The 72,089-nt window shown below is 42.7% G+C and overlaps 1 protein-coding gene across 1 annotated transcript; it reads right to left on the reverse strand.

The window, feature by feature from the left end:
• Positions 1-13,983: 13,983 nt before the first annotated feature.
• On the reverse strand, positions 13,984-28,263 carry LOC127342616 (uncharacterized). Its single transcript, XM_051368600.2, has 27 exons — positions 28,080-28,263; positions 27,926-27,991; positions 27,001-27,087; positions 25,403-25,459; positions 25,225-25,289; positions 24,968-25,134; positions 24,051-24,112; positions 23,881-23,964; positions 23,580-23,736; positions 22,843-22,958; positions 22,269-22,397; positions 20,871-20,942; positions 20,446-20,541; positions 20,290-20,367; positions 19,726-19,854; positions 19,429-19,605; positions 19,145-19,345; positions 18,947-19,060; positions 18,606-18,859; positions 18,350-18,392; positions 18,016-18,264; positions 17,345-17,572; positions 16,565-16,656; positions 15,325-15,553; positions 14,867-15,223; positions 14,463-14,536; positions 13,984-14,369 (listed from the first exon to the last, which is right to left on the reverse strand). The coding sequence occupies exons 1-27, from the start codon at positions 28,176-28,178 to the stop codon at positions 14,264-14,266; spliced, it is 3,588 nt and encodes a 1,195-aa protein (XP_051224560.1). The 5' UTR covers positions 28,179-28,263; the 3' UTR covers positions 13,984-14,263.
• Positions 28,264-72,089: the final 43,826 nt, after the last annotated feature.

Consider the following 72,089-nt stretch of genomic DNA (forward strand, 5'->3'; position numbering starts at 1 on the left):
CATGAAGAAATTTTCTTCCTTCATGTGAATATCCTCATTGGGGGATTAAATGGGTGATGAAGAGGTGGTGGAGATGGATGCAAGAGCAACCAACCCATTGGAGGTTTCATCTTCTTCATCATCATCATCATCATCATCATCCTCGGATGTGTATTCTTCTTGAGTTGAGAGCACAATAGATGTATCCAAGGAGGACCTTGCCATGAAGCAATGTGCATTCTTGAAGTGAGGGTTCTCATTGGGGGATTCAAAGAGGGATGAAGATGGAGTAGTGGTAGTGGCAATAGCCACCAACTCCTTTGAGTTTTCTTCATCACTATCACTCTCGTTGTCATCGGAAGAATACTCATTTTTAGTCATTAGCACAATCCTTGATGGCATCTTATTCTTCTTATTCTTGATGAAGAGTTTCTTGTTGGGAACATTTGAATCTTTGCTCTTGTCATTTGGAATGAGCCTTCTACCACGAGTTTCTCTATTCTCATATGGGCACGCGGCGATGAAGTGGAACTTCTCACCACAACTGAAGCAAGATCTTGATCTTGGGCCCAAGCTCTTGAACCCACTTGCTTTGTTTCTCTTGATGTTTTCTTCCTTTGCTGTGGATGGATCAACCCAAAAGGTTCTTGCATGGAATACCATATGGTCATGGTAGTGGTATTCCGAATCCTCCGGATATGACATGCTCCAGGAGGTTCTATATGGTTCTTGAGTGTCTACATCTTCCACCGTATTGACATTCAAAGCAAGATTTGTACCTCTTGCCATCCCTATAGCACGATTCCGAGAATCTTGAGAATTATGTTCGGCCACCTTGAGAGCTTGCATCTCGTGCACCACTTGATAGGAGGTTAGCTTAGGATAGCTTTCTCTTCCAAAGAGACTCTTGACATCAATGGGTTCATAAGGCATCATGCAATCAATATACTTGTCCTTGATCCAAAATTCATCAATATGTTGGGCACCCACATTCCTAAAGGCATCGGCAATGGAGATAAGCCTTCTATACATCTCATGATGATCTTAATCTGGCAACCTCATGAACCCTTCAGCTTTGTTCCGAAGAGCACTATACTTGTTTCTCTTCATGCTTTCACTTCCCACAAACATTTTGGATAAACCATCCCAAGCTTCCTTGGCGGTGGTGAAGTTTCGAATATAAGTTAAGTCCTTTGACCCCACAGCTTGTTGAATCATGTTCAAGGCGACAGAGTTGAGTTGGTGGTCAACCTCTTCTCTTCTATTAAATTTGTCGGGGTTGAAAGGCTTGAACCCTTAAAAATGATTCTCCAAAGCTCATTGGAGGCACTGCATACATGAGAGCAAAACTCAAATTGTGACTTATTAAAATCTTCAACATTAAACTTAGGTGGATCACCCCTATTATTCATATGAGGGTGGGGAACCGGGGGATCGGGAGAGCGCAAAGGAGGAGGACCGACATTGTAGCTCTCACCAACACCCGCTTTCGGAGAAGTAATAGGGTTTTAATTTTGTCTAAGTTTTCACCATCTAAGGGCTTTATAGTCGAGGGTGAGCCTGAAGCATCTCCCTCTACTAAAGAGTCCTTGTCCTTTTCCTCTATGACGGGAATGGCGGAAGGGTCCGGTTTTAGAAGCTCCGAAAAATATTTCTTCATATTTTCCATATTAGCTTCCATGGAGGATCTCAAGGATGTTTCCATCAACTTGAGATCTTCCATGGAAGCCTGCTTTGCGGCCCCTTCCGGATTCACATTGTCCGGCATAGTCTTAGACGGTTAAGCCCGAAATAAGAGCCGAGGCTCTGATACCAATTGAAGGGATTGTATGCCGCACCGAGAGGGGGGTGATTAGGTGCTACTTAATTTTTAGTTCTTTTTTAATTTAGGCTTGACACAAAGGTAAATTCTCTACATATGAAACTATGTGAATTTACCTAGATGTCAAGGTATACAACTAAGCAAGATATTGCTAGACAAGATATAAAGGTGAAATCAAGGATAGAGGAAACCGAGAGTGGAGCACGCGGAGACGCAGAGATGATTCCCACAGTTCCTTCCTTTTGAGGGGAAGTATGTCTACGTTTGGAGGGGTGTGGTCGCCACAAAGGCCTAACCAACGCCGCGAAGGCCTCGCCCAGGTCTCCTGTGAGCAACGCGGCCTAGCCCACTTCCACTAAGGGATTTCCTCAAGGCGGAAATCGGCCATTACAAGGTTCTTGGGGCACACATCCACAACTGAATCGGAGACTCCCAATAGCTGTAACAACACAACAACAACAACAACAACAACAACAACAAGAACAAATCAATCACAAACAACTAGGGTTTCCAAATGGAACACTAGCAAAGGGGACCTCAAGAAAATGAGGGGGAAATGCAAATCGCTTTGGTGAAGATGTAGATTCGGGTCTTCTCCTTCGATTCTCCAAAGATCAAGGGCTTTGGATGGTTGGAGCAGGAGATCTAATGATTCTTGTGGCTCAACAATGGTGAGATCTTCGTTTTGGGACGAGCAACCTCTTCCATTGGGGAAGAGGGTATATGACTAGGTGCTTCAGATATGACCGTTGTAGGCGTTTTTTGTGTAATACCGGAAGTACCGGTGAAAGGACACGGATGCCGCCAAGAGGGGGGTGAATAGGCGGTTTAATTTTTTTACGAATATGGCTTAACAAATGCGGAATAAAACTAGCGTTTAATTTTTCAAGCAAAAAACCTATATAAATAGGGTTCACCTATGTGCTCCAACAACTTATGCTAAGCAATTCAAGCAACTATATGATAGCAAGATATATAACTTCAAGCACGAAGGCTATCACAAAGTAAAGTGCATAAGTAAAGTGCACGGGTATAGGAATAACCAAAGTGACGCGGAGACAACGATGTATCCCAAAGTTTACACTCTTGCGAGTGCTACTCTCCGTTGGAGCGGTGTGGAGGATAAGTCACTCCAAATGCTCGAAGGCCACTGTATTCTCCTCGAGAATTCCCACCAAAAGGGATGTCCTTGATCCACTATGGAACCTTAGGTTGGTCACCGAACCCGCACAAAGCTTGGGGCTATCTTCACAACTTAATTGGAGGCTCCCAATAAATCGTCACAAAGGCCTTGCCCTTGAAGAATCTCCACAACTTAATTGGAGTCCCCAAGAACACCACAAAGACCACTAAGCCGTCTAGGGTCCAAAGACCCAAGAGGAACAAGCTCTGGGAACAAGCTCCCAAAGTGAATATCTCACGAACTTTCACCTCCACGTATCACCGCGGAGAAGTCAAACCGGTGCACCAAATGCAATGTCAAGAACACCACAAAGATGCCCAAATCCTTCACTCTCAAGTTCCAACAAAGCTACTAATGCTAATTGGGGGAGTAAGAGAGGAAGAAAAAATAAGAAGAGGGACACCAAATTTCTCTCCAAGATCTAGATCTAGTGATTCCCTTACAAAGAGGGGGATTTGATTGGTGCAAATGTAGATCTAGATCTCCTCTCCCTTTTCCTCAAATATGAGCAAGAATCATGGAGGAACTGAGGGAGGGGAAGCTCTCATGAGTTCAACAATGGTGGAGAGCTTATTGGGGAAGAAGGAGTGCTGCCAGAGAGAGAGAGAGAGAGAGAGGAAAAAGAGCTTAAATAGGAGGCTCCATTTTTCTGCCGTTGAACTGCTAAAAAAGGCTTGGGCCGGTAGTACCGGCCTGGAGGAGCGGTACTACCGCCCCAGCAATGAACGGCCGCAGCAGCAAAACAAACAACGTGCGCGGGCGACCAAGGGAGGCCCCAGCACTGCAAAGCCACCAAGCGAGGCGGGAGCCAGAGGTGGACGCGCAGCCTCGCACAGAAGGCCAGGGCCAGCTGGGGCCAGTGCAGGGCAGCCTGGCAACGCGCGGGTGGAGCGCTCGCTCGCCGCGTGCCTGCGTTGACCGGGCGCGCAGTGGGGCCGAGCGAGGACGCGGCTGCCAGTGCGAGCAGAGCGGCTCGGTCGAGCTAGAGCGTGCGGGGCACGCGGGGAGCTCCTATTCACCGAGCTGGTCGGTGGCAGCGACCCACCGCACACCTCCTCTGGGTGTATATGGGCTCGTCCCATTAAGCTGATCGTCCGCACACCCCAGGCGGGAGGCACTGGACCGGCCCAGTAACTTTTCTCTCCTATCTTTCTTTTTTCTCCTGCTATTTCATTTATGTTTTGCTGAATAAGAACAAAATTTGAATCTAAACTTTCTGAAAATTTGAACAAATTTAGAATCTGAATATTTTTTGAATTTCAATATTTTCACATTTGAAATATTTTGAACAGATTTCAAATTTGAAGGGTTTTCAAATTTAAACGGTTTTCAAATTTGAAGGGTTTTCAAATTTGAACATTTTGAATTTAAACATTTCGTTTATATTTTCGCATTTGAAAATATTTTGAACAGATTTCAAATTTGAACGGTTTTCAGATTTGAACGGTTTTCCAATTTGAACATTTTTTAATTTAACATTTTCTCAATTTGAACAATTTTAAAAATTAAAATTTTCGAATCTTAAAAAATATAAACAAAACCGAAAACAGAAAATAGAAAAAAAACAGAAAAAAGAAACCAGAAAAAGAAAAAGAAAAATGAAAAGGAAAAACGAACTACTACAGGCTAAACAGATAAAAATGGGCCTGGCCCATACCCGGCCAGGGGGTGTGCGGTGGCCGGTAGCCACTGACCTGGTCGGTGTATAGGTTTTGCCGACGCGCGCGGCCGAGCGAGAGCTGGCGAGCGGGCACGCAGGGTGAGGCGAGGCGTGCGGGGCGTGGAGGTGGCTTGGTGGCCGACCAGCCCACATGGGCGGGGCCCAACGAGCGGGGCGCATGCTGGAAGCTGCCCACGCGCGGGAGGAGGCCGGTACCTCCGGCATGGGCTGGCCGGTACCTCCGGGCCTGGTACTGGTTTTGGTACCGAAAAAAGGCCTAGGTTATACAGAGAGCAAGGCTAGCTGGGCGGTAGCGAGCGCGGTAGAGCGGGCGGTAGTACCGTCCGTGTCCTTTTTTTCTTTTGAACTCAAACTTGAAATGCAAATAACTTGAGATTGGAAAATCCAAATGAGACGAAACCAATTTTGTTGGAAAGAGGACGACAATGAGACGAAAATATGGAAACTAATGGGGGTGATTTTATATGTTTTTTTAGAGTGAAACCTTTTAATACGAAAAACCTGGAAAAACACCGATATTGAAAACGCAACAAGTGGTATACACGAAATCCATTTTCGATGAACTAGAGCTTGTCATAGAAATAACCACAAGCTCTAAAACACCACATGGATAAGATTCAAATAACAACCAAGAAAGATGATGCAAGGAGGCAAAGGTTTGACCGCACTCGGAACGATACGATCGACTTACTCGCTCGAGAGCCCCTTGATAGAACGACAATTATCCTATAAACCGTTCTCCCAACTAAACCACGAGACCGGTGAGAACGAAACCCTATCAACAACAAACCTTAACCTTGCACCTTCCATTTGAGCTCGATGATGATGATCTTGACTGCAACAAGATGAAACGCCGTCCTTGATTGTGCTTGCTTGATGAAGATGAGAACTTGCGGATTGCTCCCCCATACTCCACTCACTTCTTCGCACTGCAATTTTGACGCCAACTAATCGTTCAAGCATTGCCTATGGACAACTCCTACACATATAACCCAATGCATCCATTAGTCCATAGGGATTATCATTAATTACCAAAACCACACAAGGGGGCTCTATGCACTTTCAACCGGCCACAAGGAACGGAAGTTTCGGTTAGATTTCTCCTCCTGCTGACCTGATGCTGCTGCCTGTTGCAGGCGGAACAAGGGCGGTAGTACCGGCAGGCGATACTATCGGCCAAGTTCCGGCCTACTTCCAAAAATGCGGAATACTCCCCTCGAAACCATCTGCAACTAAAATGAAATTTCCGGAAGTAGGACCGGATGTAGGGCGGTAGTACCGGTCGCCGGTACTACCGGCCAACTTCCGCCCAAAGCCTTCTCTGCGCATTGTGTTGTCGCTACTGACAGAGGAATCTGGGCAGTAGTTCCGCCAGCTGTGGCCGGAACTTCCACCTGGAGCAAAAACACAGCAGCTACTTCATTTTAAGTGATCTATCCAGCACAGTAATGTGAAGCACCTTTCTATATACATACAACAACACACATAAACTTGTACCTGTGTTGACATCAAACACACAAAATCTATAAGAGCGGGAAATGTTCTTTCAACTGTCCGCGCCACTCAAACGGACGCAGTCGGACGCGCATACGCGCTCATTTGGGTCGCAGTGTTGGAGACGCGCTCGTCCAAACGGACGCAAACGGACGTCAGACGCGCTCATTTGAATCGCAACGTTGGAGATGCCCTTAGACACGAGGATATGCTCCACCTCAGGGTCAAAGAGTCGCGCCTCTGCCAGGCAGTTCTCTTCCTCATCGGCCTTGGTGGTACCCTCATGTCCCCTTGCACGAGTAAGCGTGTGGCGCTTTGTTTGTCAGGGAAGTTGAATTATGCTCTATCTCCGGAAAAAAAAACTAGAATGCCATATAGTCGTAGGCGTGTGACGCCTTCTCTAGGTCCCGCCACGTACCAAGGTAGCGTCTTTCCATGTTGATGGTGATCAGAGGCACCCTCCATGTGGGTCTTTTGGTACTCATCATGTGTACACCACGTAACTTCGGGTTCGACATGGTACTAGCAACAAAAAGATTCAAGTTCATAAATAGACAAACAATTTTATTTACACTGCACTAACAATATTATCATCTACAATGTACAAATAATTTTTGCACTAACAATTTGTAGCATCTATATATTTTTATCATCTAACAATTTTTACCAACATGTGTAAAAAAAATTACCAACTACATCATTATATCATCTAACACTTTGTATCTAATATCTAACAGGATACATCACACTAACAATTTTGTAAATTACATTAGTATATCATCAACACTATACTACACAATTTTTATCTATAATTTTTATCTACATTAAACCACTAACATAACTATATCATATACACCACAGTATGCGCTATACTAACAATTTTAATCTATAATTTTCTAGCAAAATCACTAATCTAAAATTTTCTAACACTAACCTATAATTTTCTAACTCTAATCTAAATCTAACAACTACACCATTAATCCAAATCTAACAACTTCACCACTAATCTAACACTAACAACTACATCACTAATATAAATCTAGCAATTACACAGCGTTGGAGGAAGTCACCGGTGGGCATGGTGTGGGGCGATGGAGGTGTTGGGAGGTGGCAGCGCGTGGCAAACGGAGACGGTGTGGGGCGGGGGGATGGAGATGCCGTGGGGCGAAGGTGCAGGGTGGGCCCGATGGTCGCGCGGTGTGGTGACGCGGGACGGAGAGAGTGGCAAGAAGAGGAGAGTATGGGGAACCGACGGAAAGTGAGGAGGATTACGAGTGCGCAACCCTCGGTGGTGGACATGCATGCCAAGGAGGGTTAGAGCAACTCTAAAAGAGCCCGTAAATCACACCGGAATCGTATTTTTCCGGCCGATTTATGGGTTCGGGTCCAAAGTGGCGCAAAATAGAGACTGAACTCGCTGCTCCGTCCGAAAACTTTCTCAAGGGCCAAAAAATTTCACACTCGACCTCTACTAATACAGAGTGAATGGCAGTTCACAGCCCAAAACTGGACAGATTTCCGCCTCCAGCCGCCGATTTCTAGCTGCTTTGCTAATTGTGCATTGCCGGTCAAACATCCTGTCAGCCCGCTCCAATTCCAACCATGTCTATGTCAATTCCCGACGAATCTTAGCGATATTCCGATTCCTTCGTGGGGAATCAACGAAGGCAGCCGCTCCAGCAGCATAAGGCCACTAGCCATCTAGTGTTCGCTATCCTTCATCTTTCGATTAGCGAGATGATCTTCAAAACTACAGGCCTTAAATTTGCCTTTCTTAAGACTACCATCCCCGTTGAACATATTTTCAAAATGTTCCATCATTGGCTATAAGTAGAATCTTCAAAGCCCAAAAAAAAAACACAGTCAAAGTCAAACGTTTGTCGGTGGCACAGGGTTGTGTTTGAAGAAATGGAGTTTCATTGAAGGACAGATTTATGAGCGTAAGCTTCTTGCAGTTACTAAGCTCTTTTGGTATGCTCCCACTGAGCCCAGCACCTTTGCAAACAGCCGATATAGACTAATTTCGATTAATTCACAAATATCAATCGATTCCATAGCTAGCTAGCTGAGTGGTGCTACTATTCCGATTAAGTTGCTAGCTAGGTGGTGTCCTTGTTGAGGAGGTCGACGAAATGCGCGGGATTGCAGGTCGCGCGAGGCGCGCAGGTCACGTGAGGCAGCTGCATGGACGCATGCTGCGCGTGTGCGCATGTACTAGCTGCGGTGCTTAGCTACTAAGGTGCTTTGCTGCTTGGGCGGCGGCCACGCGGGGAGATCTAGGCAGTGACACGGACAGTTAATTCTATGAAGAAGATGATGATATTTTGCATATTCCATTTTTCTCAGTTTTAGTTTACATGGTCGGCTCTATCAATCATTTTGCAATATGTAAACACATTTTGAAAAACTGAACTCGAGATTTTCGGTTTAAACTTTTACATATTTTGTTAGAGATGCTCTTAGCGCTAAGGTTCTTTTATTTTTGTGGAGAAATCGAGGTTGGGAGTTGGGACAACGACGGTCTAGGTGAGCCCTGCGATCTCCATGTGGGCCCAGGTGACAGCGACTGAGTCGAAGGCTACGTGGAGAATTGCCACGGCGACGCTGGTATCGACGTGCGTACGAACGTGCGATCTACCATGCCGATGCGACGACCTATACTCTTCAATTATTTGATATCTCTCGTTTATACGCTCTACCTTGACATGAGATCCATGCAAATATATTTTTGTTGATACTGACAACAATTGCAGTAGCAACATACTAGTAGCTGGCAATGAAGATGATGATGTGGAGCACTTGCACTAACATGCAGTCCTTACTAAACAAGTGGCGATAAAATCAGCTGTTGGCTCCCGCAATCCTCTATCTGTCATAGGAAAACACTCTTCCGTTGACAGGAGTACATAGGGTGCGCTTGATTGCCTGCTTGATTGCCTGGGCCGAATTTCTGCATGACTGCGCCAGCAAGATGGGAGCCCTTGCGCGTCGTGAACGGGCCATGGGTCACTTTTAGCGGGTCATTTGGTAGGCTGTGCGGCCTTTTGGGCGCCGGAGAAGGAAGCCAGACCCCATCCTTTGGTTACATATGAGCCCAGTTCTAGCCTCACCATTTATCCACATGGTGACCTTACCTCTCACCTCTTTGGCATGTCGACGATCCCGAAAGCAGACACCACCATGGCACCGCCGTCACGCCAGTCAAAACCATCACCACGTCGCCGACCACAAAGACGAAAAGCACCATGACACCGCCGGTCACGCCGGTCACAAACATGGGCACGTCGCCGACCACGAAGATGAAGACCACCATGACATTGTCGGTCACGCCGGTCACAAGCATGAGCACATCACCGATCACGTAGATGAAGACCACCATGGCACCGTCGTTCACGCCAGCCAGAAGCATCACCACCTCGCCGACCACGAGGATGAAGACAACCATGACGCCGTCGGTGACGCCAGCCACAAGCATCACCATGTCGTCGACCACGAAGACGAGACCACCATGACACCGCCGGTCACGCCGGTCACAAGCATCACCACGTCGCCGACCACGAAGACAAACACCACCATGACACCACCATTCACGCCCGTCACAAGCATAACCATGTCGCCGATGATGAAGTTGAATACCACCATGGCACCGTCGGTCACGCCGATCACAAGCATCACCACGTCGTCGACCACGGATATGAACATCACCATGCACCACCATGGATTATCACCTCTCACTTCTCACATACCATCACCACGTCACCGTCTATGAAGATGACAAGCGAGAAGTTGAGTAAAAGTAATGCAAACTATACTCACACATACGTACACATTACAGTATACTAGTGAGTCATTTATTTATCCGTCTATGTCCACCAAAACGAAAACCTTTCAACATGAAAATCATGCGGAATGGTGGGGTGAACCCACCCCTCAAAGGAAATTTCAAACGGTTGAGCGTGTGCGACGAATTTGACAAAATTCGCTCAAAACTTCATACACGAAATTGACGATTTACGACTGACGAAACTCGAAATTGTGGGAATTGATTCCTATCATCAACACGCATCTTTTTCATGTACAGCTTATTTCGATTCGGACTATGTTTGTGTTGATTTGAGTAGAGGGTGTGTGAAGTAGTATAAGAGAGAGAGAGCGTAACCCAGAGTAAGTGCACGCGTTGCATCAGTGGAGCCAAGGAGGCTCGAGAACGGGTCTGTCCCTGGAGAAACTGCCATTCCGAACGTTCCTCCGGGGTCTGGCCCAACGCTGCTTTAAGAACCGGTTCATGCAAGAACGCAGCTCGGTCCAGGCAACCAAACGGAACGAAAATTGATGGCCCGATGCGAGCCAAGGGGCTCACAGGCAACCAAACGCGCCCATAGTAACCTTTGCTATACGCGTGTGTAAAATCAGCAATCGACTCTTGCAATCCTCTAATTCATAGTCCAACTCTTCTCCACATTTACCAGCGACAAGATGAAATTAATCTGTCGTCACATATTTGTAAATTGCCCTGGGAATCAGGCCTGCTCGGAATGAAAGATCTCATTCAACTTAGACTTAACTAAATTTCAGTCATGTGATGTCATCCATGTCTTAGTTACAACCTGGTTACAACTCATGTAAAATTTAACTCGAATCTGAAAGCAAATTCAACGGTATGGATATTTATTCTCAGTTACAACATATATGTAACTGGGAAAATTTTAGTTGCAACCTATATGCAATTAGGAAATGTCAGTTAAAGTTGTCATATCAACACGAGTCACGGTGCAAATCTAATGGCTAAAGAGTCAACTAAGGTTTATTAAATATCAAGCGCATGAGAATTAGCAATTCCGAACTGTTAATCCCTCTTGGGTACACTATTAGTAAATTTTACTTTTTATCTAATTTATTTACTTTCTTTATTACTTCTACATAAACTGAAAATCTTATACTACATGTGTTTGACAAATAGATGATGTCACGCATGTGAACACGCCTTAGGCAAAGGAAAGGCGCCACCAGTGAGCCAAGGCATATTAAAGTGGCGCAGGTGTGGGTGGCGTGTGCTAATTTAATGTGAGTATGGATCATGCGTACTACCACAGAGTGGGCATATAAAATGCCAATGTTGTGGTACGTAACTTGTAACTGAATCGGGTACGAGTTGAACTGAGGAATATATATACAATCATAATTCTCCTGCTACTACTCCTCACGCTGGCGATCGTACCAGCCAGGTGGGCACTGTACATGTACTGAAGGAACCTTTCTCACCCTGTCACATTATAATTTTAAGAGCATCTTCACGGATTTAGGTGTATTCAACGTTTAGAGCATCTCCACTCGTCCCCCCGAGGAGGTCCCCGGCGAGCGTTTTTTCCATCCGGACGGCGAAATTCGGCCCAGTCGCGCCCCCGGTTCCTCGTTTTCGTCCGGATTTGGGCCTAAATTCATCCGGCGATCCCACGCCCCCCCCCCCCGGCCCCCCGGGGAGCTCTCGGGGACTCCGGACGAGTGAAAAGCGGGGAAGGGCCCGATCTGTCGGTGACTCGACGCACGAACCCCACCGCCACGTCGCTCAAAATCTCCCCCACCCCTCGTATCTCTCTCGCCGCCGGCACCACCCCGCCGGCTTGTTGCCCAGATTGCGCCGCCACTCCTTCCCCACCTGCCTATATTCCGCCGTGTTTGGACGACGGCCTATCTGGCTGCTCTTCCGCCGGCCTGTTTTCCGGCCTGCTTGCTCGTCGTCGCTCGCGGCTCGGGTTGCCTCGACCACGCCCGTCAGGTGTTCGTCCATTTGCCTCGCCGGCCATGGACTCGGACGAAGAGGAGGAGCAGATGTTCGTCGAGCTTATGCAAGAAGAGATGGCAGCAGCCGCCCAAGACGACGAGCACATGATGATCCTTGGTTGCTTGGCAAGCATGTACGCTGTGTGTGCCTACACAACATGATTATTGAAGATGAGCGAAAGCATCCGGTTCCTCTGGCTGAGCAAGAAGCACCATATGAGAGAGAGGGTCCTCTTGCACAGCCTAATCACCAGGTGCCTCCATCATGGGCCGCCTTCATTGCTATGCGCCAGGAGATTCGAGACTCTACAATGCACCAGCTGCTGCAAGATGATCTGGTGGAGCACATATGGAGGCTCCGAGGCAACGCCAACGCCGACGCCAACTAGTCTGTCTTAATTTGTTTGAAAAATTGTGAAATTTGTGTGCTTCATTTGTTTCAGCACTTGTTAAACATTGTACTGTTATCGCCGAATTTGTTTCAGCAATTTTCGTCCTCTTGTTTGCCGAACTTGTTAAATTTTATGTTGAATTTGTTTGAAATATGTCAAATGGTCGAGGTTGGGGGTTTCCTGCCGGGGGGACGGCTGGAACTTCGGCGCTCCCCACGCCAAAACTTCATCCAATCCGGACGAAAATTTCGCCGGATTTGGGCGTGGGGAGCGCCAACGAGTGGGGATGCTCTTAGAAGCTTCCAGTCGCGTGCTCCAAAACCCTTTTTCATCTGGCATGGTTCAATATGGTGTCCGGTGCCATGAGTCTATCCCCGCTACACAGGAGATGTTGCGGGGCGTCGGACGCAACTAAAAGACGCATCACGAATGGCGGACCAGCTGTGTCATCATCATAGGGTTGTCCCGCACCAATCGCCTATCTTTGGCCAAGGAAAATAAATTTTCGCGTATTGCGGTTTCCTAGACGCGCACAGGGAGACTTCTTGTCGCGCTTTGTCCTCATGCCGGTGTTAATGTGCACCACCGCCCCATAGCATACCTTCGACGTATAAAATGGAGTGCTCACACAACCCTAGCACCACATAACTTTCTCCATGGCGGGTTCAACTGGTTGTGGTCAAGAACACGGACGCGGCTGCCGTGGCAGGGGCAAGGGTGGTCCTATTGCACGCTCGCCATAACCTGAGGAAGGGGAGACGGAGTTCCTATGCGACAAGTACTTCGAGTTCCTCGTCCTCATCAACGACGATCCTTTCGGCAAGAAGAAGCTCCCGAACAATTTCATGGAATTTCTTGTCGGCCAGGGTGAACCTGCGGGCTGCGACGTTTGTTGGTGGCCCATGGAGATCTTGTTCGACGGGTAAGGAAGATGAAGTTCACCCACGACCACAACCTAGAGGTTGGCTACTTAGTGAACTTTCTCTACAAAGGCGACAGCAAGATGAGTGTCAGGGTGTTCGACGACAAGTCCTGTCGTATGCACTACCACGACAACAACTCCGGCAACTACATCAGGGATGAAGGCGAGGGCCATTAGAAGCTCTAGTCTAGGTTTCTATGCCTCCCTTGGATGTCTGTGTCCACAAGCTTTTTGGATATTCTTCATCGGCTATTTCAATGTTTTTTGCATGTAAAAGCAACAAAGCATCTCCAAAATCATAAATAAGGTATTTATTTTAAATAGTAAAATATATGTTTAGGTGTTTGGGGGGCACGTTTAGGTAGAGACGCGCCCCAAAAGCAGCAGCATGCAAAGGCATGTCCCAAACGGTCAATCCAGCACAACTAAAGATGATCTAACATGAGCAAAGATTATGCAGATATTCAGTTCGAGTCATGGGTGCACGTCCAGAGATTATGCCCTTTTATCCAGCTTAAAAGTACGATACTACAATACTGGAATTCAGTTGAAAAGTATCGAACATTTATGTACACAAGATACTGGTTGAAAGGTAGTTTCGACGTCCAAAAGATTGGTGAAAAGAAGAGAGACGGTATATATTCTTCTGAGACTGCTAGTAGTTCAGGTTTTTGTTCTTCAATGTCATGTCACTAGCATGGAAGTTATTTTCTAGAAAGTCAACAACGATACTACAGGTAACCCTCTTGCGAACGGAAGTTGAAGTCCAGGCTCTCAAAAGCTTTGTCTGGCTCTTGCAAGCTGTACATATAGTACCACCATCATACAACATTCCCAAAAATGGGACCAAATTTGTAGGCAGTATCGGAAGTACAGAATACCAACTGTTAGGTTCCTTTTTCTCATCTGCAAAATTTCCCTCTGAGAAGAAAAGAAACAGCTACTTTCTAATCCTGACGTGTTCAATCTGTGGCTTCAACTTTGCAACACCTAATCTGAAGCATGTGTTTCAGGCTCTCTTTCTCAAACCTGTCTTCCGTGGTTCCTTTCTGCTCCCCGCGCTTCCTGAACTTAGGGAAGTCATTCCTACAGCGCTTTGGTACAAGTCCTTCAACCTATAGGCATCATTATATCATATATAAAACAGTTCTTACAATCATAATTACTTAAATTTAAACAAAGAAGTTTGACGTGATATATCAACAAACCTTGGCATACTGATCACGAGTGCAACAACAGAAACTCCAACGATAAGAGGAAACACTGGGGCTGGGGTCAGTTCCTGCAAGAAATAGCAATTAGATGATGATATCCTATATGAAGACAACTTACAACACGTTGAAACTTCAGGTAGATGAAAGGTGTTGAGTTGAAACTTTTAATAAATTTGGTACAGATGCAATTTACATAGTACAAAGATATCTTGGTTCAGATTAAATAAGAACCCTCCCCGCCAAAAAATAAAGAACCTTTATTTGTGGTGCAGACATCTCTCAAGAAAATGGTTTCAAACAGCCCATTTCAATTCTTACCTCTTCACCAGTACAAGAACAAAAAAAAAAAAGACTACGGCGTTGTGTTGCAATGTTGATGCAAGTCTGAAAGGCGTTACCTGCTTGTGATGGCGTTCTTCAGTTTTATATTTAACAGGACCAACATGAATCTGAGGTTGCTTTTCCAGGTCAACTTCAACCAACTCCGATTCAAATATATGTGTATGTGATGGAAGGCCAGACCGAAGCTGAACAAGATGCTTGCCTTTGGGCAAATTTCGTACTTCAAAGTAGTATGAAAGAGGGACAGGAACTACAGATACTATTCTAGAGGGGTCAACAGCTGATCTAATTTCAACAGATAGATGTGGTTGCAACACATCAATGCCATCTCCTTCCACGTGACCACTCAAAATTGTTGTTTCTGGTTGTTCAAAAACCACAAAACTAATACCAGAGATGTCCTCCTGACCAACCTGATTAAAAAAAGAGCAGTGCCTCTGTCATTAACAGTTGTGAACAGTGACAAGATGCAGTATGCAAATTTTGCGTGCAAAGGAGATCCACAATAACTTACATCAATCGATACAAATTCTGGTGAAGCACGTTCAACTGCTGCCAACCTAATACTATCTTTTGCAGCCACTCTTACTGAGTAAGTTGAGCCAGGCACGAGTCCTCTAAGACGGAACCTTCCAAAGTAATCTGTGGTAGCTTCCTCATAATAACCTCTTGATTCAGATCTAGCTTCAATAAAAACGCCTTCCTTTGGTTGGCCAGTTAACAGTGTTACAGAACCCATGGCACTACATTGGAATGCTGGTTGAGTTAGTACCATAAGATTGGCTTAGTGAAGCAGGTTGCAAGAACTGTCGTAATTGGTTAATTTAGAACTAACAAAACAAATCTTTAAACTGAAACACTGTCATTACACAAGCTAGGATCACTGCTATAGTTAATCGATTTGGAACTTCACAAGCACATGAATGTGGTAATCATTCAAAAAGAAAAAATATATATCATGACCATTAGTGGTAGCTCCAACCCTCCACTTCAGCACTGATACAGTAGCAGTGGAAAGCCCATTAGGGTGTGTTTGGTTCTAGAATGAAGTGGAATGTAATGGAACCATTCCGCACCTCGAACCCATTATTGTATTTGGTTAGGAAGGAGGAATGGAACATCCCCGTTCCTTCAAAACGAATATACCCTCAAATGCGGAATACAGTGATTCCTCCAAATTCGTGGGAATCTGGTGGAATCCCCCTGCCTAACCATCACCGCAAACCACTCGTAAAAAAGCACCTTACCTCACCTGACCGATCCACCCATTCCCTTGATTGGAAATAGGCTGCGGCGGAGGGGAAGGAAGCAGACAAGCAGTCTGTGACAACGGTGGCGGGGAAGGAAGCTATCAACTCATATTTTCACTCAGTCGTTTTAACACATTGTCCCCCCACCTACCACCTCAAAATAAAAGGCCAATACCCAGCAACAGCAGTATGAAAAACTGAGCTTTGACCATTGAGTTTCCTTAGTGCATTATGAGTAAATGAAAACCTGATGTCACAAATTATACTTTATAAATCAAATTTAACAGATTCTCTCGTCAGCATTGCATAGCCAGAACAGACCCTCGTATGCATCTGCAGGGTTCATAATAACAGCTTCCTAAGAAATACTCAAATGATGGATTCCAGAAATAATCTACGGCCATGAATTTTCTGCAGTTTCTATGGTTTCTGTCTACAGATAGAAGGAGATGGGAGCAAATAAAAACATGCAGATCAAATTTTGTATGTAAAAGTCAAACAAACCTGTAGGCAACACGGGTTGCACGGAACTCAACCTCTCTAGACTCCCCAGAATTGAGATCAATAGCAACAGTTGATGGAGTAAATTTATATTCCTACAGCAAAACCATCAAACAATTAAGGGCTCTCCAACCAATGAACTTGAAATAATGCCACAATTTAAGTTACATTATGTAACCTAGATGGCATATATAGTGGCTAGTGCGCCAGCATGACTCAAATCTTTCTATGGACACTATGGCTTTCAAAAGAATCTCAAACCCAATTCAAGTGTGAATTCAGAAGTGGGCAAGCATACCTGGTGAAAAAGTATATACAAATCAGAAAGACCCTTAAAAAAAATTTATATTTTTTCTTTGCAAAGTGTCTTTAGTATCCTTAGCGCATTAAGATTGAAGTGTAAAATAACTCTCTCCTTATTCTTTGATATTCTTATTTAAGAAATTTTCAGAAGTTAATTCAGCCGAGGCCTTGAGGGGATTGGCTATCACCCATCAGCTATTCTGTCAGATGAAGGCTATAAGAACTCAATGAACAAGCTAGCAGAACAGACCCAGTTTGATCAAGTCATCCAGAGGTAACACGTCAATACATGTTATGCATGAGAAAAGAAAAACTACAAATAGGAGTCAACATAATGTGACAATCATATTAACATCTGAACAACCCACCAATGTAATTAGATTATTCAGTAGCAACATCTACTTTCAAGAATTTAGCTTATTCATAATAGGTGCGGTGCGTTACAAACTAGCGCTGAGAGCATAAATGACAACAACGTACCTTAAGAAGAGGACGTAGATAGAAACTTCCAGGGAATAAGTTGGCAAAGCTGAAAGTTCCACCAGAACCACTAACTGAGTTATTTCTGTAACCTCCTTCGCCACTCAAGGATAACAATACTGATGGTAACATCTCTGTATCTTTTTCACCATAAACACGTGCTAATATTTGACCAAGTTTCTGGCAAGAAAAGCTGTATGGGCCAGTTTTCTTGAGATGATAACCAACCTGCAGGAAGGTCGAAAATGATATCAGGTAGGATATTCAAGAAAGCATATTTTTGGTCATTGCTGATTTTAAATGTTCCCTTTCCAGTTGTTATTGTGCAACTCATGCATACCATTACCAGCCGCAAAGAAACATCATTTCACAATGAATACAACAGTGCATTATTAGAATTTGAATGAATACAAGTGGAACCATTTCTGACTAGTCTTCTAGTGGAAAGGTAAATTAAAATAAATGTGTTCCACATAAGCCTCACTTGCCATGGCTTTCTTATTTGAAAAAAGAGTAATGTCAAGGCAGTTTGTATCTCCGGCAAAAACAAAACAAGAAAACTGAGAAATCAAGCCAATGCACTGTAGTACGCTACACAATTGCAGCATATACCCAGGAACTCAAGACTATAGCAAGAACATAAATATTTGTTTGCAGAAAATGATACAAACCTTTGAAGCTTCAACTTCATATCCTATATCATCATATAAAGGACCTGCAAAGAATGATCCTTTGGAATTTGTCTTTGTCTCTGCTGCTATATCACCATTCTTTAGCGCTGCAAACTTGCTATTTCCTGCTGCTAGAATCTTGATGTCAACATCAGAAGTTGCAGGTGAAACTGATCCTTCAAGGTATAGACCCGTTTTAGCAGTGATAGAAGGAACAGTATCTTGGCATCCATTCGTTGACACTGAAAACTGCAGTTTACATATTATGAATGTATTACAATCACGGTTTCACCATTCAGGGACAGAAGTTTTTTCTTAACAAACTATCACTAACCTGCTGCCGTGATGGATAAAATAGGATCTTTTTCCTTCCAGTGCTGTAAAAAGTTGTGAATCTTGTATTAAGAAAAGCATAATAGATGGATAATCATAATTGTTGGCTGAGATAAGGGAAACAAATAGTAAGAAAAGTAAACAAGAGTTACAGGCAGTACCAAAATTCTACAAAAGCAAACTTGACTATTGAGAAAGTCTTGATAGATATAGGACTGTTGGTTCAGAACTAAAAGAACTATGGGTAAGCATTATACCTAGAATCACGAGGGACAAAGATGAAGTTTTCCCCAAGATCAGTCCAAGTAGAGTACTCAAAGGCAGTAATGCCATTTTGATGGCTCTTTCCAAGTACAGGTATAGTAGAGATTTTCTCAATGGAACTCTCATCATCACTCTTAAAGGCATCAACAACAATATCTTCTGATAGATCAATTTCTTCCAGAGGAGAGCTTATGTCCACATGGATTTCACCTCTTACTAGATACTTCCTTGCACTGATATGAACCGGCTAACAGGGGGAAAGTCATTTAGCATTAGGGCGTCAAAGTGAAATTTACTTGCATAAATATTACAAAAATGTACACAAGTAGCTCACCATTGGATTCCGTGTATCAAACACAATGGATGAGCTCCCAAAGGAAATGCAAGGATTAACTAAATGAAGCTCATGTTGCCCAGGAGTTTCTATGCAAATTCTTTGTGGCCCTTTCTGCGCAGGATAAGTGGATATATGTTAAACAGAAGTTCTATTGGTTCAAATATATTGTAGATTTATTGAGTACCAAGAATGGACCTTTATGAATAAGTCAAGTTTAGAAGAGTCTGGCTGATGAATGTATGCTTCAGTGTCATGGGTTGAGACTAGCTCTATCCAGTAGCCCTTTTGTACAAATACAATGTCTAGCACATCATCATTGCCAACATCTACATCCAAGGTATTCTGGTCCCAGCACCAATTATCGTTTGCAGGTGCCTCGGATGAAAAATGCTTCACCTAAAAGGAAGGGTTCATTTACCAGATTGGTAAGACTTTAAACAGAACAGTACAATTTCAGTTATTGCTGCACAGGATTTTACCTCTAGACGATATTTTCCAGGAAATACTTTTGTGAACACAAAATTAGCATCACCTTGCTCCAAACTGGTTGTCTTCTTTTCATGTTCGATACCCCCAGCTATTCTAACAAGCGAGAGCAGAATATTTTCGCTGCACTTCTCTTTGCAGAGGACCGTACCATAAACATTGACTTGTGACTGTTTACAAAGAGATATTGCTCAGTTATTATCGCAGTCTACAAAACATACATGAAACTTGATGGAAGTTAAATACTATTTAAAAAATCCCGAGAATTTGTAAAAATGGTACTCGTTTACCTGAGAGAACTCTACATCAAGCAACGGGCTCTTCACGTTGACATCAATATGTCCTGGTGAAAACATAAGGCTGGAAAAACCTTCAGAATCTACAGGTAATGCAGATAACCGGTATTCACCAGTAGGAACCTGCAAATTTGCAAGAAAGAAAGACAAATTAACAATTGTGCCATACAGGTCAACTTTAGATTATTTTACTTAATAAAAGAGTGCTGGAGGTCACATTGCAGGCTGGTTCGTGCTAAGATCAGACCAAATTTCACAAGGATACAAATAACCGTTCCAGCTAGAAGATTCTATGCAACAAAAAAGTCTTATTCACATGCTGAACACAAGATCGTCATTATTAGTAGAAAAGAGCAAAAGGCTTACTATGGAAAATTACTTTGCCTTGTGTTTGTTCAATCGGTATGCATGGAGGATACGTAGCATGTAAAAATTATGAATAGTATTATAAGTGTTCAAACTACAACACATAGCTTACGATTTTATCTTCATATGAAAAAGTAGTAAAGGATTTAAACATCATTAGGTGCAAACTGAAAAAAATATATAACCACATACCTCAAAGCAAAACCTTCCATTCTCGCTCACCATTTTCCTCTGAGGCTTTACATTTTCAGGTCCGTGTGTTAAAGTTACCTATCATCCCCATCAAAATGTGAGGCTAATGTGATTGTCGTGATATCGATGAAATAGAGAACTACATCAGTATATTACCATTGCTTTGGAATTTGGAGTTACAGTTCGGACAACACCACATACATCATATCGAACCGATTTGATATCATCAATGCTTGCCATGTTTGGTAGAATCTAGTGGAAAAGACAGTCATTAGCCATAAAAGGGAAGCTGAGGCACTTGGTCTTACTCCCTCCTTCCCAAAATGTAAGGCATATTAGTTTGTCCTAAGTCAAAACTTTTGAAGTTTCACCAAGATTACAACAAAAAAAATCGACATCTATAATACCAAATAAATATGCATATATTTCGAAATGTATTTACTGATATTGATTGGTACTGCAGGTGTTGATATTTTTCCCTTATAAACTTGGTCAAACTTTAAAAAGTTTGAGTTAGGACAAAACTTATATAGTTCTATGCCTGTAATTTTGGGAAAGGACTCAATCAATAACTATGTTACCATGAAGTTCTCCAAACTGTTGAATTTATAATGATCCTTCTCGGCAACTATGGTATACTTCTTGGATGTAACCTACACAAAAGGCAGAACAGAAGGCAATTTATAGAAGATGAAAATAGCTAGTTTACACTGAAAAATGAAGGGAGAGCATAAGTATCTGTGTTTCTTTCTTTTCAGGTCAACTAGAGGAACTAAGGCCCTGTTTGCATCAAAGGGGAAAAGGCATTTTCTAGGATAAGAATCCCACAGGAAAAATTCCGTCGGTACCATTCAGAATATTCATCTTAGAATTACTATGGGATGGCTATGCCTTAGGAAATGTTTTCTTCTACACTCCACATTCCTATGTTTTCTTGCAAGACATCCAAACAAATCTTTCGCAGCTATGCCATAACTCAATTACTGTGGTTTTCCTGTTCCTGAGTTACAAGTTCTTTCATTCCAAACGGGCCCAGGTGTGCTTGCAAAGACAAAAATTATGTACCTTTTTAATCCAATAATCTATGTATCCTAGTTCCTATTAATTATATGACAAGAACTTAAGAGTAAGATGTTACAGTTCAGTTAGTGTCTGTTGGTCAGACTGTTTTAGAGTTGTCCAGTTTGAAGATGTACTAGCAATCAACTCAAGGGAAGTTGCCAAATTCCTGCTAAATTCTCCTAGGCTTGAGTTATTTTTGGAGTAGACAGAAAGAAAAAGGAATGTCAAATCAGGAAATGGTGGGTATGACCGTATGAGCCATTGTTCTCAAGTCCAAATTTTGCGCCCATGCTGAGTAATACAATAAAAAAAGCCTGTTGCCTCAAATGTGGTGAATTATTTGCTATTAGGAGCTTAAAGTTCCAGTAGAACATTTGGTGACAATTTGCCTCAAATTCCTATTATCATGAAACTTGCGATTCAGAGACTATAAGACGACAATTTGTGCCGGACCAGATCAGGGCTAATTACTGCAAATCTGCAGCAGACACTAAGCTAGCTTCTAGTTCATTCCTAAGAGCAAAACCTAGAGGCATTCTTTTTGGAGCCTCTTATAATTTACTACCTGACATAACTGAGTTATAACTTATAACACTATTCACAGCTTTCTAGCCTTTAAACTGAGACTAGAAACTTTTCTATACTTTAGTTGTACTTTTATCATATTTATTAAAATTTATTGAAATTTTCAATACTTAGTGTGCAACAACCAACTTAACTGATTTGGTCAACAACAAATTTACTAGCTCCTCGTGAACCAGCTAGAGTAACTAAGCAGACCAGTGGAACTGGTATTCTCTACACAAATAACCATGCTACACACTGATATTTGATATAAAATAAAGATATGGTTAAGATGAAAAGCAACTCCCAATATCAACACATGTGCTACCTAATAATCGATCAAATAAGCTTACCTGATCAAGTCTGTAATACCCAAGATTATCTGTAACAGCTCTCAACTGACCATCAATTATGACATTGGCACCTTCGATGCCAGCACCATAGCCATCAACAACACGCCCACCAACAGAAAACCCAGTAACCTAGCAAGATAAATGTGAAAGTTTGCTAGTTCTTAGTCGAGATCAGGTTTGCATATGAGGAGTGAGGAAGATAACCACTGAAATTGAATGTGTAAGAATATGTTCACGACCACATCCAATAAAGGAAGTTACAAAACTCATATGTGCTTAAGCAGCTAAAAGTTCTAGTCTACATGAAAATGTCATTTCATCCAAAATTTGCACCCAGCCAAGCTTGCAACAGTTTTGAATGCTTGAACCATGTACGTTCATCTACTATTTATATCCATTATTCAGAAAGCATGCATGCTAATCCAATTAGTTGTTACTTCATCAAGTTAACAGTTACCCAGCTTTAAATGATAGGTGGGTCCTCTGTAAGTCATCCTCAAGAAAAAAGTAGCTTCATACATAACTTAAGAGTCCAAACTACGGGAACCAGATGCATAGTATCTTCAAGTATTACCTGGAACTTTTCAGGGATCGTCATGTGACTATGTTCAACAGAAACAGGCAGTGAAGAAGGTGAGACTTCAAAAACAGTGTTTTCCCCTTTGTAGTATGGCAACAGCTCATAGTTACCTGCAGAATTATACCAAAATGAACATTTGTATGCTTACATACACCATGAAATGGTATGGCACAAAGATCACCTCACCCTCACAATCATGCAATACATGAAAATATTGAGTAGCAACGGAACTGTGACACCAATAACACATCAAACAAAATTTAGCGCTATAAATAAAAGGATGGATTCAAATTTAGAAGATTTGGTAAGGGACACCCGAAGGAATGTCTACAACTTGAAGCACCAACCCCAATGGTACTGTGGATTTAAAGCGTTCTTGTTAAACAAATAAGGTAGAATAAATATCTATATGAATGGAATACAGTGCAGTTCTCATGTAGGTTCCTTTATATGCATACCTGGCAAAAACCAGAATAAGGCTTTCAATGGATAACAACCATAAATAGATAGAAAAGAATAATTACAATCCATGCTGCAAGAGGACAATCATTCCTTATCTATGAGATGATTATTATTAGTTAAATGAACACATACGTGTACAACTAATGTTGTTATCGTGGAACATCATAAGAGGAAATGTCAAAAGGGAATCCTCGTACCATGAAAACGAAGAACTTCATTACAGTAGTGTTGCACTGTGAGTGTGAAGAAGTTTATATAAGTTAACTTACCACAGGGTATTGATCTAAATGAGAACTTCCCGTCCGCACCAGATACTGCATGGCAAAGAGCACCTTCCCTGGGTGCACCAATCAAACCTTGTGAGCAAGGAACATCCTTTACGTCATTTGAATATAAATACAGGTGAACTCCCAAGATTGGATTTCCCTGGCGAAGGAATTTTTTAATATATGTTAGTATATATAAAAGTCCAGCAAACAAGAAAATCAGAATCACCGAGATGGCAATTTCAGTTATATGCCTACATCATTGGTTATTAACTTATTATCAATATGCAGATTCTTTCAGTACCTGTGCTACTACAGAGCCATGAATATTGTATCCAGATACAAAGAAAACATCATCAACAACAGCATTTCCAAATCGCAAGTCGGCCTACATATAAAAACATACTCCACTGTAAGACAACACAAGTGTTCCAACAATATATATTGGCAGATGAGCATAGATAAAATCCTAACCTCAGATGAACCTCTCATCTCAATTTCATAATCAGGATGAGAAGCACGCAATTTGTAGCTTCCTGGACAAGTTTAGACATAAATAATAAGCAAATGTGCTACATAAAACAAACAAGCAAATGCATGTCAGGTACAATGTTAATGAAAGGAGGAGAAACAAGATACACATGGTTATCATTTGTAGATGGGTGCAACAAGAACCTGGCTTGACATAGACCATTAATGATAAACTGAAATTTTGGCTGAGTTGGCTGCATATGTAGCAAACAAGGACAGTATAGAAAGCTTAGACAGAAATGTGGTGTTTGGACAGAGGAAACTATTCCATGGGATAGTTTTACCTCAAAATGTCTGTATCGTATTAGATAGAAAGGAAAGGATGCATGAGACTTAGGAGTTGGGACGCAGCTGGCATATATGTGGTGATGTATGGGGCTTCTCTTGTTGGAAAAATGAACCTTGCTCCCATTCTACAGATGGCTCCAGTGGAACACCAAAGGAGGGAAATGAATTCTGGCCTCTAGGGTTCAACATAACATAAATAAAGATAGCAGGTATGGCTTGTCATGATATCAGACCCTAAACAATTTTTCAGCAGTCAAACAGACAGGTCTAACTCCTATCACAAGACACATGCCAACATAATGTTAGTGACCCCATTGCACATCTTTTACACAGGATTTGATCTGTAGAAATCAGACAATAGAAACAAGAAACCAGATTGAACAACCTATAAAGGTCACGTCATATAAATCCTTAACAGGGTGCTAAAAACAACGTGAGAAGGAGATAGCTGCATAAGAAATGACCAGGACTCCTCGCATCGAACTTCAGACATGTATGTGCTGTGGTTTTCTATGCATAGATAATAATAATAATAATAATAATAATAATAATAATAATAATGTGAGGCTAACCAGGAATTATGTTCACAAACGAATATCCTCCTGTTGATGATGTTAAAGCGGATGCAACTAATTCATCTGAATCTGACAACAGATCAACTTTCACACCAGAAGGACCTCCATCTTTTGAACAGCTCCTAGCGCCAACAGCTCCCACTATTCTACCAGATATTGTAAACCTGCATAGTGGATTCAACAGTTTAAACTTAAATCTGACAATTGTGCACACAAAAAATACAATATCAAATAAAAAAGTCAAAGCAACAGACCCAGTGAACTGAAAGTTTATGTCTGCATTTCCATTGCATCCATTTTGGTCAATGACAACAGGAACCTGGAAATGTTAATTGATTACTTATTTCACATGAAAGGAAGGTTGAAGCAAAGCACGTAATTGACACAGAAACAAGGGATGAATGAACAGGTTCAGTCCTGACATCAACTTACCGTTTCAGGCTTCCATGACCATCCCTTAGGCCCCTTAACTCTGACCACAAATGAACCCTGTGGATACAAACAACCAAACCAAACAAACAGGATCCAAAAGTTATTTCCATGCCAAGGCAATGCTCAGTACATTGAAATATCATCACACAGTACATTGAAATATCATCACATACTCCCTCCGTTCTGAAATACTCTACATTCTAGGCCTGAAATTTGTTCTGAAATAGTCTACATTTTAGCTTTGTAATCAGCAATAATGACACAGGAAACGAAGCAGTCTTAGGGGGTGTTTGTTTGGGCTTTTTTCAGCATTCTAGAAGAAAAATCCAGCAAATCGAAACAAACGGGTGGCTTTGGGTGTTGGCTTTGGCAAAGCCGAAGCACCTAATAGGCAAAGATGTGGAAGCACGTCTTGAGGTGCTTCCCGCAACTTTCCCTTAAACAGCCGAACCGTTTTTTTTTACTTGCACATTTCGTTTGTAGTATTTTGCAGATTGCCACCCTACACCGAATCGTTTTTCCCTTGCCCCGTTCTCTCTCCTGACTCATTTCTTTTCCCCATCGACCGAACCGAGCAACAGCGACGCAAGGACCACCCCCACAATAGGCCGCCGCCACCACTCCGCCGGTGGGAGACCCTCCGCCTTAGCCCATCGTAGCCCACCGTCCATCCTCCCTCTGTACCCGGCCGGTTCCCACGGAGGGGTGTAGTTCTGTTCTACGCCGACACGAGGCGGAACTCTCTAGAAAAGGCCATGGCTGTGCTGCACCGGCGGTCTGCACAGCATTGTCTGAGGCCAGGGCGGTGTTCCGGCACGTCGTCCAACTAATTGAAGCCCAAGCCAATCAGACCGCCTCGTATTCTTCACGGATTGTGCTGCTGCACAAGCTGCACTCGTTGCATTTTCCCTGCCTGTGTTCATCTACGATCTATGTTCGTTGCGATGTTCCTGCTGTATTGCTGCACTGTTGGCTGAAACCAAGCTACTACTAGTATGTCTGCTAATTAAGGTGAAGTTAGTTCTCTAGCTATGGGTTGATTCTCTATTTTTTATTCTGACATGGATAAGTATTCTGATCACCGTGGTGTCTTTTTGATTTAGATTGGTATGGATATGTATTAGAGACAAAGTCACATATCCCCTTATACATTTAAATCAACACAAAAATACGTTCTCGAAATATGGGGTACTTCAGACAATTTATCTGCCCACAGCGACACAGCTAGCCAAGGTGCCAAACAGTGAAACTCGGAACAGCGGCTTTCTCCATATAGCAGCTTTTCCCACAGAGCAGCTTTCCCCACACAGCCAGCCAGCCACGGCCCAAATAAAGAGGCCCTTACTTTTTCTATTGGATATCACTACTTTCAATGTAGTTTGGATTGGTTGAAGTAGTACTAATAAATGTAGTACTAATTTGTCTGATTTTTTCTAGGATGTAGACTAAATCAGAACGGAGGGAGTACATCATAAAATTAGCTAGTACGTAGTATTGTTCAATCATTGTTCCTATTGTAAATAAGTTATAACATAAAAAGGGACAACACACATAATGGAAAAACAACAACTAAAAGCAAATATCGCCCACGAAGATACCTTGTCATATACTGGAATGAAATAGTAGCCATTAGGAGCACACTGAGTGCTTTCCTTGACCAAACCATCGACAGTACACAGCTCAACCTGATTCAGAAAGTTTATGAAGGAATGAATTTGTGCATACCAGATACAACAAATACAAAACCAAAAAAAAAAAAGAGACTAAAGAGAGCATGAAGAATCAAATATATATAGAAACCAAAAGCAGGGGTGGACCTAGAGTCCCTCCAGCCCAGGCGGACGCCCAGGCTTGACAGCGACGTAACACGATTTAAACCCAAAACAAGAAAGCATCGTATGCCCTGTGCCTTGTAGTTTGCACAGGCTTTCTGAGTCCGCCATTGCAAAAGTATCCTACCATCAACAATTACTTCAGATACAGCATTCATTCTAGCATAGCAAGTCGATCATGGATACAACTATTTTGGTTACAGATTTTCTGACAGCTTCAACATTTGAAACTTAGTCAAAAGTCAAAATCTCATCCTAGCAAGTTTTGGTGACCACCATCACCAGCAACAAGAAGTTACAACAGTCATGGTCTCGGGCAACAAAAGATTAGCATTTGATTCTCCACAGCCTATTTTTCCTTTTCTCCATGAGGAGAAATTAGGAGTAGAAACTAGTAAAAGTAGTTGTACTGTACAAAGCAAGGAGCAATCAGAATTATGAACAATGCGCTCAGACTAGCAGCAGACACTGGAAGTTGGGGACCAGTGTCATCCGGCAATGATAAGAACCCACAAGGTCTCAGCTTAAGTGAACTACCACAGGCAACACTACTTATCCTGCAGAACCACTCATGAACTACTCGCTGAGGGCTCGCTCGAGAGTAGCAGCAGTAACAACAAGCAGAGCGCAACGACAATTCCGGATATGGAACAGCTCGAGTGGCACGCAGGGAGGGGCATTGATCGCATACCGTGATGTCGGAGTAGTCCAGCTTGGAGTCCGACGCCTTCCTGGACTTGGCCAAGCCCGAGCTCGCCTGCACCAAGAACCCAATCGAAACAATGCATCAGAGACAACCAAGCAGGGCCGAGCCAAAACTGAAGTTTGAGTAAGACGAGGAGTACTTCGACGAAGCCGCCGCATCCGTGGATCTCGTCGGAGGCGGCGGAGAAGGTGGCGAGGGAGAGGAGGAGAAGGAGGAGGGCGGGGAGGCGGGGATCCATAGATCGGATCTATTGGTCGCCGAGCATGCGAGCCAGGAGACGACGAGTTCGAGGAGATGTGCAGCACTAGTAATAGCAGTGGAGTTGCGACAGATAGTCACGAGACAGGCTTTTGGACTAGGAATTTTGGGTTGGGTTTATGTGGGCTGTTAATTGACCCTGCACTGGAGCCTTTGGCATCAGGGTGAGATCATGCAGTATATGGGCTGGGCTGGGCTGGTCTGAGCTGGTAAACGCCCGTTGAGTGCAGCCGGCCTTTCTTCCTGGTCGGTTGATCACAACAACATCGTCATGGCCTATGAGTGTCTAAGCTTTATGGAAAACTAGGAAAATAGCCCGTGCGATGCACCGGGAAAAATCATTGCAACAGTTGATAGTCGCCCGATAAATTAGACTAATAGCATGTAACATGTTTGAGCGTTGTTGTGCAGCTACTCTTCTTGTCGCCACTAATCGCCTCCATCTTCCTGGGGTCAATGAAGTGGTCGTAGCGCTTACTGTGCTTGTGGTCGAACACCATCTTCTTCAACTACCCGATCTCCCTATTTGGTCACTAAACACGATGTAGTTCCTGATGGTCACATTTAGGATCTCGATAGAGACATTCGCTGCGGCACAGTGAGCAATTGTCGATGAACAACCTGTCGATGACGATGATAATGAATCCAGCGGGGTCCTTGTCAAGGCCAGTAGGTACGCTTTGTGGTATATTAGGTTTAGATTTATATACAAGTTATTTCCTTGTATTTTAGTGCAACGAAAATTACATAGCTTTGCTAAAATTTGCACGTTACAAATTGACATCAACTAAACCTAAAATTAAAAGAAAATTAAAGATCATATGAGATAGAGTCGGTACAAATATTTGCAAAGCACAAACAACGTGAGCTAATCCTCTGAGCAACTTTTGTTTCACGAACACATCTAGTAGCAACATCCAGCTGGCCAGCGCCGGCTGTACACTTATACAGCTGCGTGCTTTGCCCTCCCTCTGCCGTCGACCTGGATCAGTCCTCTTCCTTTCCTGGACAGGAGGTGAACAGCATTATCACACTCACTTTCTAACTCAATTGGTCCAACGCCCAAGAACATCATGTAGTGTAGGCCACGAACAGCTTCAACAAATTCAGATTATTCAGGGTGAGTGTCCCTTCAGGCCAGTAGAGAAGATTGATTCACCAGGCATCGACCACTACCTTATCTACTGTCCTGAACAAAGGAATTCCGTATAATTTTCATCCAGCCTGGCTTTGGTTTCTTCTAGACTGCGGAATCTGGATGCATAGTGCACTATTTGTTTTAGAGCTCACATCCGCAAAGAGTGGCTGGTATCCTTTTATCACCAAGTGCAACTTCTAAGATCGTGTCCGATGCTATCCAACTATCTTTGAAGGCAACACATTTATCCAACTTGTGAAGCCTTCAAAGATTCATCTCATTCGGATGCCAAGAACAGAGCGACGCTTCACATCAACATTGCCACCGTGCGTGATCTCAAGTAGCATGCTTCAGCCACTTCCATCAAGAATATCCGAAATTGCACTCCAAAAGAATCGAAATTCGTCCTAGTCAGAACGGGCTAAGCCGAATCTTGCTTGGCCTCGAGCAGCTGCGTCCAGGACAAATCTACAAGAGGGGGAGCACGGTGACTACTTCCAGGCGCGCGAGCCAGGGCGTTGTGGCTATCTCGCTGGGCAGAGGAATCGACGCGTGGAGATCCTTGGGACCAACAACGCGCGTTCGCTTCGAATTTGGTGCCGGCCTCGAGCGTGTTCTTTGATTACGCGACCCGGAGGGAACTCCTGGATGGTGGAGAGGCATGTGGAGGCCTCGGCGGCGAGGGAGGCCCCGGCGAGAACAGCCGCCACTGCGTTGGAGGAGGGCTGGCGACGGGCGTGATGGAGGAGATCGGGGCAGCGCCACGCTAGAGGAAGGGGTCGGGCGGCTAGCCACGGCAGGGGAGGTGGGGAGACGTAGGCAGGCCGCTGAGAAGAAGCCGCCGTCTGGCTCCCGGGAGTGGAGAGTCCCGTGGAGGGAGATAGGCTAGAGGATTATCGGCCGTCGGCGAGGTCGGTGATCCGTCCCCATCACAGGCGTGAAGGATTAGCTCCACTTGAATCGAATCCAATACCACAGATCCAGCTTCCAAGCATCCTCCCAGCTCCTGGGCCAATCCGGCCGCAACAGCGCCGTCCCGGTATCCACATCGGCGTCCTGCTTTCCGCCTCGGCCGCCACACCATGCCCAGCATGCACACCTCCATACTGTATGATTATATCGGCGGGATTTTCCGGTGGCACGGTTTCGATCTGCGATCAATTTGATGCAAGGATAGCTCCTTATTTAAAGGCTCTTAGAAGGAAAGAAGAGGAGTCCTGCGTGGTTGGGACTCTACCTCTCCCGACGGGCGCCGCCGTGAGACCGGATCGGATTGAAAAAGAGGGGAACTGTATAAACTGAACGGGTATCGTGGCAGTACCAGTATTATGTGATTTGGTGGGAGGGCAAAATGGTCCAAAAAAAAGTTGGACGAAAATTTTGGCAGAAACCTTAGCTCCTTTATTATTAGGTATAGAAATGGAGCTCTAAAGCTGGACAAGCAAAAAGGCTTACAATAGAGTTAGTGAAATTATCTTCGAGCTATTAGGATACGTATGGGTTTCAACATAGCATGGGCTAATCTGATGATGAGCATGGTCTCTCATCCGTGTCATAGTGTTATCCTAAATTTTATTCAAGAGTAAAGTTCACTTTTTATCTTGTAGTTGTGCTTTTATGACACATATTACCCCATTTACTAAAAATTCTACCAATATATCCAATTTAGAAGACTTTGCACACGGTTTAACTCAAGTTTGGCATTTTGCCTGTTTTTTTTCGAAATGGGGTGTACCCCGGCCTCTGCATCGGTTGATGCACACAGCCTTTTATTAAACCATTCAATATTCAAAGTTTACAACTCATGGATCAACGAGGGTCGATACAAAAATCAACCATCGAAAAAATAAAAGACTGCTAAGCAAACTAAGCATCATGTATTCTCTTAACATGCCGCCAAGTAGCCTGGTAGAAAATATCATGGGAAACCATGCGAAGGCGGTTGCATCCAGAAACCATGCATTCCCGCTGATCCTCCGGGAGCAAGAAACGCCAAAGCTGGATCCAGTGGACCATAGTGTGGATAACCTGCAAAAAATTGGTAGAGTCTTTTTTGTTAAAAACAATATCATTCCTGCAATTCCAAATTGACCAACATAAAGCCGAAACACCAATGCGAATTCTAGCTTTGTCATCTTTGTCAACTCCATTAAGCCAATTTTCAAATATATTTGTTACATTGAAAGGAGGTGGAATATTATACGCAGCGAAAGAACCCGCCAAATAAGCTTAGCAAAAGGACAAGAAATAAACAAATGTTCAACTGATTCCTCGGCATCATAGAAAGAACATTTCGTATTTCTGTTCCAATTCCTCTTTGCTAAATTATCACGGGTTAACAAGACTTTCTTACTAAGGAACCGCATAAAGATTTTTACTTTCAGTGGGATTTTTATTTTCCAAAGATACTTGCAAAGATATCTTGTGTGTCCATTTAACATATCAGTATACATCGATTTAACCGTGAATTTCCAAGTGGAAGTTAGACCCCAAACAAATTTATCAACATCATCATCATTTAAATTTATCATCATTAAACGTTGACATAGGTGTGCCCATTGATCCCACTTATCCCCAATTAGTCTTCTCCGAAAACCAATATTTAAAGGAGTTGACCCCATAACATTCGCCACAGTATCATGCTTACGGTGGACTATATTATATAGTTGCGGATACTAAGCTGCAAGCGTCTGATCACCTAGCCAAATATCCTCCCAAAAACGCACACCTTCTCCAGAGCCTACTACAAATTTACCTCTACTAAAAAATTCCCCCTTTATTTTCATTAGTCCCTTCCAGAAAGGTGAATCAGTCGGCTTACTATCAACTCCAGCCAGTGTTTTTTGTGATAGATACTTATTTTTTTAGCAGTTGTTGCCATAATTCCTCTTCAGAAAGAAGTTTAAAAAGCCATTTACTAAGAAGGCAGGAAATTTTAATTTCTAAAACTTCAATACCCCAACCACCTTGGTCCTTAGGTCTACAAATCAAGTTCCACTTAGTTAACCTATGTTTCTTTTTATTTTCCTCACATTGCCAAAAGAAACGTGATCGAAAAAATTTAACCTCTTCCTTACCCCTTTAGGTAGCTGAAAGAAGGATAGCATAAACATTGGTAAACTAGTAAGAACTGAATTAATCAACACAAGGCGATCCCCGTAGGAAAGTAATTTTCCAGCCCAACATCCTAATTTGTTTTCAAACCTACTTTCCACTGGATTCCACTCAGAGTTTTTTAATTTTCAATAATGTTTTGGAACACCCAAATATCTAAAGGGTAGAGAACCAGATTCACAACAAAATAGATGTTTGTACTGTTCCTCTTCCTCTTTAGCCTTACCAAAACAGAAAATCTCGCTTTTGTGGAAATTAATTTTTAGTCCTGACAACTCTTCAAAGAAACGCCAAATCAGTTTCATATTAATAGCCTTTTCCAAGTCATGCTCCATGAAAAGTATCGTGTCGTCAGCATATTGCAAAATGGAAATTCCTCCATCAACCAGATGAGGGATGAGACCTCCTATCTGACCATCCTCTTTCGCTCTTGCTATTAGGATGGCTAGCATATCTGTAATAATGTTAAATAACATTGGTGATAGTGGATCACCCTGTCGAAGCCCCTTTCTGGTTCGGAAGTAGTGACCAATATCATCATTGACCCTGATCCCTACACTTCCTCCCCTCACAAATAGTTCGACATAGTGACACCAACTAGGATGAAACCATTTCATGCGCATAACTTGTTGAAGAAAAGGCCACTTTAACTTATCATACGCCTTCTCAAAATCAATTTTAAAAATCACACCATCCATTTTCTTCCTATGAAGTTCATGAATGGTTTCATGTAAGACAACTACTCCTTTAAGAATATGTCGTCCTGGCATAAAAGCTGACTGTGTAGGACTGATAACTGTTTCGGCAACTGTATTAGCTCTAATTGTGGCGATTTTCGTGAAAATTTTAAAACTAACATTAAGAAGGAAAATTGGTCTATATTGCTGGATTTGAATCGCATTCTCCTTTTTGGGTAACAGAGTAATAACACCAAAATTCAATTTAAACAACTGTAACTCCCCTGAATGCAGTTGATAAAACATTGGCATTAAATCACCCTTGATAATTCCCAGAAAGTTTGAAAGAACTCAGCTGGGAAGCCATCAGGACCTGGAGATTTATTTAGCTCCATCTGAAAAATTGCATCCTTAACTTCCTTCTCTATGAATTCAGCAACAAAGATATCATTTTCTTCCTGGGCTAATTGCAGTATATCCTGCATATACTCCTCATTCAAAGTGAGGGTAGAAGAAGATGGCTCTCCAAACAACTTCTTGTAGTATTCCGAAATATATAATTGTAAATTTTCATCACCCACTATGGTTCCTTCCTCTTGTTCTAGTTGGAAAATCTTCTTTCTACGATGTTTTCCATTAGCAATGAGATGAAAATATTTAGTGCTATTCCCCCCTTCTTGAACATGTTTCACCTTAGCCCTTTGTGCCCATTTTATCTCTTCATCTCTGTGAAGTTTTGTTAAATCATCATTTGCCTTTCTCAAAATTGCTCTCTCATTATCATCTAGAAGAATTGACCTCTGCTTTCAAATCCAATCCATCTATTAATGATAGCAATCTTTATTTTTCTTTCTTGTATTGGCCACTTAAACACTTAGCCCAACCCTTTAAAACGCCTAAGGTGTCTAATTTTGTACTGCCATTTGGCAATAGGAGAATTGCCACGAGTTTCAGTCTCCCATTCAGCTTTCACTATCTCATAGAAATTTTCATGTTTCATCCATGAAGTTTCAAAGGAAAAGTGAGATTTGTTGCCAACATGAGCATGATTACCCGAATCAATCAACAAAGGTGCATGGTCTGAACCAGTCCTTGTCAAGGCTCTAACTGTAACTAAAGGAAATTTTTGTTCTCATTCTACAGTCGAGAGAATTCGATCAAGCTTCTCATATGTTGGACTGTCCCTCCTATTAGCCCATGTGAATTGCCTACCTGAAAGAGCTATCTCTCTCAGGTTTAGACTTTCAATAATAGCATTAAAGACAAAAGGCCAATGAGGCTTGAAATTATCATTATTCTTTTCTTCCTTTCTTCTTTTCTTCTTAAAATATTAAAATCTCCCCCAATTAGAGACGGAGTATTTCCTGAATCACCCATTTTGGCCAGTTCAGCAAGGAATTCTGCTTTCTGAGCATCTTGAGCAGCACCTTATACTGACACTAATACCTACTCAAACCCATCATGTTTGCATCTAACATGTAGTTTGACACAGAAATCTCCAGTTTCAACTGTACCAACTTGAAGTGCAACATTATTAACCCCAACAAGAATCCCTCCTGACCTCCCGTGAGGAGGAAGGCAAAACCAAGAAAAGTCTAAACCATTTGCCAAATTTTTAAGAAAAGGTAAGGAAAAGTTTGATCTCCCCGTCTCCAGTAAGGCGATAAAATCCAACTTTTCCTCTCTTAGTTGTTCTTTGACAAACAAATGCTTAGCCACATCATCAAACCCATCAGAGTTCCAAAATAATCCTTTAATAGAAGACATCTTAACCTACACTTCTATTTTTAAATCTAGCGCTTCTACGCACTCTTGATAAATCGAACTCCTTCTTTCTAGATTTTTTTAACTTAATGATAGGCATTAGCAGGTCATCCTGCTCCAAATTGTCTTGCGCCTCCTCTATTGTCAAGTCTCCAGTAAGACTTGAGAATTTGGAGATTAGCAAACTATCATGACCTTCTTCCTTATTTAACTGAGCATTAACATTTTTATTTAAGATCACTAAACTTTGGTTAACATCAACTTCTTTAATTGATTGAACTGCTTTTAAAACTTCATGTCTATTTTTGCCCAACGAAATACCTAATCGACTTGCCTTCACTAAAATATCTTCATCAGACAAAGAAGCAAGAGAAGGTTTATGTTTGTCATTACCTGGAGAGATCAGGTCGTGTCTCTGGCTAATATTCTGCATGGCTCGTTCCATCTGTGTTGCATCCGCGTTTGGCTGAGCTCGAATCCTGTCACTCGCCCGAATAGACAAAGCTGGAGGTGCAATACCCCCAAAAGATGCACATCATAAACCAAAGGACTCTTCCTAATGCTTCCTTGTTGATCTTTCACTGGGGTTATTGCAGTACCTAAGAAATGTCGCGTTACCACGGTAGGTGACGGGATATTTTGCGTATCAATAACCACATTAATACCTTGAAAATTCATAGAAGCAACATGAGTAGTCGCATCATTCAAAGGCACAGAAGATCCGATAGCAGCAGCAGATCCGAGGGCTGCCGTAGCAATGCTGCCCGCGGCGAGACCCCCCTCAGACTGTTGTCTCCACAGAGTCTGGGCCGCCATCATTGCATCGGCAGACGGCAGGAGGGTAGCAGCAGCCAGTCCCGTCGTGCCACCTGTTGGCTTGCCTCCCGCATGTGAAGCAACCGGCCCGGTGGCCGACAGAGGCAGGCGGCCAAGTGGGGGTGCAGGCGGGCCCTCGCGCTGCCGCGGAAATAGATCGCCAGGCTGCACTGCAGCCAATGGTGCGGCACTGTGTGGAGACAAGCTGCTGCGCGCAGGCGACCCCACGGCGTGCAGGTGCTCCGCAGCCATGATAACGCGTGAAGCACACGTCCGTTGGGAACCCCAAGAGGAAGGTGTGATGCGTACTGTTGACGCGTAAAGCACACGCCCATTGGGAACCCCAAGAGAAAGGTGTGATGCGTACAGCAGCAAGTTTTCCCTCAGTAAGAAACCAAGGTTATCGAACCAGTAGGAGTCAAGGAGCACGTGAAGGTTGTTGGTGACGGAGTGTAGTGCGACGCAACACCAGGGATTCCGGCGCCAACGTGGAACCTGCACAACACAACCCAAATACTTTGCCCAACTTAATAGTGAGGTTGTCAATCTCACCGGCTTGCTGTAACAAAGGATTAAATGTATGATGTGGAAAATGATGTTTGTATGCGAAGAACAGTAAAGAACAATGTTTGCAGTAGATTGTATTCGATGTAAAAGAATGGACCGGGGTCCACAGTTCACTAGTGGTGTCTCTCCAATAAGATAAAGCATGTTGGGTGAACAAATTACAGCTGGGCAATTGACAAATAAAGAGGGCATAACAATGCACATACATATCATGATGAGTAGTGTGAAATTCAATTGGGCAATACGACAAAGTACATAGACCGCTATCCAGCATGCATCTATGCCTAAAAAGTCCACCTTCAGGTTAGCATCCGCGCCCCTTCCAATATTAAGTTGCAAACAACAGACAATTGCATTAAGTATGGTGCGTAATGTAATCAACACAAATATTCTTAGACAAAGCATTGATATTTTATCCCTAGTGGCAACAGCACATCCACGACCTTAGAACTTTCTATCACTGTCCCAGATTAAATGGAGGCATGAACCCACTATCGAGCATAAATACTCCCTCTTGGAGTTACAAGTATCAACTTGGCCAGAGCCTCTACTAGCAACGGAGAGCATGCAAGATCATAAACAACACATATATGATAGATTGATAATCAACATAACATAGTATTCCATATTCATCGGATCCCAACAAACGCAACATGTAGCATTAAAAATAGATGATCTTGATCATGATAGGCAGCTCACAAGATCGAACAATGATAGCACATGAGGAGAAGACAACCATCTAGCTACTGCTATGGACCCATAGTCCAGGGGTGAACTACTCACACATCAATCCGGGGGTGATCATGGCGATGTAGAGTCCTCCGGGAGATGATTCCCCTCTCCGGCAGGGTGCCGGAGGCGATCTCCTGAATCCCCCGAGATGGGATTGGCGGCGGCGGTGTCTCTGGAAGGTTTTCCGTATCGTGGCTCTCGGTACTGGGGTTTTCGCGACGAAGGCTTTAAGTAGGCGGAAGGGTAGGTTTAGGGGCGGCGCGAGGGCCCCACACAACAGGGCGGCGCGGGCCCCTCCTTGGCCGCGCGGCCCTAGCGTGGCGGCGCCTCGTGGCCCCACTTCGTAACTCCTTCGGTCTTCTGGAAGCTTCGTGGAAAAATAAGACCCTGGGCGTTGATTTCGTCCAATTCCGAGAATATTTCCTTTGTAGGATTTCTGAAACCAAAAACAACAGAAAACATCAACTGGCTCTTCGGCATCTTGTCAATAGGTTAGTGCCGGAAAATGCATAAATATGACATAAAGTGTGTATAAAACATGTGAGTATCATCATAAAAGTAGCATGGAACATAAGAAATTATAGATACGTTTGAGACGTATCAAGCATCCCCAAGCTTAGTTCCTACTCGCCCTCGAATAGGTAAACGATAAGAAAGATAATTTCTGAAGTGACATACTATCATAATCTTGATCAATACTATTGTAAGCATATGTAATGAATACAGTGATTCGAAGCAATGGTAAAGACAATGATTAAACAACTGAATCATATAGTAAAGACTTTTCATGAATAGTACTTTCAAGACAAGCATCAATAAGACTTGCATAAGAGTTAACTCATAAAGCAATAGATTCTTAGTAGGAAGTTTTGAAGCAACACAAAGGAAGATATAAGTTTCAGCAGTTGCTTTCAACTTCAACATGTTTATCTCATGGATAATGGTCAACATAAAGTAATATGATGAATGCAAATAAGCAAATATGTAGGAATCAATGCACAGGGTTGACACAAGTGTTTGCTTCTAAGATAGAAAGAAGTAGGTAAACTGACTCAACATAAAAGTAAAAGAATGGCCCTTCGCAGAGGGAAGCATGGATTGCTATATTTGTGCTAGAGTTTTTATTTTGAAAACAAGAAACAATTTTGTCAACGGTAGTAATAAAGCATATGTGTTATGTATAAGATATCCTATAAGTTGCAAGCCTCATGCATAGTATACCAATAGTGCCCGCACCTTGTCCTAATTAGCCTGGATTACATGGATTATCATTGCATAGCATATGTTTTAACCAAGTGTCACAAAGGGGTACCTCTATGCCGCATGTACAAAGGTCTAAGGAGAAAGCTCGCATTGGATTTCTCGCTTTTGATTCTTCTCAACTTAAACATCCATACCGGGACAACATAGACAACAGATAATGGACTCCTCTGTAATGCATAAGCATTCAACAATAGATAATATTCTCATATGAGATTGAGGATTATTGTCCAAACTGAAACTTCCACCATGGATCATGGCTTTAGTTAGCGGCCCAATGTTTTTCTCTAACAATATGCATACTCAAACCATTTGATCATGATAAATCTCCCTTACTTCAGACAAGACGAACATGCATGGCAACTCACATGATATTCAACAAAGGTGAAATAGTTGATGGCGTCCCCAGGAACATGGTTACCGCTCAACAAGCAACTTATTAAGAAATAAGATACATAAGTACATATTCAATACCACAATAGTTTTTAGGCTATTTTTTCCATGAGCTATATATTGCAAAGACAAAGAATGGAATTTTAAAGGTAGCACTCAAGCAATTTACTTTGGAATGGCAGAGAAATACCATGTAGTAGGTAGGTATGGTGGACACAAGTAGCATAGTTTTTTTGGCTCAAGGATTTTGGATGCACGAGAAGTAATCCCTCTCAATACAAGGCTTAGGCTAGCAAGGTTGTTTGAAGCAAACATAAGTATGAACCGGTACGGCAAAACTTACATAAGAACATATTGCAAGCATTATAAGACTCTACACTGTCTTCCTTGTTGTTCAAACCCTCACCAGAAAATAACTAGACTTTAGAGAGACCAATCATGCAAACCAAATTTCAACAAGCTCTACAGTATTTCTTCATTAATAGGTGCAAAGTATATGATGCAAGAGCTTAAACATGATCTATTTGAGCGCAACAATTGCCAAGTATTATACTATATATAAAAGTTGAACCACTTTGCTGCCTCCTCATTGCTTTGGTTACTGTTCAAGTGCACATGAACAGTACTACATGAAAATTGCTACATGAACAATTCTTGAGAAAGTTTGCATCATCTCTCTACTTTTTTATATATGCCCAGAAAACATTACTGCATTTTCTATGCTATTTTTCGAAAAATATGGTTCCTCCACGATGTGTCGCTTATGCTACTTTCATCTGTTATCAGAGGAAATATTGCAGTCTTATTATACTGTACCTTTAGAAAAATATACTACGATACGACTAGAAATATATATTTGCTCCACCGTCTGCCTCTTTCAGCCAGGAAGAATACTATTGCCTTATTCGGTGGCAACTCCGAATAAAAAAAAAAATTCACCATCCACTGTCTTTTTAGGCACAAAAATAATCCCGCATTCGCTACAGTATCTCCTAAAAAAATAAAGTTACACCATCATGTTCATGTGCTCATCAACAGCTTCCAATGAACATGAACATCCACTGCCTCTTTCATCCGGAGGAAATATAATTCTCTTCTTCTGAAGCAAATCCAGAAACAAAAAATAAGTCACCGTCCTCTGCCTTCTCTATCTCCTCGAAAAATTACAGTTTCTCTTTTATTTGGATAAATACTACTACCTTTTTATAGGGCATAATCAGGAAATACAGTTACTTCATCGCCCTTGGTCTATACTACTGCTATCTTTTACCGAATGAAAATACTACTATTACACCTTTTCCGTACCTGGCAAAATACTACCTTTAGAAAAAACATAGTTACTTCACCGTTTGTCGCTGTACTACTACCTTCTTTTAGGCCGGGATAATACTATTGCCTTCTTCTATGGTATATTCGGAAAATATAATTACTCCACCATGCATCCACCACCTATAGTGCTTTGTTATCTTAAAATAGATTTGGAAAAATATACTTACTCCACCGTGCGATAGATTTGGAAAAATATACTTACTCCACCATGCAACAGATTTGGAAAAATATACTTACTCCACCATTCGCTTCAACTTTCACTTCCGGTAGGGGAAAATACCACTGCCTTTTTCTATAGCAACTCTAGAAACAACGACGGGGACATACTACTGCCTTCTCTATGTTATGTAAGAAAAAATATTCAGGCAGTGCGTGTTGTTAGCTCTCTAGGCACCGCAACTACAATGTAGTGCTAATATCATATTATTGTTTTACCATCGCCTCACAATCATCTAGAGTTTTTTTTGGCCGTACTATCATCTTTTTTTACTCTATAATAATGATTCCAAACCTTGGGACTACAGTAGCATTTCTACATTATTTCAACAGTTCAACGGTATCTTTGGGAAAATATAATTTAGTTACTCCACCGATACTAATACCATCTTTTACCAAAGGAAAATATGACTACCATCTTCTACGGTATCTTAGAAAAAATGTACTTATGCTACCTTTGGAAAGTTATAGTCACTCCACCGTCCACTGCCTTTTCAGCAGGAGATTCGCTCCACCATCTATTACATAGACATGCATTCTTTTTCTGTGGTACCTTCGGAAAAATATATCTACTCCACCGTCTACGCCTATTTAGCAGGGGGAAATATTACTACCTTCTTTATGCAGTAACTCCAGAAAAACCCGGTGAGAATACTACTGCTTTCTCTACGTTATCTACGAAAATAACTTTCTCCGCAGTTCGTGTCCTCTTTCAACTATCCCGCTTTCTTCAGGCACCATAAACACAATGTAATGCTATTGCCATACTATTTTATTTTTCCAATACTACCCTCTTTTTTCACTGCATCGCAATCACCCTACGGACGCAGGAAAAACCTGAACCTTGGCTCTACAATATCACTTCTACATTATTTCAACACTACTTCTACAATATCACTTCGACAATGCTTTTCTATCTTAAATAGTGTGGTACTTCTACAATAGTTTATCCAACAATATAATAGCCAAGGGCGCGGCGTGCCGCCGCGCAAAACTTCCTAGTCAAATTATTCAAGACATTATACCAATTACCACATATAGCATTTTCTGTTTCCAACCATATAACAATGAACGAAGTAGTTTCAACCTTCGCCATGAACATTAAGAATAAAGCTAAGAACATATGTGTTCATATGCATAAGCGGAGCGTGTCTCTCTCCCACACAATGAATGCTAGGATCCAATTTTATTCAAACAAAACGAAAATAAAAACATAAAGACGCTCCAAGTAAAGCACATAAGATGTGATGGAATAAAAATATAGTTTCACTAGAGGTGACCTGATAAGTTGTCGATGAAGAAGGGGATGCCCAAGGCATCCCCAAGCTTAGATGCTTGAGTCTTCTTGAAATATGCAGGGATGAACCACGGAGGCATCCCCAAGCTTAGAGTTTTCACTCTCCTTGATCATATTGTATCATCCTCCTCTCTTGATACTTGAAAACTTACTCCGCACCAAACTCAAAACAAACTCATTATAGGGTTAGTGCATAATCAAAAATTCACATATTCAGAGGTGGCATAATCATTCTTAACACTTCTGGACATTGCACAAAGCTACTGAAAGTTAATGGAACAAAGAAATCCATAAAACATAGCAAAACAGGCAATGTGGAATAAAAGGCAGAATCTGTCAAAACAGAACAGTCTGTAAAGACGAATTTTTCTGGGGCACTAAACTTGCTCGGATGAAAATGCTCAAATTGAATGAAAGTTGCGTACATATCTGAGGATCACGCACGTAAATTGGAAGATTTTTCTGTGTTACCTACAGAGAATACTACTCAAATTTGTGACAGCAAGAAATCTGTTTCTGCGCAGTAATCCAAATCTAGTATCATCTTTACTATCAAAGACTTTACTTGGCACAACAATGCGATAAAATAAAGATAAGGAGAAGTTGCTACAGTAGTAAAAAATTTCAAGACTCAAATATAAAACAAAAGTGCAGAAGTAAAATGATGGATTGTCTCCCATAAGCGCTTTTCTTTAACGTCTTTCAGCTAGACGCAGAAAGTGTGAATCAAGTATTATCGAGAGATGAAGCGTCAACAGAGGGGTTTGGAGTTTTCTCAACTACGCATTGTATCTTATCTATGTAAGTTTCAGAGGCTCTTTTTTCATTACTCTTAGGCTTGCTATTCTCATCAAACAAATTTTCCGGAACAATCCAATCAAAATTCTTTTCTAGTGCCTCGCACATTCCTAAGAGCTTGCAAGGTATTGATGTTTTAATCTCCCCCTCGCAATTAACTTTATTAGTGTACTTTAATCTATCTTTTTCCATATTTTCATGGGTATTTGCAAAATTTGTATAAAAGCCAAGCATCTTATGTTTAATAAATACTTTTCTAGCTTCTCTAGCTACATCACCAAATTCTTTAAGAAGGGTTTCTAAAACAAAATCTTTCTTTTCTCCTTCTTCCATATCACTGAGTGTAAGAAACATATGTTGCATTATGGGGTTGAGATTAACAAATCTAGCTTCTAACATGTGTACTAAAGAAACAACAACAATTTCATAAGTAGGAGCAAGTTCTACCAAGTGTCTATCTTCAAAATCCTCAACCGTACTAACATGAGTGAAAAAATCTTCTATATTATCTCTTCCAATGATAGACCCTCGTCCTACCGGTATGTCTTTCAGAGTAAACTTAGGAGGAAACATGATGAAATAAATAAAGTAAATGCAAGTAACTAAATTTTTTTGTGTTTTTAATATGGAGAACGCAAACAAGACAGTAAATAAAGTAAAGCAAGTAACTATTTTTTTGTATTTTGATATAAGAAAGCAAACAAAGCAGTAAATAAAATAAAGTAAAGCAAGACAAAAACAAAGTAAAGAGATTGGAAGTGGGAGACTCCCCTTGCAGCGTGTCTTGATCTCCCCGGCAACGGCGCCAGAAAAAAGAGCTTGTTGACGCGTAAAGCACACGCCCGTTGGGAACCCCAAGAGGAAGGTGTGATGCATACAACAGCAAGTTTTCCCTCAGTAAGAAACCAAGATTATCGAACCAGTAGGAGTTAAGGAGCACGTGAAGGTTGTTGGTGACGGAGTGTAGTGCGGCGCAACACCAGGGATTCCGGCGCCAACGTGGAACCTGCACAACACAATCCAAATACTTTGCCCAAACTTAACAGTGAGGTTGTCAATCTCACCGGCTTGCTGTAACAAAGGATTAAATGTATGGTGTGGAAAATGATGTTTGTATGTGAAGAACAGTAAAGAACAATGTTTGCAGTAGATTGTATTCGATGTAAAAGAATGGACCGGGGTCCACAGTTCACTAGTGGTGTCTCTCCAATAAGATAAAGCATGTAGGGTGAACAAATTACAGTAGGGCAATTGACAAATAAAGAGGGCATAACAATGCACATACATATCATGATGAGTAGTGTGAAATTCAATTGAGCATTATGACAAAGTACATAGACCGCTATCCAGCATGCATCTATGCCTAAAAAGTCCACCTTCAGGTTAGCATCCGCACCCCTTCCAGTATTAAGTTGCAAACAACAGACAATTGCATTAAGTATGGTGCGTAATATAATCAACACAAATATCCTTAGACAAAGCATTGATGTTTTATCCCTAGTGGCAACAGCACATCCACAATCTTAGAACTTTCTGTCACTATCCCAGATTAAATGGAGGCATGAACCCACTATCGAGCATAAATACTCCCTGTTGGAGTTACAAGTATCAACTTGGCCAGAGCCTCTACTAGCAACGGAGAGCATGCAAGATCATAAACAACACATATATGATAGATTAATAATCAACATAACATAGTATTCCATATTCATCGGATCCCAACAAACGCGACATGTAGCATTAAAAATAGATGATCTTGATCATGATAGGCAGCTCACAAGATCGAACAATGATAGCACATGAGGAGAAGACAACCATCTAGCTACTGCTATGGACCCATAGTCCAGGGGTGAACTACTCACACATCAATCCGGGGGCGATCATGGCGATGTAGAGTCCTCCGGGAGATGATTCCCCTCTCCGGCAGGGTGCCGGAGGCGATCTCCTGAATCCCCCGAGATGGGATTGGCGGCGGCGGCGTCTCTGGAAGGTTTTTCGTATCGTGGCTCTCAATACTGGGGTTTTCGCGACGAAGGCTTTAAGTAGGCGGAAGGGTAGGTTTAGGGGCGGCGCGAGGGCCCCACACAACAGGGCGGCGCGGGCCCCTCCTTGGCCGCGCGGCCCTGGCGTGGCGGCGCCTCGTGGCCCCACTTCGTAACTCCTTCGGTCTTCTGGAAGCTTCGTGGAAAAATAAGACCCTGGGCGTTGATTTCGTCCAATTCCGATAATATTTCCTTTGTATGATTTCTGAAACCAAAAACAGCAGAAAACAACAACTGGCTCTTCGGCATCTTGTCAATAGGTTAGTGCCATAAAATGCATAAATATGACATAAAGTGTGTATAAAACATGTGAGTATCATCATAAAAGTAGTATGGAACATAAGAAATTATAGATACGTTTGAGACGTATCACGTACAACAGCAAGTTTTCCCTCAGTAAGAAACCAAGGTTATCGAACCAGTAGGAGTCAAGGGCCACGTGAAGGTTGTTGGTGACGGAGTGTAGTGCGGCGCAACACCAGGGATTCCGGCGCCAACGTGGAACCTACACAACATAATCAAAATACTTGCCCCAACTTAACAGTGAGGTTGTCAATCTCACCGGCTTGCTGTAAACAAAGGATTAAACGTATGGTGTGGAAAATTATGTTTGTTTGCAATGAGCAGCAGAGAACAATGATTGCAGTAGATTGTATTCAGATGTAAAAGAATGGACCGGTGTTCACAGTTCACCAGTGGTGTCTCTCCAATAAGAAATAGCATGTTGGGTGAACAAATTACAGTTGGGCAATTGACAAATAGAGATGGCATAACAATGCACATACATATCATGATGACTAATATGAGATTTACTTAGGGTATTACGACAAAGTACATAGACCGCTATCCAGCATGCATCTATGCCTAAAAAGTCCACCTTCGGGTTAGCATCCGCACCCCTTCCAGTATTAAGTTGCAAACAACAGACAATTGCATTAAGTATGGTGCGTAATGTAATCAACACAAATGTCCTTAGACAAAGCATTGATGTTTTATCCGTAGTGGCAACAACACATTCACAACCTTAGAACTTTCTGTCACTGTCCCAGATTCAATGGAGGCATGAACCCACTATCGAGCATAAATACTCCCTCTTGGAGTTACAAGTATCAACTTGGCCAGAGCCTCTACTAGCAACGGAGAACATGCAAGATCATAAACAACACATATATGATAGATTGATAATCAACTTGACATAGTATTCCATATTCATCGGATCCCAACAAACACAACATGTAGCATTACAAATAGATGATCTTGATCATGATAGGCAGCTCACAAGATCTAACATGATAGCACAATGAGGAGAAAACAACCATCTAGCTACTGCTATGGACCCATAGTCCAAGGATGAACTACTCACACATCAGTCCGGAGGCGATCATGGTGATGTAGAGTCCTCCGGGAGATGATTCCCCACTCCGGCAGGGTGCCGGAGGCGATCTCCTGAATCCCCCGAGATGGGATTGGCGGCGGCGTCTCTGGAACTTTTTCCGTATCGTGGCTCTCGGTAAAAGGGTTTTCGCGACGGAGAGTATAAGTCGGCGGAAGGGCAGAGTCGGAGGGCTGACAAGGGCCCCACCCCATAGGGCAGCGCGGGCCCCATGCTGGCCGCGTGGCCCTGTGGTGGCGGCGCCTCATGGCCCCACTTCATATGCTCTTCGGTCTTCTGGAAGCTCCGTGGAAAAATAAGACCCTGGGCGTTGATTTCGTCCAATTCCGAGAATATTTCCTTTGTAGGAATTCTGAAACCAAAAATAGCAGAAAACAGGAACTGACACTTCGGCATCTCGTTAATAGGTTAGTGCCGGAAAATGCATATAAGTGATGTAAAGTGCATATAAAACATGTGAGTATTGTCATAAAACTAGCATGGAACATAAGAAATTATAGATACGTTTGAGACGTATCAAGCATCCCCAAGCTTAGTTCCTACGCGCCCTCGAGTAGGTAAACGATAACAAGGATAATTTCTGAAGTGACATGCTATCATAATCTTGATCAATACTATTGTAAAGCATATGAGATGAATGAAGTGATTCGAAGCAATGGTAAAGACAATGATTAAACAACTGAATCATATAGCAAAGACTTTTCATGAACAATACTTTCAAGATAAGCATCAATAAGAATTGCATAGGAGTTAACTCATAAAGCAATAGATTCTTAGTAGAAAGTTTTGAAGCAACACAAAGGAAGATATAAGTTTCAGCAGTTGCTTTCAACTTCAACATGTATATCTCATGGATAATTGTCAACACGAAATAATATGATGAATGCAAATAAGCAAGTATGTAGGAATCAATGCACACAGTTGACACAAGTGTTTGCTTCTAAGATAGAAAGAGGTAGGTAAACTGACTCACCATAAAGTAAAAGAAAGGCCCTTCGAAGAGGGAAGCATGGATTGCTATATTTGTGCTAGAGATTTTTATTTTGAAAACATAGAAACAATTTTGTCAACTGTAGTAATAATTCATATGTGTTATGCATAAGACATCCTATAAGTTGCAAGCCTCATGCATAGAATACCAATAGTGCTCGCACCTTGTCCTAATTAGCTTGGATTTACATGGATTATCATTGCATAGCATATGTTTCAACCAAGTGTCACAAAGGGGTACCTCTATGCCGCCTGTACAAAGGTCCAAGGAGATAGATCGCATTTGATTTCTCGTTTTTGATAGATCTCAACTAAGAACATCCATACCGGGACAACATAGAAAACAGATAATGGACTCCTCTTTAATGCATAAGCATTCAACAACAGATAATATTCTCATAAGAGATTGGGGATTAATGTCCAAACTGAAACTTCCACCATGATACATGGCTTTAGTTAGCGGCCCAATGTTCTTCTCTAACAATATGCATACTCAAACCATTTGATCATGATAAATCACCCTTACTTCAGACAAGACGAACATGCATAGCAACTCACATGATATTCAACAAAGGTGTAATAGTTGATGGCGTCCCCAGAAACATGGTTACCGCTCAACAAGCAACTTATAAGAAATAAGATACATAAGCTACATATTCTTTACCACAGTTGTTTTTAAGCTATTTTCCCATGAGCTATATATTGCAAAGACAAGGAATGAAGTTTTAAAGGTAGCACGCAAGCAATTTACTTGGAATGGCAGAGAAATACCACATAGTAGGTAGTTATGGTGGACACAAATGGCACAGTTTTTGGCTCAAGGTTTTGGATGCACGAGAAGTATTCCCTCTCAATACAAGGCTTTGTCTAGCAAGGTTGTTTGAAGCAAACACAAGTATGAACTGGTACAGCAAAACTTACATAAGAACATATTGCAAGCATTATAAGACTCTACACTGTCTTCCTTGTTGTTCAAACACCTCACCAGAAAATATCTAGACTTTAGAGAGACCAATCATGCAAACCAAATTTCAACAAGCTCTACAGTAGTTCTTCATTAATAGGTGCAAAGTACATGATGCAAGAGCTTAAACATGATCTATTTGAGCACAACAATTGCCAAGTATCAAATTATTCAAGACAATATACCAATTACCACATGAAGCATTTTCTGTTTCCAACCAAATAACAATGAACGAAGCAGTTTCACCTTCGCCATGAACATTAAAAGTAAAGCTAAGAACACTAGTGTTCATATGAACGAGCGGAGCGTGTCTCTCTCCCACACAAAGAATGCTAGGATCCGATTTTACTCAAACAAAAACAAAAATATAAACATACAGACGCTCCAAGTAAAGCACATAAGGTGTGACGGAATAAAAATATAGTTTCACTAGAGGTGACCTGATAAGTTGTCGATGAAGAAAGGGATGCCTTGGGCATCCCCAAGCTTAGATGCTTGAGTCTTCTTGAAACATGCAGGGATGAACCACGGGGGCATCCCCAAGCTTAGAGTTTTCACTCTTCTTGATCATATTGTATCATCCTCCTCTCTTGATCCTTGAAAACTTCCTCCACACCAAACTCAAAACAAACTCATTAGAGGGTTAGTGCATAATCAAAAATTCACATATTCAGAGGTGACATAATCATTCTTAACACTTCTGGACATTGCACAAAGCTACTGAAAGTTAATGGAACAAAGAAATCCATCCAACATAGCAAAACATGCAATGCGAAATAAAAGGCAAAATCTATCAAAACAGAACAGTACGTAAAGACGAATTTTTTAGAGACACTGGACTTGCTCAGATGAAAATGCTCAAATTGAATGAAAGTTGCGTACATATCTGAGGATCATTCACGTAAATTGGCAGATTGTTCTGAGTTACCTACAGAGGGGGCTACTCAAATTCGTGACAACAAGAAATATGTTTCTGCGGAGTAATCCAAATCTAGTATCAACCTTACTATCAAAGACTTTACTTGGCACAACGATGCAATAAAATAAAGATAAGGAGAGGTTGCTACAGCAGTAACAACTTCCAAGACTCAAATATAAAACGAAAGTGTGGAAGTAAAATGATGGGTTGTCTCCCATAAGCGCTTTTCTTTAACGCCTTTCAGCTAGGCGCAGAAAGTGTGAATCAAGTATTATCGAGAGATGAAGCATCAACATCATAATTTGTTCTAATAATAGAATCATAAGGTAACTTCATTCTCTTTCTAGGGAAGTGTTCCATATCTTTCTTGAGAGGAAATTGATACTTAATATTCCCTTCCTTCATATCAATAATAGCACCAACAGTTCGAAGAAAAGGTCTTCCCAAAATAATGGGACAAGATGCATTGCATTCAATATCCAAGACAACAAAATCAACGGGGACAAGGTTATTGTTAACCGTAATGCGAACATTATCAATCCTCCCCAAAGGTTTCTTTATAGAATTATCAGCAAGATTAACATCCAAATAACAATTTTTCAATGGTGGCAAGTCAAGCATATTATAGATTTTCTTAGGCATAACAGAAATACTTGCACCAAGATCACATAAAGCATTACAATCAAAATCATTGACCTTCATCTTAATGATGGGCTCCCAACCATCTTCCAACTTCCTAGGAATAGAAGTTTCAAGTTTTAATTTCTCTTCTCTAGCTTTAATGAGAGCATTTGTAATATGTTTTGTAAAGGCCAAATTTATAGCACTAGCATTAGGACTTCTAGCAAGTTTTTGCACGAACTTAATAACTTCAGATATGTGACAATCATCAAAATCTAAACCATTATGATCTAAAGCAATGGGATCATTGTCCCCAATATTTTGAAAAATTTCAGCAGTTTTATCACAAGTAGTTTCAGCAGTTTTAGCAGTTTCAGGCAATTTTGCACGCTTTGCATTAGGAGTAGAAACATTGCCAACACCAATTATTTTACCATTGATAGTAGGAGGTTTAGCAACACGTGAAGCATCAACATTACTAGTGGTGGTAATAGTCCAAACTTTAGCTACATTATTCTCGCTAGCAATTTTTTCTTCTTTTTCCCACCTAGCATGCAATTCAGCCATCAATCTAATATTTTCATTAATTCGAACTTGGAGAGCGTTTGCTGTAGCAAATGACTTAATATCTTTAGTTTCATTAGGCATAACTTTCAATTTTAAAAGATCAACATCGGCAGCAAGACTATCAATCTTAGAAGCAAGAATATCAATTTTACCAAGCTTTTCTTCAACAGATTTGTTAAAAGCTGTTTGTGTACTAATAAATTCTTTAAGCATAGCTTCAAGACCAGGGGTACATTCCTATTATTGTTGTAAGAATTACCATAATAATTACCATAACCGTTAGTATTATTAGAAGGATATGGCCTATAGTTGTTACCAGAATTATTCCTATAAGCATTGTTGTTGAAATTATTATTTTTAATGAAGTTCACATCAACATGCTCTTCTTGTGCAACCAATAAAGCTAAAGGAACATTATTAGGATCAACATTAGATCTACCATTAACAAGTATAGACATAATAGCATCAATCTTATCACTCAAGGAAGAGGTTTCTTCAACAGAATTTACCTTCTTACCTTGTGGAGCCCTTTCAGTGTGCCATTCAGAGTAGTTGATCATCATATCATCAAGAACCTTTGTTGCGGCGCCTAAAGTGATGGACATAAAAGTACCTCCAGCAGCTGAATCCAATAGGTTCCTCGAAGAAAAATTTAGTCCTGCATAAAAGGTTTGGATGATCATCCAAGTAGTTAGTCCATGGGTAGGGCAATTCTTCACCAAAGATTTCATTCTTTCCCATGCTTGGGCAACATGTTCATTATCCAATTGCTTAAAATTCATTATACTACTTCTCAAAGATATAATTTTAGCGGGAGGATAATATCTACCAATGAAAGCATCCTTACATTTAGTCCATGCATCAATACTATTTTTAGGTAAAGATAGCAACCAATATTTAGCTCTTCCTCTTAAGGAGAAAGGAAACAATTTCAATTTTATAATGTCACCATATACATCCTTATATACTTTTGCATTTCATAAAGTTCAACAAAATTATTAAGATGGGCAGCAGCATCATCAGAACTAACACCAGAAAATTGCTCTCTCATAACAAGATTTAGTAAAGCAGGTTTAATTTCATAAAATTCTGCCGTAGCAGCAGGTGGAGCAATAGGTGTGCATAAGAAATCATTATTATTTGTGCTTGTGAAGTCACACAACTTCGTGTTCTCAGGTGTACCCATTTTAGTAGTAGTAAATAAAGCAAACTAAATAAAGTAAATGCAAGTAACTAATTTTTTTGTGTTTTTGATATAGAGAACGCAAACAAGACAGTAAATAAAGTAAAGCAAGTAACTATTTTTTTTTGTATTTTTGATATAAAGAAAGCAAACAAAGCAGTAAATAAAATAAAGTAAAGCAAGACAAAAACAAAGTAAAGAGATTGGATGTGAGAGACTCCCCTTGCAACGTGTCTTGATCTCCCCGGCAACGGCGCCAGAAAAACAGCTTGATAACGCGTGAAGCACACGTCCGTTGGGAACCCCAAGAGAAAGGTGTGATACGTACAACAGCAAGTTTTCCCTCAGTAAGAAACCAAGGTTATCGAACCAGTAGAAGTCAAGGGCCACGTGAAGGTTGTTGGTGACGGAGTGTAGTGCGGCGCAACACCAGGGATTTCGGCGCCAATGTGGAACCGGCACAACACAATCAAAATACTTTGCCCCAACTTAATAGTGAGGTTGTCAATCTCACCGGCTTGCTGTAAACAAAGGATTAAACGTATGGTGTGGAAAATGATGTTTGTTTGCAATGAGCAGCAGAGAACAATGATTGCAGTAGATTGTATTCAGATGTAAAAGAATGGACCGGGGTCCACAGTTCACTAGTGGTGTCTCTCCAATAAGAAATAGCATGTTGGGTGAATAAATTACAGTTGGGCAATTGACAAATAGAGAGGGCATAACAATGCACATACATATCATGATGACTAATATGATATTTACTTAGGGTATTACGACAAAGTACATAGACCGCTATGCAACATGCATCTATGCCTAAAAAGTCCACCTTCGGGTTAGCATCCGCACCCCTTCCAGTATTAAGTTGCAAACAACAGACAATTGCATTAAGTATGGTGCGTAATGTAATCAACACAAATATCCTTAGACAAAGTATTGATGTTTTATCCCTAGTGGCAACAACACATCCACAACCTTAGAACTTTCTGTCACTGTCCCAGATTCAATGGAGGCATGAACCCACTATCGAGCATAAATACTCCCTCTTGGAGTTACAAGTACCAACTTGGCTAGAGCCTCTACTAGCAACGGAGAACATGCAAGATCATAAACAACACATATATGATAGATTAATAATCAACTTGACATAGTATTCCATATTCATCTGATTCCAACAAACACAACATGTAGCATTACAAATAGATGATCTTGATCATGATAGGCAGCTCACAAGATCTAACATGATAGCACAATGAAGATAAGACAACCATCTAGCTACTGCTATGGACCCATAGTCCAAGGATGAACTACTCACACATCAGTCCGGAGGCGATCATGGTGATGTAGAGTCCTCCGGGAGATGATTCCCCTCTCCGGCAGGGTGCCGGAGGCGATCTCCTGAATCCCCCGAGATGGGATTGGCGGCGGCGGCGTCTCTTGAACTTTTTCCGTATCGTGGCTCTCGGTAAAAGGGTTTTCGCGATGGAGAGTATAAGTAGGCGGCAGAGTCGGAGGGCTGACGAGGGCCCCACCCCATAGGGCGGCGCGGGCCCCATGCTGGCCGCGCGGCCCTGTGGTGGCGGCGCCTCGTGGCCCCACTTCGTATGCTCTTCGGTCTTCTGGAAGCTCCGTGGAATAATAAGACCCTGGGCGTTGATTTCGTCCAATTCCGAGAATATTTCCTTTGTAGGATTTCTGAAACCAAAAACAGCAGAAAACAGGAACTGGCGCTTCGACATCTCGTTAATAGGTTAGTGCCGGAAAATGCATATAAATGATGTAAAGTGCATATAAAACATGTGAGTATTGTCATAAAACTAGCATGGAACATAAGAAATTATAGATACGTTTGAGATGTATCAATCCACAGGGAGCACGCCACGTGCAGGCGAGCTGCTGCTCGCAGGCTGCCCCGCCGCAGTCAAGCGCCCCTCATCCAGTGGGCGCACGCCACGTGCTACCTGGCTGCCCTGTAGCAGCTCGGGCCCTGGCGCTCCTGTCTTCTCCGATCCCAATGGTGATGCTGATTGGATCACCACTGATCCCAGAGCAGAATCAACCTTAAAAGACGTCAAATCTGTGTCTTCTTCTACAGCAACATCAAAATAACATATTTTGGGTTATTTGAAGTTCCAATTTCACCATAATTAAAATTTGAAAGTGATGGTTGATCTAAAATACAAAATAATGGGTTATTTGTATCATTCATACCTTTGCTCATCAAACCCGAATTAAGAGAACCAAACATCATTGGAGTCTCAATTTGGTGTTGAATTTTTTGAAAAACCACCTCCTTTGCATTAGAGACCTTCTTCCCATTACTTTGCTTGCTACTAACATTGCTTTGTTGCTGATTATTCACGGCTTTCTCAATGTCCATATCTTTGGCACCATCCAAAAGATCATCATTAGAGCCATTGTCGTCACGATCATCATCATCATCATTCCCATTGTTTAACGTAATAGCCCCACCAAGTTGTGTCACCACCACTGGTTCCACCTCAAAGCTAAGCTTTAAAAAGCCTCTCTGGATGAAAACACCAGTCGTCTCCGGTATGAGAGTATGATCAAAACAACCAATCCGCAGCCTCAACTCCTTATTCTTCCTTGTGTGCACCATGTCCACCTCTTTTGTTTTACCAAAGAGAGTACCCACCGCCCACAAAGCCAAGAAGTCAGTCCTCACATCAGCTGGAATCCCTCTCACTTGAAGCCACACCTCGGGTAGCATATACAAAGGATCCTCAAGTGCAGACCAGTCCTCAAAAACAAGATCAGAAGCTCTATCAGGGACTGGATAAGTACGAAAAACCTTCATCCTTTGAGCTTCAGACTTATTAGGAAATTTAACCCTAAACACATTGTTCTGAAAATTGTAAATCTCCCACTGAAAGTTTTCCACTGGCACAATCCTCCTCAAACATTCTGTAATGTCTGGGATGGACATATGATCACCTTCCACAGTCACCTTCACCAACTTCAAATTGTCAACCTTTGGCTTATAAGCACCCCCAGTAGGTACCTCGAAAAACATCAACTGCTCAATAGCATAGCCATACATTGTGACAGAAGGTTTTGGAGCCTCAAGAAGTGAGCATGCACTAGAGATATGGTTTGGAGACTCATAAATATCACACACAGGCGCAGTACAGGTATCAATTTGGTGTCTAGGTTGCTTGCACCTAAAGCACGGTTTGTCCACCTTCTTAGCCTTCTTCGCAGGATTTAGAACATCATTTTTTTGTAATGACCCTTCATCCGTCTGCATTGGGACTTGCTGCGAAGTAGTGTTCAGAGCTTGAGTTTGCTGCACTGTGGAAACTCCGGTTTGTGGTGCTGCCGGTGTAACATCACTTGGAGCCGAAATAGGAGCTGCTTCGGCCCCTCCCTTCTGTGCTACCACCGTCAACGCTGCCACCACACTCTGCACCGCCTCCTTGAAGAGATCAGGAGAAATACCCGCAAGACTCGCAGCATTTTGAATTCCCGCATCCATATTCCCACCTCCATTCCCTCCACCATTTCTACATTGCTGCTGATAATTAGATCTGCCAGTATTATACCCGTATCTATGTTGCCCATTGTAACCATTGCTTGCAAAGTTCCTTGGACGATATTGCGGATTTGCAGAAAAACGATTATTACTAATGAAATTGGAACCTCTATTGAACTGTCCAAACTCACCACCAAAATCACCATTGAATTGCTGACCATTGCCGTGACCACGCTCATCCCCAGCCGATCCGCTCGACTCGCCCATCACAAAGTTAGACGAGCGGCCAGAGGCAAAGCCCCCTCGACCGTTGAGGAAGCCGGCGTTGCCATGGAAATTGCCGCCTTGCCCCATTAAGCTCGCGCCCCGGCCAGAATTGCTGTGACCGCCATTGTCGCCACGGTCACCGCGATCACCACGGTCACCGCGGTCACCGCGACCCCTGCCAGGACCACCTCCCCTGGCCGGACCGAAGCCACCTCCTGCGTTATTCATCGGAAACTTCTCGTCAACTCTTCCTCCCACCCGATCGCAGCCGCCAGAGGACGACGAGTTAGCCTGTGCCCACCAAAACCCTAGCTTCCGACGCCAGGCACGCCCAGCAGCAATGTTTGCATCGGATGAAATTTTTTGGGTTAACGTAGATGTGATTTGGGCCTTAGCTCGACGCGCCTCGCGCTGCACAACATTACGCGAAAAAGGCCGGCCAAGAACACGAGTCCGATCCGCACTTGATTTCGAAATAGAGCCCAGTAGCTCAGATTTTGAAACCCGCGTAGATTGCTGATCGGAACCGTGATCTGTCACGAGGTCAGACGAACGACGCCGCCTCTGAACCACCGTCCACCCTTCGTCATCATCGGCAACGGCAGGAAAAGTCGATGGTTCGAGGACAGGTTGCCGAAGCGATCGAGTGCGAGAGATCGCGGAAGAAGAGGGTATAGGAGAGCATAAGATGGAAGAAGAATCTCCCTCGCCGCCAGTCGCTGACGATGTTGACGAAGAAGCCTCTTCTCTGCTCGCTGGGCAAGTCCACACAAAGACTCCTCAAGGTCCCTGCCCGAATCCGGTGATGGAAGATAATCCACCGCCAGCACCTCTCCCCCCACTTCCTCATCTCCTTCTGCCTCCGAGCCAGAGTTGTCGCCTTCATCGAGTAGCGCCCAGAACCTACCTAGAGTAGCCCGATCCGATGTAGGTTGCGCCGGTGAGGTAGCGCCGACGGCCGGTAGACGTGGATCGCCCGGCCAGTCGCTAGCGCGGTCGCCAGCGCTAACGGTCATATTCATCCAGTTATTGCCGTTGTCGTATATCGTCAGTTAACAGTTTCATGTCATATCTACCCTAATGTGGTTAACAACGCTAACCGGAGAAAGATACCAGAAGGTTTTGCTGACAACGGTGTGCTAATGTGGTTTCGGCAGAGACGGCAGAGACCCTAATGTGGCCTCATTAGGCATTTTGCCTGTTAGATAGGATAGGCATGATATGCAAATGTGGCGCGACAAAATTCGTAAATATAGAAGGGCGTCATTGACGATTACGTCGATGACTTGTTTTTATCCGCATGGTCCATTCCTCATGGTTGTCTTAATATTTTCGGACCCCCTTCTGGACCCCTTCTTTGTGCAAAAAAAAAAATCGGACCCCGATGATCACTCAACAACTTTCCTAATGGACAAGCATGATAAAATAGAGGTCCAATGCTTCTAAAAGGGATAATCCACACGAATTTCACTTGACGTTTAGAGTCACAAATGTATAACTAGCGGGTAAAAACTTGAATTCGCTCTTTATTCAATGATACTCCTTTGGAGGAATTTCAATCGCATAGGAGCCTTCATCAAGATAAACCTATATCCTCCTTTTTTTTGCTTGCACCAAAGGGCCTCTCTGGCCTCTTAAAACAAAATCTTCAGTCATCGCATCTTCCAGGGATCAAGGTGGCCGCCACAGCCGTGTTATGAACCACCTCTTTTTCGCTAATGATAGCATGTTGACCGTTAAAACCAATGTGGTGGGAGCAATGGAAATTAATGATATGTTGAACAAGTATTTGCGTCAGGCCAGCGCGGATAAATCTTATGTGTCCTACAGTAAGGGATGCCTAGAGGAGAGAAGACATCTCATTAAAGTAACCCTCAATGTACCTAATGAGGCCTTAAATGAGAAGTGTCTTTGAATGTCATATGACGTGGGTAGATCCAAGAGAGGAGATTTTAGGCATCGCAAGGATTGTATCTTGAAGAAGATCCATCGCTGGCTAGAACAACTCCTTGCAGCTGGCGGAAGGAGGTCTTGATCAATCAGTGGCTCAGGCGATCCCCACTTTTCTATGTCATGTTTTAAGCTACCTATAGGGCTTTGGAAAGCTATCAATGTGATGATTCTTAGTTTCCGGTGGGGTAGCGAAAATATTAAGCGCAAGAAAGCCTAGGCCGGTCCTTTCCCCTGGGATTTGAATTGTTCAACTTGGCAATGCTAGCATGCCAAGCTTGGCGAATTTTACGAAACCAAGACTCCTTAATTTCTCGGGTTTTGAAAGAAGTTTACTACCCTTCTTCAAATTTTCTGGAAGACATACTTGGGTGAGGACATCACAAATTTTGAGGGTGGTGGTGGAAGAGAGAGATGTCATGACGAAGGGTCTGGTCAATGCGCATTGGGACATGCAAGTCCATGGAGGACTTGCATCACAACAAGCTACCCCGCGATTTTATGTTACGATCTTTGGAAAGCTTGAAGGCACCCTTAGTATTGGTCTCATCATTCAATCACAACACTATCGACATGGAATATTGCAAAGCTAGAGAAGTACTTTCCACCGATGGACTGTGAAATGATTTTATCGATAGGGTTGACTTTGAAGAGGTTCAACGACTCATGGTCCTATAGCATCATGGAAAGAAGGGGAGCTTGACGGCGTGATCTGTCTGCCGCCTACAAGTTCTAACACAGAGGCAAAGGGAGGCATGGTTAGATGACTTATCAAAAGGGTCTAATGTAGCGAAGGATGAGAAGGTTTGGCTAAGGCTATGGCGAGTACAAATCCTATAACAACTGAGAATTTTTTGTGGCAGTTGGCGGACCAATCCCTCACAACTGGTGATGTTCGTTGTCATTGCAATATGGCAAATACAAGCTCTTGCTAGATCTGTAGCGAGCATGACTCTTGGATGCATTCTTTAATAAACTGCACGATTTCTTGTTAGGTTTGGGCGCTTGCGGAGGAAGAGTTGGTCGAGCACATGAGTGCGTCGAAAAATTCGTTGCTAAGCAATGGTTGTTCCTTACACTGGAGTCACTCTTCGAGGAGGTTTTTGTGAAGATGGCACTGATAGTGTGGGCCATCTGGTACTCAGAGCGGTGAGTATTAGTCTCCGAACACACTTGCTTGTTGAAAGTTTCCTTAGGTATCTCCCTATACCATCTACTGGTCGTGAAATATAATGAGAACGAAGAAAAACCTATCCATCCAAAGTGGATGGCCCCAAGGCATGGATTGATCATGGATTTTAGGGAAGCAATGTCACTCGCAGAATACTTACAGCTCCAACGCTTTGTTCTGGCTTCAGACTGTCTCCACGTGGTGAACAATTTGAAGAGGAGATATGGACTAAGTTATAGCATGAATAATGATTAAATCAAGTCCTGATAGGAGGGCTTTGCAGAAGTAGTCTTCAAACATGAAAATGCATCAAACTTTGGAGCTCATATGGTGGCTTGTAGTTTTGTTACAACTATTGTTGGTCAGCGGTTTGGCTACTACGACATCCAGTAGGTTTTTGTAATGTCAAATAAATATTACCAAAATCTAGCCATCCATCTAAGAGTTCATGATTTTGGTTCAATATTAGGGGTATGGTTTGCCTATTCTTTCAGTAAAGTTCTAAAATCTTATTCCCTGTACTCTTTCCCTATTACACTCATAGCGAGATTCCACATTATTTTCTCAAAATCCCATCTCTTCTTCTATAGAGACGTACCTGCACCTCGCCGATGGAACGCCTTGCAGATGGCGCAGCGAAGCGCGCATTTTCATCTGGTACATAAGTAACCTGATGATGTGAGAGTGTCTCGGTTGATCTCTATGGATCCTCACACTAGGATTAGGAAATGTTTCTAAGGTTGCAATCGTAATAGCCAAAACAGCTCAACTTGTTTATGCCACGGCATGGCATTGTACGTGTGTAATTCTACCATTATCATCTCTACTTAGTTTGATGCACAAGATAACACCAACTACTCTCCAATACTATGTAATAGCTCAGATTAACCTCATTGGTCCAACAATAGTGACAGTAGACACATTTGTTGGCTTCATTGGGGTTGTTTAAGTGTTTATTTCATACCATGTACATATTCTAAAAAGTACTTTCGCTGGACAACGTTTTTTGGATATAATTTTGTCCAAAGATTTATGGCATCGTATATCATTACAGAGCAATTGCGATGATTTTCAAGATAAGTACACAGTATGATTCTCAATTTCAAGTTAAATATTTGTACATATATGGGCAGTACATTCTTCAAAAGTTGTACCCTATAAATCGTCAAGACGGCGGTAATTGGAGTTCACCTTTGGTCCTGGCAAAATGACAAAAAGGAGTGGCCCCTGAGTTGTTAGTTTTTCGATCTAGCTCAGCAGAAAAAAGTCCGTGACAGTTGTGTATTTGTGTTTCTGCTTAGAAATTAGTGAGAATTAAGCAGGGTCGGCACTAGCTAGCAAGCTAGTATTGGTGAGAGTTGCACCTTTCATGACAGGGACCCCCTCCCACTCCTCATCTCTCTTTCCACGTGAATGACGGAAAGGACGCCGAGTGTCTTCAGTGGCAAGCGTTGCCAAGTTGTATAAACACCACCCACTGTATGAAGCTAGTACTGGTAGGTACGTACCAATTCATGTCTCCAAGGATCCAATCTGAAACAACTATTTGATCATCACTAACCTATTAACTCATCATTTCAGGTGAATATCAAATTTCATGCTGCAAACACCAGCCAAAACCGGGCCGATCAATGTTCTTAGGGTGTGTTTGGTAGCCCGGGCCACCTCAGAATATATATCTCTTATCATACATGCTCCCCTTAGCTATGTTGAGGTGAGACTCATCACATGTTTGGCAACCCCGTATGTGTTGAGCTATGCTCACATGAGATGGTGTTTGGTACAACTTATGATGAGGTGAGCATGGCTCACAGCAGTTTTACAAAATGGTCCAACTTTTTAGCAAAAAGGCCCTTGAACAAACAAATAGAAAAGCAATCCGGCCCTCAGATTGCATCTCACGCCATGGACGAGCTGGGCGGCGCGGTGGCCGGCGCCCGGGCGTTGGCGGCCATGGCGGCGGCAGCGATGCCGCGCGCGGAGGGCGGCGATGGGCGGCGGCGGCGGCTCGGCTGCGGCGGCGGCGCCGGAACGATGGTCGCGGGTCTGCGGGGGCACGGCATGGACGTGCTGGTCGGCGCTGGGCGACGGAGGGCGGCGCTGGGCGACGGAGGGCGGCCATGGGCGACGGAGGGCCGCGCTAGGCGACGGAGGGCGGCGGCGGGCGGCGGCGGACGGCGCTGGAACGATGGCCGCTGGTCCGCCGACGAGGGCGGCGGCCGGCGTGTCGTGCCGACGAGGGCGCGCCGGCGCGTGCGGCGGAGGGCGCGGCCGACAGCGGCGTGGCCTGGGCGCGGCGGAGCTCGTCCATGGCCTTGGCGCGGCGGAGCTCTGCGTGGAGGCGCTCGTCCGTCGCAGCGGCGTGTGGGCGGTTGACGGGAGAGGAGATGGGGGAAAATGAGAAGAAGAAAAGGTGGGGGTGAGGGTCTGGGGGGTGACGCTGGGTCTGCACAGTGTTTTGCGGGATGAGTAGAGCCTGGGTCTGTTGTGAAGCTCGATTTGAGCTTCGCTATCCATCCCGGCTCTCGGACGTTTTCCGTATCCCTTCGGCAGTGCTGAGATGAGAAGAGTCGGTCTAACAAACACTGTCTCCCCTTAAAATCTCGGTTGGGACGAGAGATTCTGAGTAGACCCGGGCTACCAAACACACCCTTATTTTCTCAGTCAAGCTGAGAACGACTTGTGACACGTCGATTACGAACACCGCTACCTGGCCTGATCACTCCTAAGGTGCGTGCTTTCTAGGGTTTGCTTTTCCACATCGCAAGATTGGACCTTTCTCTAGCTAGGATGAGATGTGACGTGATGTGCCGAGTATCCAGCTGCTGGCCACTATGCACACACGAATCGTCAGTCACGCGGACGCTGGGGGCCTCTACTGCTCTGACTGTGTGTGATGCCAACGTATCAGCAAGAGCCATGCATTGACCTCGGGGCAAAGAAGCAATCAAGGGTACCAGAGCAAGTTAGCTTCCTCCTCCTCATCGCCCGGTCACTGGCCACGTTTCTGTTAGAGCATCTCCAACGGCGACGTAAACGGGATTTTGTGGTGTGCAATCGTTTGCGTATGCGCGGATCGGAAATGCATCTACATCATGCTCCAATGGGGCGACTTATTGTATCCGGGACCGTCCGCAGCGACGCAAACGCAGCGTAAATATGCGGCACGTTTGCGTCTCCACGGACGTTGCGCGGTCACGCCTAGCATCCGCTCGCTTCCCCCACGGGTTCGCCTAGCAGCGACCCTGCCTTAATCGGCCTCGAATTAAAGCACAACAAGCGCGCCGATGTCAATCGCCGGAGTGGCAACCTGTCGATCAACCCGCCAACCGCCGGAATGGAGCGCCGAACCGCGAGAGCAACCGCATGCCTCTTCGTTATACGCGTCGCTATTAATCCCCACAGAATATAACCCTTGCGCCTGCTGTAATTCATGCCGAACCGCCTGCCAATCTTCTTCTTCTTGTCCAACACCGGCTAGCCAGGCGCCATGAGCAACTCGTCCTTGCCGTCGGACTCGGAGAGCGAGGGCAAGCCGCCGGGATGGCGGCATTGGTGGGAAACGCCTGCGACGTCCAGCGACCCTGGCTCCACGCCGAGGGAGGTCGAGGAGGACGGAGGCGTCGTTGGCAGTGACGGCCAGGAGGAGAAAGAGGAGGAGGACGGAGGCGCCATTGGCAGCGACGGCAAGGAGGAGGAGGAGGACTCCGACGCCAAGTTCGCACGGTTGGAGGCGGCGGACGAGAAGGCGGTGGCAAGGAAGGAGGCAAGAGCCCGGGCAAGGGCAAGGGCAAGGGCGCAGGTGGCGCATCGTCGTCCGTTCACCGACGACGACGAAGACGCCACTTCGTCCGACTGGAACTCCTCCACGGACGCGTCATCCGGCAGTTCCTCTTCCGAGGAGGAGGTGACAAGCAAGAGGCGCGTCCGTGAGGATGACGAGGCAGGACCTTCCAACAAGAAGGCTAAGAATTAGCTTATAGTTTCTTTGTTTTTAAATTTATTCTCTAGTTTGTATGTTAAATATGTTTGAACTTGTTCGATTCGAGTAATCAGTACTACTTGTTTTCGCGTTTGAACTTGCTCATTCAAAGATTCGTTAAGGAGAACTTGCAACCCATGTACAAATTGGGGTTCTTCAACAAATAGGAAAAGAATAAGTAGGGAAACAAAACAGTGGGGTGTCCAAAATGCGTCCGACCACTGGGGTGCCACCAACACAAACGGATAATTCATGCCTCGCGGTCATTTTCACGTCCGTCAGGCGACGCAAACGAACGTCCGCAGATAATTTAGACGTCTAAAATGGATCACCCGTTAAAGATGCACTTAGACCTTACTATATTTCCTCTTGTCGCCATCACGTCACGCTTTGATCTACTTTACATGTGAGGGGTTCAGTCGTTTGGTTTGTACCACTGCTACGGTGGAGCAGCCGTAGTAGCGGTCGTGGGAAGCAAGACTGCATAGTCCCAGATCATCGATTCGACTAATAAATAATATTTTATTAGAAGTACATAATTAATGTTTCTTTTAAATATGAATTCACTAATATACATCTTAAATTATATTTTATTGGTCGCTACCGATGATACTCGGAGATTTATAAACCAGAAGGGAGGTAGCACTTTTGAGTCTTTTCAAGAACACACAAGGAAATGATGTGTCTTCTATATTAAGATTGAAACGATTTATTAGCAAGAGAAATTTGAGGGTAAAGTCACATTCGATCTTGTTCCACTCCGCATAACCAAAACACACGAAGGAGAGCTACAAATATGTACGTTATTCCCCTTGCATGCCCTTGGTCCCTAATAAATACTAGTTGATGCCCCGCGCGTTGCTGCGACATTTGGGGTGATTTTCTTGATGTAAAAAACATAAACCATCTATGAAATTAATACTCATTTGCATTGTGTCTCTGCGGGACATTAGTGTAACATACTCAATTTTAAATAGGAATTACTTATGTAGGAAAACAACCTAAGAGCTCCAATAGCTGCATCGATCCCAGCTAAAAAGAGTGTTTTGTTTTCGAGGGTATGCCTCAAAAAGAGTGTTAAACATGACTTCGTTTACACGCTCACTCAAAAGGTATTAGTTGCAGACTTCTTTTGTTCGATACACAAACTCGTGATTCAGTCAACCTAATCATATTTCCTTATTTCAAATGGAACATTAGACATAGTAGAAAGGCATCACGCTATGGGATGGTAAAGTACACTTGGTCGGCAATATATGTATATACCTTTTATTGCGGGGTAATATATGTATATACTAACCATTCATTAACCTTATCCTTCTTACCACTTGCAGCCACGATTATTCAGAAGATGTATTGAGTAAGGGTATATGTTGTGTACTCGATGATGAAGATGTAACTTGCCCCAAGTGATTGGCTTACATGGATCGCAAAAAAGATAACAATCGGGACGTTCGATTAAGCATACATGTTCTGTCGGTAAATCAATGAGCGTTCCTTTCATATTTTCAGTGAGCCTGTGACTGCATGAGTTCATAAACATGATTAAGGATAATGATAGAAGACAAAATATGAGCTGGACAGAGCATTGATCTGGATCGGGCAAGTTCAGAAGAAGAAGTAGAAAAGGAAGCCGGTTGACAGCTTCACCAGCGCCTCACCTCGCTACTTGATCATCGCCTGCTCACGCGTCGTCGAGAAACCTTCAGCCTTTCGCTTTCTGTGCTGCCTGTGATGCGGCACGAACCGCATGGGGCGAAGAGCATGGGGCCACGAGCGAGAACCGGTCAACCGGATGGCATCCCATGGAAGAGCGCGGCAGCAGGCAGGGACCACGACCAGGCACTGACGATGATGAGCGGGGCACCAGGCAGCTACCGTGACCAAGCACTGGCGGCGTCGAGCGGGGCACCAGGCACCCAGGCGGCAACCGCGACCAGGCACTAACGGCGACGATCTGTAGTAGTGTAGTGTTGCGACATGTCGAACTGCTTCTGCTTGCGGCGATGATCTTTAGTATTGCCTGATAGCGGACGATGGCGGACCACGCACAATCCAATGCGATCGTTGCTTGAGAGCAAGGAGCCTGGAGCCCTGCAGCAGAGGTGCTAGTGAAGATGAAATTTTTGCACGGAAAGCAGGGTATATAATGCCTCGGTAATTTCCAACTTCTAATCAATTAGAATTAGAATCTGAAGGGGAGACGTTTCCAGAATAATAAAAAGTGTTGGGATGTGTGATTAAGCGATGATAGTGGGGAGAGAAGAGGACGCCGTTTGGTTTCTCTGAAAGATCAGCTGCGCACTTGCCCTAGCATGAAGATAGGTTGGGCAATTAAATAACTACTTATTCCTAACTTGGAGGTGTTTTTCTAAAAAAAAAAAAATCTGAGAATTTGGTGAGGTGGCAGATTGATGATGTGGCATGCTTGCATGTTGAGAGAAATCATGTAGTGGGTGTCTCCTATTTAGAGATAAAAGATACAGTGATGTTTCATTAAAAGTTAAAATTAAAGTTTTCATTCATGTACAAAATTAGTGATATACTTTTAGTTCATTTTTATTGGTCAAATTGATGATACTCGAAGCTTTACAAACTAGAAGGGAGGTAGTACTCCCTCCGGTTGACTTTAATCGACGTGACAAACTATGTAGGTAGGCCATACGTGTGCACAGCTCGCGTCAATTTATTACGACCGGAGGGAGTATTTAGAACACACAAGAAAGTTGCATGTCTTTTATATTAAGATACTTATATTTTAGCAATAGAAATTTTGAGATCAAATCACATTCGATATTGTCTCACTCCGCAAAACCAAAAAAAGAAAAAAAAAAGACGGCTACACAAGTGTATCATATTCCTCTTGCATGTCCTTGGTCCCTCAGCACCTTTTGCAACCATCCATTGCTCGAACTCCGCTTTGAGCTTCCTACATACCTCGCCCCATCGTTGCAAACCTATCGATCACATGGCTATTTCGTTCTAACCAGTTTGATCTCATCACCAGGATAATGAGTGAGTTGACTTCCTTTCAAAATATTGTGGCCACAACACCACTAAATCTTGGCTACCAGTCTGCGAAGACAGCAGTTGTGCTCAATATAAATCAAGGAAGACAGTAAGGTAACCAGAAGAGGGTTGCCCGAGATCAAATTGTTTATTTTCTAAAACGGGATGGCTTTCCATTTGGTTTCCTCTGCTTGGTTAGATATCCTAAAGTTGTCAACAGCGTGTCATGATCCAAATGATCTTTGGCAATCTCAAGACTCGAACCTACGACATTTTCTCAAGGGTTGGGGACCTAACCAGGGTGGAGATTTTAAACTGAAAAAGGGAGTAATCATGTCCAAAATCCAAGAGCTTGATACGATTGCAGACACGAAAGGCCTCTCAGACGAGGGGTGGTTATTTTGTTACTATCTTGAAGATCAAATGGTTCATATCTTCTGAGTGGAGGAACCAAATAATAGTAGTGCTAGAGAGCTAGAATCAACTAGCTCCTTAAAGGAGATGCAAACATTGCATACTTTCATGCCATTGCTAATGGAAAGAAAGGCAATAGTTAGTTGCATTTCCGACCTAACCTCTAAGCAAGAGTGATCACTCACAAGTGGTACATCTCAAATGTATCTACTCTTCAAGTACTTTGTTTAATGATTTATTTTGAAATCTCACCTAAATTGGATAAAAAATGTCAGAATTGATTATGCTTTTAGCAAATAAAACCTTTCTATCTTTTTCATGAAGGAGACGAAGGAAATAAATTTTGGGAAAAATACACGCAAAGTTTTTAGATTACCATGTTACTCCAACTAATGCACACATTCCCCCTCACATGCCCTATCATACTAGTTGGATCAGGATTTTATTCAAGAACGGGTACATAATGTACATCTACTCATACATCAAACATAAACTGAAAATTATAATCTCAATAAAAACCAAAGATCCACCACAGGGGTTACATATAGATGGTCACAATCATGAGGGGGCTCATTTGACTCTAGAATCATTGAAGAACATGAGAGAGAGATCAAGCTACTGCCACAAACCCATGGCCCAGGGTGAACTACTCCCTCTTCATCATGGAGGCGATGGAGATGTTGTTGGAGAGGTTGGAGAAGTGAGCCGGTGGTGCTCTAGCAGCGTTTCTTACTGCAATCTTCGTTGGTAGAGCCTTTGTTTCATGTTTATGCTTCGTGGTTCACTGTGCTTCGCGATCGCGATTGGGGCCCCTTTTATAGAAGATTTTAGGTCAAGGCAAAAGATCAACACGAAGATGGACGACAACGGAACCACGAGGGCTAGGTGGGCTCCACTCACGTGGCTAGGGTATCAGGCCAAATGGTGGTCTCCATATTGGCCCAACTCCGGCCCTAGGTGAGGTCCTAGGGCTCCAACCCGTCATTTTCTAAAAAAAAACTTGTGTGGAAAAAATGCTAGGTCATTTTGAGTTCGCAAAGATCCGTGGAAGTTAAAAATACGAAAACTTAGTTTTTTTGTCCTACAGGATTATAATACAAATAAAATGGATCTTATAAGAAAATACTAAAAATCATTCTAAAACATGATTATAACACCTTATATGAATATATTATGATGAAATATGGAACAATAAACTATAGAGAACGTAGATGCACTTCAGATGCATCATTTACAGGAAAATTAATATATATTAAAACTTGTAAACATTACGAGGTCATCACTCTTAAAGATCTCCCCAAGAATGAAATCAAGCCAGGACGGATGGGAAACCCCTCAGGATTACTTGGTGCCATGGTTTGGTGACTTCGTTGGTGGAGCGGTGGCGTGGATGATGGCTGCCCGCAGTAGCCTGTTTGTTTCTTGTAAAAAGGTGATGCGATATTTGCTCCTAAGTAAGTCTTTGCGTATGTGGTTGATGCCATTCACGGAGGTATCACACATAGAGTTGAGCTCCTTTTGGTCCTTAGGCTTCTTGAGGCGGTAACGCATGATATAAATAAATTAGATGGGGTTCTTCTGAAAATAGACTTTGAGAAAGCATATGACAAGATTAGATGGCCCTTTCTTTAGCAAGCTTTAGGTACGAAGGGCTTTGATCCTAAATGATACAACTGGATAAATGCCTTCATAAACAGAGGTAGTGTGGATATTAAGGTTAATGATATATATATATAACACTATTTCCAAACTCGAAAGGGTCTTCGTCAGGGAGTCCCACTCTTACCTATCTTGCTTAATATTGTAGCTTATATTATTGCTATATTAATAGCAAGGGATAAAAAAGATGGTCAGGTGAATGGACTCATTCCTCATTTAGTAGATGGTGGGGTTTCCATTTTAGAATACGTGGATGATACAATTATTTTCATGGAACATGACATACAAAAAGATCTTAATATATAATTAATCTTATGCATATTTGAGCAGATTTGGGGTTTAAAAATTAACTTCCATAAGTGTGAGATTTTCTGTTTTGGTACGACTAAAGAGGTGCAACACGAATATAGGGATCTATTCGGTTGTGAAATCGGGGCGCTTCCTTTTAGGTACTTGGGCATCCCAATTCATTTTAGAAGGCTTAAAAATGGAGATTGAACCGGTAGTGGACCGGTTCGAGAAAAAATGGTTGGCTGGATAGGAAATCTACTATCATATGCGAATCATCTAGTACTTATTAATTCAGTTCTTACTAGTTTGCCTATGTTCATGCTCTATTGTCTTGAAATAACTAAAAGGGTATGTAAGAGATTGGATTTCTTTAGATCAATTTTTTTTTGGGAGAGTGATCGCCACAAAAGAAAGTATAGACTGACTAAGTGAAACATAATATGCCGAACAAAGGACCACATAGAACTTGGAATAGAGGTATTAGAAATTAAAAATAAGTGCTTACTCATTAAGTGGATGTATAAGCTCTTAAACGAGAACGGAGTGTGGGAAGAATTATTACAGAATAAATACTTGCCCTCTCATACCCTCTCCCAAGTTAAGGTAAAACCTAGTAACTCGCCATTTTGGAAAGGACTTATGAGAGTTAAAGATGACTTTTTTTATCTAGAGGTTCATTTAAGATTGGTAACGACCTAGATACTCATGATTGTTCGTTAGGGAATAAGATTTTAGCTCAACAATACCCATCCCTCTATAATATAGTAAAACATAAAGATGTTACGACGGCAAATGTCCTATCGAGATTTCATCTAAATATAGCCTTTAGAAGAACTCTAACGCCGGATAAATGGAATAGATTGATCCATTTGGTCCAGCGTTTAATGGATACTAGGTGACACCCCGCACGTTGCTGCGGGATCTTGAGCGAGATCTTGTAAAAATCTGGAGTATATGATTGCATCAGGATACTTAAACAAAAAAATGGAGCACAATTAATAGGCACAAAACTCGATCCATATGAGAGGATTCACCAATTTACATTGCAAAGTATCGTTTCCATGAATACTGGAATAAAATATAAGGTTCAATTTGGAGTAGAACATGGATTAAGATGATAGCCAGCTACATATATTTGAACAGATGAAGTGATACGAAGAAAACTCCTTCTAGAACGATGGTTCTAGCAATTTGATGGATGATGGCGAAATATTAATTACTTTACAATATAACGTCCTTCAGTATATCTTGAAGCTTGATGGTTGTGGTAGCAGTCAAGCTGCCAGACGAAGTCGCCAATTTAACTAACTTGAACCATGATGTCAAAAGAATTAATTACTTTACACAGTTGAACTGACTTCAACCTTGACGGTTGTGGCAGCTTGTTGCTGCTGGTTATTCTTTTTAATTTCTCTTTTGACTGTAACCTGCAACAATGAAGAAGGAAAGAAGAACCGGCATCAAATCAGCAATGCTTTTTTTTATAGACGCACATTGAGAATCTACGAAAAGGAGGAATCGTAGTTATTTGATGCACAAAGGCAGGTCAGTTCACACAAAAAGTTTACCAAGAACCTGGCAAGCAAAAAAGATTGAGAGGAAGATGGGGTTATCCAGTGAAGATCAATAACACGGACCGGAGCAGGGGGAGCCTTACTATGTGAAATAAGACAACTAAGCTTATAACTTATGCATTACCAAACATAAATAACTTTGTCAATCTACTGCAGTGGAGATTGTCATCACCTAAGTCCCAGAATGATGGTTGCTAGAGAGATTCATGATCCCTCAGCGGGTGAGAAGATGCATGCGTGCATGCACCGCGTCCGTCGGCTCGTCATGACGGCAGCATCAGCAAAGTGACAGCACCGATGGTTTCCATTGTTTTGGAACACTATCAAGTTGTGCCTGGTGTGTGATGGGGTGTATATATTGAGAGATGTGGTGGAACAGCAGTGGAAGGGACACTATTTATTATAGAGAGGCTTGACGTTTGCGTTTTTGTAGCCAGTTACGGGAGAGGAAAAGATGGATGCAACTGAAGCGAACAGGAGCGCGCGAGTTGAACAATAAATAGTGTATGTGCCGACCATGCATCAAGTGGCTGCGCCTGCATCAGATAGAGGACTATTTAGTTACTGTATAGAATGACCGTAGATTTAAAATCGGATGGACACAAATAACTGGAGTGATGTGGCTGCACCATATTTCAGCTTGCAAACATTAAATGCACCTTAGTGGGGATGAACTTTATAGATATTATAGATAACTCTTGTGCCTAACAATGATATGTTCATTTATTGGAATTTAACATCTTCAGCTGTATCTTGATCTTCTTAGCGGACAAACTAGATATCCTCGTAAGTATATTTGGAAACTCAAAGTTCCACTAAAAATAAAGATGTTTAGATGGTTCTTACGTAAGAAAGTTATTTTGAAAAAAGGTAACCCGTTGAAAAGGAATTGACAAGGAAAATTTAAATGTGTTTTTGTGATAACGAAGAAACAATACAACATCTTGTTTTTGACTGCCCACTAGCGAAATTCATTTGGAAGATCATTCGTATGACTCGGCATCTCTCCGTCAAAAAATGTGTCCAGTCTATTTGGAAATTGGCTTCATGGTCTTAATAAAAAATAAAAAATAAAGCCAAATTAGAGTTGGCATTTTGTGCTTTTCTTTGGGAAATTTGGCACATACGCAATGATTTTATCTTTAACAAAACAAAACATTGATACGTCGCAAACGTGCCTATAATTTTTGATGTTCCATGCTTGTTTTACACCAATTTATATATGTTTTGATCATACTTCATTGCACTTTTATACATTTTCTGGCACTAACCTATTAACAAGATGCCATAGTGCCAGTTCTCTGTTTTCTGCTGTTTTGTATTTCAGAAAAGTTGTACAGGAAATATTCTTAAAATTGGACGAAACAAAAGCCGAAGTCAATATTTTTCCGTAATAAAGACAGAGTCCAGAGGGGGTCGAAGAGGAGCCACAGGGCGGCCATGACATGCCTCGGCGCGACCTGGCTCGTGTCCGCGCTAAGGGGTGGTGTGGGCCCCCCTAGCCTCCACCGACCTCGCCCTTCCGCCTATTTATTCACGATCTCGGGAAAAATCTTAACACCCAAGCCTCCATCCATGAAAAGTTCCGTCGCGGCCGCCATCGCAGACCCTAGCTCGGGAGGGCTCTGAACCTCTTCCCGCAACCTGCCGGAGGGGGAGATCATCGCTGGAGGCCTCTACATTGCCATGCCCGCCTCCGAAGTGATGCGTGAGTAGTTCATCCCTGGACTATGGGTCCATAGCAGTATCTAGATGGTTGTCTTCTCCAATTTATGCTTCATGTATAGATCTTTTGAGCTGCCCAACATGATCAAGATCATCCTTATGTAATCCTACATGTTGTGTTTGTTGGGACCCGAAGAATATTGTATACTATGTTGAGGTCGATTATATATTCTTGTCATATGTTATTTGTGATCTTGCATGCTCTTCGTTGCTAGTAGATATTCTGGCCAAGTAAATGCTTGTGACTACAAGAGGGATTATTTATGCTCGATAGTAGGTTCATGCCTCTAGTTTTCTGGAAGAGAGACAATAACTTCTAAGATTGTAGATGTGTTGTTGCTACTAGGGAGAAAACAATAATGTTTTATCCGAGGGTAATTTTATTGTTTACTTTACACACATTGCTTAATGCGATAATCTGTTGGTTGCAACTTAATACTGGAAGGGGTTCGGACGATAACTGGAAGGTGGATTATTAGTCATAGACGCGGTTGGATTACGGTCTATGTATTATGTTGTAATGCCCAAACGAGTCTCATAGTAATCATCTTGTCATGTATGGTCGGTATTCTGTCAATTGTCCAGCTGTAATTTGTTCACCCAACATGTTATTTATCTTTATGGAGATACACCTCTAGTGAACTGTGGACCCCGGTCCTTTCCTTTACACCGATAAATTCATCCACTGCAATCCTGTTATGTTTATTTTTCGCAAGCACTATTCTCTTTAATTACTGCAAACATCTCTTTCCACTCGATACGTCTAATCCTTTGTGTTCAGCAAAACCGGGGAGATTGACAACCTCATTGTAAGTTGGGGTAAAGTACTTTGGTTGTGTTGTGTGCAGGTTCCACGTTGTTACTGACGCCGATAGTGCGCCCTGCCAATAGTCAGCTAGCAACACCTTCTGAAGTCACGCATTTCTCCTACTAGTCGATTAAACCGTGGTTTCTTACTGAGGGAAAACTTGCTGCTGTGCTCATCATACCTTTCTCTTGGGGTTCCCCAACAGCGTGACATTTGTGTTACGATAAGCACCATCAAGACTATTTTCTGGCGCCGTTGCCGGGGAACTGAAGAAAAATTACACCACGGAGTTTGCAAACTTCCTGAAAGGATCGTATGCCGCACCTAGAGGGGGGTGAATAGGTGCTAACCAATTTTTAATTATTTTTCAATTTAGGCTTGACACAAAGGTAAATTCTCTAGATATGCAACTATGTGAATTTACCTATATGACAAGATCAACTACTAAGCAATATAGCTAGACAATATATAGGGGATATAACAAGGATAGAGGTAACCGAGAGTGGAGCAAGCGGAGACACAGAGATGATTCCCGTAGTTCCTTCCTTTTGACAGGAAGTACATCTACGTTTGGAGGAGTGTGATCGCTACGAAAGCCAGACCAACGCCACAAAGGCTTCACTCAGGTCTCCTGTTAGCAACGCCACGAAGGCCTAGCCCACTTCCACTAAGGGGTTTCCTCGAGACAGAAAACGGGCCTGTACAAGGTTCTTGGGGCACACATCCACAATCGAATTGGAGGCTCCCAATATCTGTAACAATACAATA

The sequence above is a fragment of the Lolium perenne genome, chromosome 3, assembly GCF_019359855.2.
Source record: "Lolium perenne isolate Kyuss_39 chromosome 3, Kyuss_2.0, whole genome shotgun sequence".
NCBI classification, from domain to species: Eukaryota; Viridiplantae; Streptophyta; class Magnoliopsida; order Poales; family Poaceae; genus Lolium; species Lolium perenne.

Bases quoted from the DNA above. Each gene is read 5' to 3' on its own strand.
- LOC127342616 (XM_051368600.2), bottom strand. From the start codon at position 28,178: ATGGATCCCCGCCTCCCCGCCCTCCTCCTTCTCCTCCTCTCCCTCGCC. The intron at 20,368-20,445 runs GTAATATACTGA...TGGGGATGATAG, and splicing joins CTCCAAATTCCAAAGCAATG to GTAACTTTAACACACGGACC. The intron at 19,855-20,289 runs GTATGTGGTTAT...GCAAATTTGCAG, and splicing joins ATGGAAGGTTTTGCTTTGAG to GTTCCTACTGGTGAATACCG.